The sequence below is a fragment of the Entelurus aequoreus genome, linkage group LG13 (genome assembly GCF_033978785.1).
Source record: "Entelurus aequoreus isolate RoL-2023_Sb linkage group LG13, RoL_Eaeq_v1.1, whole genome shotgun sequence".
NCBI lineage: Eukaryota > Metazoa > Chordata > Actinopteri > Syngnathiformes > Syngnathidae > Entelurus > Entelurus aequoreus.
The window spans coordinates 40,329,422-40,390,369 of NC_084743.1; the positions used below are offsets into that span (position 1 = coordinate 40,329,422).

General features: G+C 41.2%; 1 protein-coding gene across 3 annotated transcripts; it reads right to left on the bottom strand.

The window, feature by feature from the left end:
• Positions 1-23,889: 23,889 nt before the first annotated feature.
• LOC133663851 (uncharacterized) lies at positions 23,890-45,172 on the bottom strand. 3 transcript variants are annotated; one of them, XM_062068562.1, is made up of 4 exons: positions 45,116-45,172; positions 29,219-29,374; positions 24,502-24,594; positions 23,890-24,299 (listed from the first exon to the last, which is right to left on the bottom strand). In XM_062068562.1, the coding sequence occupies exons 2-4, from the start codon at positions 29,321-29,323 to the stop codon at positions 24,093-24,095; spliced, it is 405 nt and encodes a 134-aa protein (XP_061924546.1). In that variant the 5' UTR covers positions 29,324-29,374; positions 45,116-45,172; the 3' UTR covers positions 23,890-24,092. The 3 variants fall into 3 exon arrangements, with proteins under 3 accessions (XP_061924546.1, XP_061924545.1, XP_061924543.1); XM_062068561.1 differs by lacking the exon at positions 45,116-45,172 and adding an exon at positions 30,859-30,951; XM_062068559.1 differs by lacking the exon at positions 45,116-45,172 and adding an exon at positions 29,721-30,848.
• Between the last annotated feature and the right edge of the window lie 15,776 nt (positions 45,173-60,948).

The window sequence follows — 60,948 nt, forward strand, 5'->3', positions numbered from 1 at the left end:
CTATTACCTGACACCTGACATGTTAGCTACTTCTCTTTGTTTATAATGTCTATTTTCTATTTCCTGCTGGACCTACTCTCTATTTTATGCTGCTGCTGTCATATAGACTGTAATATTGTACATGGTCATTGGTTTATATTGTATATATGTTATAGACATAATATAATATATCTGTATATAAATTACTCTGTACACATATTATGTATATATTCGTATATATGTTAGTTTTTTTTTTTATAGCTATATTAGTCTATTTATACCTGCATTGTCCTTTCCATCATTGTAACTGAGCTACTGTGTTGAACAATTTCCCTTGTGGATCATTAAAGTTTGTCTAAGTCTAAGTCTAAGTCTAAATCTCGTTCGTTGGTTGACCTTTTTGATTACCTTGGTTGCCATTTTACCACAGGAAATATTAGCCTCTAGAATGGAACCTAGGTAGGTGACCTCAGCTTTCCTGGTGATAACAATGTCACCCACTTTTATAGTGAAATCATTGACTTTCTTAAGGTTGATGTGGGACCCAAACAGGATGGATTCCGTTTTACCCAAGTGTATGGATAGCTTGTTGTCAGCGAGCCAGGTGAAAGTTCTACAGAATTCAGCACTGAGGATTTTCTCCACCTGTGACTTGTTCTTGTCCGATACCAGCAGGGCCGAGTCATCCGCAAACAAGAACAATTCACAGTCGCATGCCGATGACAAGTCGTTTATGTTTATTAGAAACAGTAAAGGCCCTAATATACTGCCTTGGGGGACTCCACAGCTCACTGGAGGGGGGGGGGGGGACACGGTGCCGTTCACCTCTACAACCTGTTCCCTCCCCTCCAAGTAAGATTGCATCCAGCTCGATGAGGTTTTGCCAAATCCGATTTCTCTGAGCTTATCCAACAGTATAGCGTGGTTAACGGTGTCAAAGGCCTTCTGAAGGTCCAGCATGACCATGCCGCAGTATTTGCCCGCGTCCACCTCATATTTGATGTGGTCGGTCAGATAGAGAAGACATGTGTCAGTGGAGTGGTTAGTTCTGAAGCCGGATTGGAATTTGTACATGAGTTTATTGGTGGCAAGGTACCCATCAACCTGTTCATAGACTATTTTTTCCATTACTTTGGAAATGGAACTGAGAATAGAAACAGGTCGGTAGTTGCCAGGTTCCAATTTGCTTCCTTTTTTAAAAGGGGATTTACTCTTGCTATCTTAAAATCTTTTGGTACTTGGCCTTGTGAAATTGAGAGGTTTATTATGTGCGAGATGATTGGGGCAATGATGGCGTCAGAGTCCCTGAGAAATCTGGAGGGGATATTGTCAAGGTGGCCTTGTTTGGGTGGAGCGCGCTCAATTTTTTTAAGCACCTCATCAGCTGAGACCATTTCTAATTTGAAATTGTTGTTGAATAACCCTAGCTTTCTGTAGAAAGCTTTAATGTCCATCCATCCATCCATCCATCTTATTCCGCTTATCCGAGGTCGGGTCGCGGGGGCAGCAGCCTAAGCAGGGAAGCCCAGACTTCCCTCTCCCCAGCCACTTTGTGTAGCTCTTCCCGGGGGATCCCGAGGCGTTCCCAGGCCAGCCGGGAGACATAGTCCTGGGTCTTCCCCGTGGCCTCCTACCGGTCGGACGTGCCCTAAACACCTCCCTAGGGAGGCGTTCGGGTGGCATCCTGACCAGATGCCCGAACCACCTCATCTGGCTCCTCTCAATGTGGAGGAGCAGTGGCTTTACTTTGAGCTCCCCCCGGATGGCAGAGCTTCTCACCCTATCTCTAAGGGAGAGCCCCGCCACCCGGCGGAGGAAACTCATTTCGGCCGCTTGTACCCGTGATCTTGTCCTTTCGGTCATAACCCAAAGCTCATGACCATAGGTGAGGATGGGAACGTAGCCTTGCGGCTCAGCTCCTTCTTCACCACAACGGACCGATACAGCGCCCGCATTACTGAAGACGCCGCACCGATCCGCCTGTCGATCTCACGATCCACTCTTCCCTCACTCGTGAAAAAGACTCCGAGGTACTTGAACTCCTCCACTTGGGGCAAGATCTCCTCCCCAACCCGGAGATGGCACTCCACCCTTTTCCGGGCGAGAACCATGGACTCGGACTTGGAGGTGCTGATTCTCATCCCAGTCGCTTCACACTCAGCTGCGAACCGATCCAGTGAGAGCTGAAGATCCTGGCCAGAAGAAGCCATCAGGACCACATCATCTGCAAAAAGCAGAGACCTAATCCCGCAGCCACCAAACCGGATCCCCTCAACGCCTTGACTGCGCCTAGAAATTCTGTCCATAAAAGTTATGAACAGAATCGGTGACAAAGGGCAGCCTTGGCGGAGTCCAACCCTCACTGGAAACGTGTCCGACTTACTGCCGGCAATGCGGACCAAGCTCTGACACTGATCATACAGGGAGCGGACCGCCACAATCAGACAGTCCGATACCCCATACTCTCTGAGCACTCCCCACAGGACTTCCCAAGGGACACGGTCGAATGCCTTTTCCAAGTCCACAAAGCACATGTAGACTGGTTGGGCAAACTCCCATGCACCCTCAAGGACCCTGCCGAGAGTATAGAGCTGGTCCACAGTTCCACGACCAGGACGAAAACCACACTGTTCCTCCTGAATCCGAGGTTCGACTATCCGGCGTAGCCTCCTCTCCAGTCCACCTGAATAGACCTTACCGGGAAGGCTGAGGAGTGTGATCCCCCGATAGTTAGAACACACCCTCCGGTTCCCCTTTTTAAAGAGAGGAACCACCACCCCGGTCTGCCAATCCAGAGGTACCGCCCCTGATGTCCACGCAATGCTGCAGAGTCTTGTCAACCAAGACAGCCCCACAGCATCCAGAGCCTTAAGGAACTCCGGGCGGATCTCATCCAACCCCGGGGCCCTGCCACCGAGGAGCTTTTTAACTACCTCAGCAACCTCAGCCCCAGAAATAGGAGAGCCCACCACAGATTCCCCAGGCACTGCTTCCTCATAGGAAGACGTGTTGGTGGGATTGAGGAGGTCTTTGAAGTATTCCCTCCACCGATCCACAACATCCGCAGTCGAGGTCAGCAGAACACCATCCTCACCATACACGGTGTTGATAGTGCACTGCTTCCCCTTCCTGAGGCGGCGGATGGTGGTCCAGAATCGCTTCGAAGCCGTCCGGAAGTCGTTTTCCATGGCTTCCCCGAACTCCTCCCATGTCCGAGTTTTTGCCTCCGCGACCGCTGAAGCCGCACACCGCTTGGCCTGTCGGTACCTGTCCGCTGCCTCAGGAGTCCTATGAGCCAAAAGAACCCGATAGGACTCCTTCTTCAGCTTGACGGCATCCCTCACCGCCGGTGTCCACCAACGGATTCTAGGATTACTGCCACGACAGGCACCAACTACTTTGCGGCCACAGCTCCAAGCAGCCGCCTCGACAATAGAGGTGCGGAACATGGTCCACTCGGACTCAATGTCCAGCACCTCCCTCGTGACATGTTCAAAGTTCTTCCGGAGGTGGGAATTGAAACTCTCTCTGACAGGAGACTCTGCCAGACGTTCCCAGCAAACCCTCACAATGCGTTTGGGCCTGCCAGGTCTGTCCGGCATCCTCCCCTACCATCGCAGCCAACTCACCACCAGGTGAGTTGTTTTGGACACCCGAGTGTCCAAAACATGAGGCCGCAAATCCGATGACACAACTACAAAGTCGATCATGGAACTGCGGCCCAGGGTGTCCTGGTGCCAAGTGCACATATGGACACCCTTATGCTTGAACATGGTGTTCGTTATGGACAATCCGTGACGGGCACAAAAGTCCAATAACAACACACCACTCGGGTTCAGATCCGGGCGGCCATTCTTACCAATCACGCCTCTCCAGGTTTCACTGTCGTTGCCAATATGAGCGTTGAAGTCCCCCAGTAGAACGAGGGAATCACCCGGGGGAGCACCCTCAAGTACTCCCTCGAGTGAATCCAAAAAGGGTGGGTACTCTGAGCTGCTGTTTGGCGCGTAAGCGCAAACAACAGTCAGGAGCCGTCACTCAACCCGAAGGCGGAGGGAAGCTACCCTCTCGTCCACCGGGTTGAACTCCAAGAATTGCCTCCCCAGCCCGTCGCCTCTCACTGCCGGCAACGCCAGAGTGGAAGAGAGCTTTAATGTGTTCTACACCAAAGCGACCAGAGTGGTGGGACAGCTTGTTGACAAGAGTTGCGGCTATGCTGGTGAAAAAGGTGTTTAGTCTGCTTGCTACCTGCATTTTGTCTGTAATGAGGGAGTCACCCTCCTTGATGCTGATGTTGGTAAGTCTAATTTTAAGTTTCTGGCTGCAACCGGGAAGCTGGTTGTTGAGGATATTCCAGAGCTCACGTGGCTTATTTATGTATTCCTCTATTTTGTCGCTAATGTAATTTTTTTTTAAGAATTTAGTCAGGTTGGTTGTCTTATTTCTTAATTTATTGCATTGTTTTTTGAGAGTTGAAAGGAGTGATTTGATGTTATTATTGGGTTGTTTATGTACTTCAGTTTTACACTTTTGGTATTCTGAGTATTTTCTGTCTCTGTCTTTTATGGCAGCTTATAGGTCCGGATTCATCCATGGTTCAGAGCGGGCTTTGATCCTGACTGTTCTCACGGGAGCCATGTCATTTAGTATCTTTATGTTTAAATAACTGTCATATTGAGTACACGGAGAAGACCCAGGACACATTGGAAAGACTATGTCTCCCGGCTGGCCTGGGACGCCTCGGGATCCCCCGAGAAGACCTAGACGAAGTGGCTGGGGAGAGGGAAGTCTGGGCTTCTCTGCTTAGTCTGCTGCCCCCGTAACCCGACTTTGGACAAGCGGAAAAAAATGGATGGATTTAGTATGGCAGTTATACTGTCATATTAAGTACAACAACTAACTTGTGTCTTTGCAAACCTTGCACAATATATTGTTTCTAGTAAAACTCACAAAGATCCATATCTCCAGGCATTATTAGCCATTTTGCATGTGTGGTTTGAGTTTGAGTTTGAGTTTGAGTTTATTTCGAACATGCAAGCATACAACATGATACATCACAATTTCCAGTTTCTCTTTTCAACATGTTCGAAAAGGAATAGGAAGAAGCAGAGCTTATTTAATCCTACCCCTTTACTTTACATAACAGTTGCTAAAACTTTTTGTTCACTTCCTGTTCACAATTTATTGACAATAAACTCCATAAGTAATCACAATAAAAATAAATAAATAAATAAATAATAGTAATAATTGAATCATAATAATTGGTGAAGTAAGTCATATTTCATATGATGAGATAAGTAAGATTACTTTAAGAATGAATGAATGGATGGATGAAATAAATTGAGAATGTTTGTCATGGTTCTTCTTCTTTGTACTTTGTAAACACTTTAAGTTTGAAGAGTTTCTTGAAGTGGATCATATTAGTACATTGTTTGATTGCTTTGCTTAATCCATTCCATAATTTAATTCCCAATAGACTTTTGCTTGTTAGGGTTCAATAAGTCAATATTAAAGTCACCACATAAGAAAATTATTCTTTGACCATTGTCCATGTAAGTAGCCTTGATCCATTCTTCAAATGTTTCTATACTTGACTTAGGTGATCTATATATACAACTGATGAAAATGTTTTTGCTTTTTTCCTGACATATTTCAATGGTTATACATTCTAAGATATTATCTATAGCAAATAACATGTTTTTTACCACTTTGTAGTTCAGGTTCTTCATCACGTACACAGCTACTGCTCCTCCATTTTTGTTGGTTCTGTTGATGTAGTTTAGTTCATATCCTTCCAGATCAAAATCTATTCCTTTTTTATCATCAATCCATGTTTCTGTGACAGCAATCACTTTGAAGGGTTCGTTGCTGTGTTCCAAAAAGTTCTTAATGTTGTTGTAGTTTGCATACAAGCTTCTGCTATTAAAATTAATAATTGACCATTTGTTATCACATGTATTGTTGCTATTATATTGATCATCTGTATAATAAAAACAGTTATTACTGATGTGGGAGAAAAAATTTGGATCTATATCATTTTCCAAATCCTGGTTTTTGTGATCTTTGATGCAGACATTTTTTAGTTCCATATTTTCTTGTTCAACAATCTTTGATGTTGTTTCAATAATCTCTATAAGTGTAGGTGGATACAATCCTGAATCTAGGTCCTCTTGTTTAGTCGTCTCTTGGAAGATAGTAGTGTCGATGCTGAATTTAGGTGCTTGTTTTCTGTCAGAGTCCATTATCATCGTTGTTGTGGAAGCTGTGTAAACTTTAAAACTTGTCCAGGTCCTTGCTGTCATGGACAACAAGTACTCTTGCTTCTGGACCTCCATTCAGCTTGATGTAGATTTTACAGTTGGCGCTCCAAGTTCCCTAGATTTTATCCTGCTTTCTCAAGTCGTGTGCTTTCTTGGCGATTCCAGCATTACGTTTTGTGAGATGCTCATTCTTGTACACATTTGTTCCCTTCAGCTTCTTTCCCTGTCTCAGCAATGCCATTTTAGATTTTCTGTTTACGAGTTTCACGAGTACGACTGTACTGAGTGGTGGTGTTGTTTCTTCCGTTCAGTGGGATGCATGTTTCGATGGTATTAATGTCAATTTCAATTTCTTTTGATTGCAGAAAGTTGACCACTTGCTGTTCTGCTGAGACCATATCCATTTCATCTGGTTCACCTTCATTATTCACAGCTTTTGCATAGGATCTTGGTTTAATTCGGTGCCCTGTCACGATGATATTGTTCATTCGTTTGTCCTGATCCATTTCATCTATGATATTCCTCAGCATGTTGTTGTCTTCTTGAAGGCACTTCATTTGTTTGCTCATTTCCGTGGCTTCATTATTTCTGGTGTTGTTCTGAGTTTGCAGAATTTCTATATTTTGCTGCAGACTTTTTAAATCTTGTTTGTGTTCTGTTGTTGCTTTTCTCAGCTCTTTTTTCATTTCTTTCATTTCTTCTTTCATTTCATTAATTTCTTCTTTCATTTCTTCTCTCCATTCTTTCAATTCTTCTTTCATTTCGTTAAATTCATGTAATAGGTTTTGTAGTATCCCTCCTTGATTCCCCTCATGTCCTGTATCCAGGCTTAAATCTTGTTCCCATTTGTGTTCTGTGTCAGCTGGCACCGAACGTTTCGGGATTTCAATCTTTCCTTTACCTTTTCGCATCGCGGCAGTCGCTGACGTCAGTGCCTCTTGTGTCTTAACTGCAGGTACTTCTTTAGCAACTTGCGGCACTTTTAACTTGTTTTTTCAACAATTTCATACCTTGCGCCGTTCAGAGATCAATTTGAGGTGGCAGCCGGTCAACTTATATCACTCCGCGACGTCGGAATCACTTTAAAACAGCTGTAAACTCGCCGTAGCTTTGAACTGCGGCAAGGCGCCGTTGGCTTGAGGCTAACGGCTCTTCCAACTCGCCTTATTTCAGCGTATCAGTGCCTCTCAACTGATCAAAATCAGATCGAAGATGCCAGGTGACTCTCCTGAGGCTGTGATCGCAAATCAGTGGTCAAAATCTTCAGATTTAACAAAAACCTTTTTCTTTTCTTTTTTTTCTTTTTTTTTTGGTTTAGGAGTTATGTTTAAATAACTGTCAGATTGAGTGTAACAGTATACTGTCATAGTGAGTAAAACCCATATTTTGTATTTGCAAACCTTATAAAACAACTAAATCTAGTGAAACTCCCATATATACAATATTACAGGCATTTTTAGACATAATGCATGTTTGGTTTTGGAGTTATGTTTATATAACTTTCATATTTACCAGCAGAGGATGTACTTCCTGCGGCAGCTGAGGAAACTTAAGGTGCCGACCGAGATGCTGGTGCAGTTTTACTCAGCCATCATCAAGTCCATCCTGACCTCCTCCATCACCGTGTGGTTCCCCGGCGCCACAGTCCAGGATAAGCATAGACTGCAGCGCATCGTACATGCTGCTGAGAAGGTGATTGGCTGCAAGCTCCCATCCCTCCAGGACTTGTTGTCCTACAGGACCAGGAGGCGTGTGGGTCGGATCACAGCTGACTCTTCTCACCCCTGGACACACACTATTCTCCCCTCTCCCCTCAGGCAGGAGACTACGCTCCATCCAGACCCGCACCTCCCGCCACCTGAACAGTTTTTCCCCTCGGCCATCAGGCACATGAACTAACAGTAGCTCCTTGAAGTCGTTGAATTCCTTCTAAGTCTATAACAAGATCTGATAGCTCAGTTACAGCTGTTTTTATTACCAAATATGTGTTATATGTGTTTTATGTTGCACGATTGCACCAAGAAAAATTCCTAGTTTGTGAACCCGTTCTCAAACAATAGCAATAAAACTATTCTGATTCTGATTCTGATTCTGATATTTAGTATGACAGTTATACTGTCATATTGAATGAAAAAAACTAACTTGTGTCTTTGCAAACCTAACAAAAGACAATTTTTCTAGTAAAATAACAAAGATACATGTCTCCAGGCATTATTAGCCATTTTGCATGTGTTGTTTAGGAGTTATGTTTAAATAACTGTCATATTGAGTGTGACAGCGTACTGTCATAAAACCCAATTTTTGTATTTGCAAACCTGATTCTAGTACAACTCACATAGATACAATTACAGGCAATTTTGGACATAATGCATGTTTGGTTTTGGAGTTCTGTTTATATAACTTTCATATTTAGTATGACAGCTATACTGTTATATTGAGTAAAAAAACTAACTTGTGTCTGTCATAAAACCCAATTTTTGTATTTGCAAACCTTACAAAAACAACTGATTCTAGTAAAAATCACATGGATTCCATATTACAGGCATTTTTAGACATTTTGCATGTTTGGTTTAGGAATTATTTTGGAATACATTTTTATTGGTTTGCGTGTCCCACTGATCCTAGGAGCTATGTTGTCCGAGGGCTTCTATGCCCCCCGGTAGGGTCCCCCAAGACAAACAGGTCCTAGGTGAGGGATCAGACAAAGAGCAGCTCAAAGACCTTTATGAAAAGTACAAATCGAAGACCTATAATATTTCTCGCCCGGACGCGGGTCACCATAGCTCCCCTGTGGAGCCAGGCCCAGAAGTTGGGCACTATGGCGAGTAACTGGTGGCCGGGCCTGTCCACATGGGGCCCAGTCGGGCTCACCTTGAAGAGGCAACGTGGGTCCCCCCTTCAATGGGCTCACCCCTCTTGGGCTGGGTCATAGAGGTCGGGTGCAGGGTGAGCTGGGCGGCAGCCGAAAGCAGGGAACTTGGCGGTTTGATTATCGGCTACATAAGCTCGCTCTTGGGACGTGGAACGTCACCTCGCTGGGCGGGAAGGAACCTGTGCTGGTGCGCGAGGTGGAGAAGTTCCGGCTACATATAGTTGGACTCACTTCGACGCACAGCAAGGGCTCTGGAACCTGTTCTCTCAAGAGTTGCTGGACTCTCTTCCAGTCTGGCGTTACAAGCAATGAGAGGCTGGGGTGGCAATTGGTTGGCCCCCCGGCTCAAAGCCTGCACGTTGGACTTTAACCCAGTAGACGAGATGGTAGCTTCCCTCCGCCTTCGGGTTGAGTGACGGGTCCTGACTGTTGTTTGTGTTTACGCACCAAACAGCAACTCAGAGTACCTACTCTTTTTGGATTCCCTTGAGGGAGTACTGGAGAGTGCTCCCTCGGGTGATTCCCTTGTTCTGCTGGGGGACTTTATTGCACATGTTGGCAACGACAGGGAAATCTGTAGAGTCGTGATTGGGAAAAATGGCCACCCGGATCTGAACCCAAGTGGTGCTTTGTTATTGGACTTTTGTGCTCGTCACAGATTGTCCATAACAAACAATGTTCAAACATAAGGGTGTCCATATGTGCACTTGGCACCAGGACACCCTCGGCCGCAGTTACATGATTGACTTTGTAGTTGTGTCATGGGATTTGCGGCCTCATGTTTTGGACACTTGGGTGAAGAGAGGGGCAGCGCTTTCTACAGATCACCACCTGGTGGTGAGCTGGCTCCGATGGTGGGGGAGGATGCCAGACAGACCTGGCAGGCCCAAACGCATTGTGAGAGTCTGCTGGGAACGCCTAGCAGAGTCTCCTGTCAGAGAGAGTTTCTTTTTCCACCTCCGGAAGAACTTTGAACATGTCACGAGGGAAGTGCTGGACATTGAGTCTGAGTGGACCATGTTCCGTGCCTCTCTTGTCGAGCCGGCTGATTGGAGCTGTGGCCGCAAGGTGTTTGGTGCCTGTCGTGGCGGTAATCCAAGAACCCGCTGGTGGCCACCAGCAGTGAGGGATGCCGTCAAGCTGAAGAAAGAGCCTATCGGGTCCTTTTGACTCCTGGGACTCCAGAGGCAGCGGGCATACCGACAGGCCAAGCGAGACCTCCTCAATCCCACCAACACGTCTTCCTAGTCTTCCTATGAGGAAGCAGTGCCTGGGGAATTTGTGGTGGGCTCTCCTATTTCTGGGGCTGAGGTTGCCAAGGTAGTTAAAAAGCTCCTCGGTGGCAAGGCCCCGGGGGTGGATGAGCTCCGTCCGGAGTTCCTTAAGGCTCTGGATGCTGTGGGGCTGTCTTGGTTGACAAGACTCTGCAACATCGCATGGACATTGGGGGCGGTACCTCTGGGGTGGTGGTTCCTCTCTTTAAGAAGGGGAACCAGAGGGTAAGTTCCAACTATCGTGGATAACACTCCTCAGCCTTCCCGGTAAGGTCTATTCATGTGTACTGGAGAGGAGGAACCTCGGATCCAGGACGAACAGTGTGGTTTTCGTCCTGGTCGTGGAACGGTAGACCAGCTCTATACTCTCAGCAGGGTCCTTGAGTGTGCATGGGAGTTTGCCCAACCAGTTTACATGTCATATTGATTAAAAAAAACTAACTTGTGTCTTTGTAAACCTTACAAAAAAAATGATTCTAGTAATATTCACAAAGATACATTTCTTCACACATTATTAGACATGTTTCATGTGTGGTTAGTAGTTATAATAAATAACTGTAATATTGAGTGTGGCAGTTATACTGTCATTATGTGTAAAACCAAATTTTTAAATTTGCAAACCTTACAAAAACAACTGATTCTAGTAAAACTCACATAGTTTCAATATTACATTTAGAAATGTTAGATGTTTGGTTTTGGTTTAGAAATGTTAGATGTTTGGTTTAGGAATAATGTTGGAATACATTTTTATTGCTTTTTTCGCATTATCTCAGGATTTTAAGAACATTATTTTTATATTGAGTAAAAAACTACTTTTTGTTTTTTCAAACCTAACAAACTCACATAGATACAATATAACAGGCATTTTTAGACATGAAACATGTTTGCTTTTGGAGTTATGTTTATATAACTTTCATATTTAGTATGACTGTTATACTGTCATATTGAATTAAAAAAAAACTAGCTCGTGTCTTTGCAAACTTCACAAAAGATAATTTTTCTAGTAAAACTAACAAAGATACATGTCTCCAGGCATTATTAGCCAATGAACATTTTTGGTTTAGGATTTATGATGGAATACATTTTTATTGCTTTTTTTCGCATTATCTCAGGATTTTAAGAACATAACTGTCATATTGAGTAAAAAACAACTTTTTGTGTTTGCAAGCCTTAAAAAAGCATATGTTTCGAGTAAACCTCACAAGAATGCTTTATTTCAGGCATAGTTAGTTATTTTTCTGTGTAGTTTCAGAGTTATGTTTAAATAACTGTCATATTGAGCGTGGCAGTTATATGTCTCATTAAGTAAAAAAAACTAACTTGTGTCTTTGCAAACCTTACAAAAGAAAATGTTTCTATTAACATTCACAAAGATACATTTCTTCACACATTATTAAACATGTTTCATGTGTGGTTAGGAGTTATAATTACATAACTGTCATATTGAGTGTGGCACTTATACTGTCATTATGTGTAAAACCTAATTTTTATATTTGCAAACCTTACAAAAACATCTGATTCTAGTAGAATTCACATAGATTCAATATTACAGGCATTTTTAGACATGTTACATGTTTGGTTTAGGAGTTGTGATTGAATACATTTTAAATTGGTTTTTTCGCATTATCTCAAGATTCTAAGAACATTACTTTTATATTGAGTAAAAAACGACTTTTTGTTTTTGAAAACCTATCAAACTCATTTAAACAATATAACGGGCATTTTTATACATGACACATGTTTGGTTTTGGAGTTATGTTTATATAACTTTCATATTTAGTATGACTGTTATACTGTCATATTGAATTAAAAAAAAATAGCTTGTGTCTTTGCAAACTTTACAAAAGATCATTTTTCTAGTAAAACTAACAAAGATACATGTCTCCAGGCATTATTAGCCAATTGACATGTTTGGTTTAGGAATTATGATGGAATACATTTGTATTGCTTTTTTCGCATTATCTCAGGATTTTAAGAACATAACTGTCATATTGTAAAAAACTACTGTTTGTGTTTGCAAGCCTTAATAAAGCATATGTTTCGAGTAAACCTCACAAGAATGCTTTATTTCAGGCATTGTTAGTTACTTTTATGTGTAGTTTAAGAGTTATGTTTAAATAACTGTCATATTGAGTGTGGCAGTTATACTGTCTCATTAAGTAAAAAAAACTAACTTGTGTCTTTGCAAACCTTACAAAAGAAAATATTTCTATTAACATTCACAAAGATACATTTCTTCACACCTTATTAGACGTGTTTCATGTGTGGTTAGGAGTTATAATTACATAACTGTCATATTGAGTGTGGCAGTATACTGTCATTATGTGTAAAACCTAATTTTTATATTTGCAAACCTTACAAAAGCATCTGATTCTAGTAAAATTCACATAGATTCAATATTACAGGTATTTTGACATTTTACATGTTTGGTTTAGGAGTTCTGATTGAATACATTTTTATTGCTTTTTTAGCATTATCTCAGGATTCTAAGAACATTACTTTTATATTGAGTAAAAAACTACTTTTGGTTTTTGCAAACCTATCAAACTCATATATAAACAATATAACAGGCATTTTTAGACATGACACATGTTTGGTTTTGGAGTTATGTTTATATAACTTTCATATGTAGTATGACTGTTGAACTGTCATATTGAATTAAAAAAAAATAGCTTATGTCTTTGCAAACTTTACAAAAGATCATTTTTCTAGTAAAACTAACAAAGATACATGTCTCCAGGCATTATTAGCCAATTAACATGTTTGGTTTAGGAATTATGATGGAATACATTTTTATTGCTTGCTTCGCATCATCTCAGGATTTTAAGAACATAACAGTCATATTGAGTAAAAAACTACTTTTTGTGTTTGCAAGCCTAAAAACGCATATGTTTCGAGTAAACCTCACAAGAATGCTTTATTTCAGGCATTGTTAGTTATTTTTATGTGTAGTTTAAGAGTTATGTTTAAATAACTGTCATATTGAGTGTGGCAGTTATACTGTCTCATTAAGTAAAAAAAACTAACTTGTGTCTTTGCAAACCTTACAAAAGAAAATGTTTCTAGTAACATTCACAAAGATACATTTCTTCACACATTATTAGACATGTTTCATGTGTGGTTAGGAGTTATAATTACATAACTGTCATATTGAGTGTGGCAGTCATACTGTCATTATGTGTAAAACCTAATTTTTATATTTGCAAACCTTACAAAAACATCTGATTGTAGTAAAATTCACATAGATTCAATATTACAGGCATTTTTAGACATTTTACATATTTGGTTTAGGAGTTGTGATTGAATACATTTGTATTGCTTTTTTTTGGCATTATCTCAGGATTCTAAGAACATTACTTTTATATTGAGTAAAAAACTACTTTTTGTTTTTGCAAACCTAAGAAACTCATATGTATACAATATACCGTAACCAGCATTTTTAGACATGACACATGTTTGGTTTTGGAGTTATGTTTATATAACTTTCATATGTAGTATGACTGTCATATTGAATTAAATAAAAAATAGCTTGTGTCTTTGCAATCTTTACAAAATATCATTTTTTTAGTAAAACTAACAAAGATACATGTCTCCAGGCATTATTAGCCAAATAACATGTTTGGTTTAGGATTTATGATGGAATACATTTTTATTGCTTTTTTCGCATTATCTCAGGATTCTAAGAACATTACAGTCATATTGAGTAAAAAACTACTTTTTGTGTTTGATAAATGTAAAAAAGCATATGTTTCAAATAAAACTCCCAAGGATGCAATATTTCAGGCATTATTAGCCGATTTTCATGTTTAGTTTAGGAGTTATGTTTAAATAACTGTCATATTGAGTGTGACAGTAAACTGTCATAGTGAGTAAAACCTAATTTTTGTATTTGCAAACCTTACAAAAAAAACAGATTCTAGTAAAACCACATGGATTCTATATTAAAGGCATTTTTAGACATTTTGCATGTTTGGTTTAGGAATTATGATGGAATACATTTTTATTGCTTTTTTCGCATTTTCTCAGGATTCTAATTACATTATTTTTATATTGAGAAAAAAACTAATTTTTGTTTTTGCAAACCTTACAAACTCATATTGGTACAATATTACAGGCGTTTTTAGACATGATGCATGTTTATATTGGAGTTATGTTTATATTACTTTCATTTTTAGTATGACTGTTATACTGTCATATTGAATAGGAAAAAACTAAATTGTGTCTTTGCAAACTTTACAAAATATATTTTTTCTTGTAAAACTAACAAAGATACTTGTCTCCAGGCATTATTATCCATTTTGCATGTGTTTTTTAGTAGTTGTGTTTAAATACATTTGTATTGCTTTTTGTGCATTATCTCAGGATTCTAAGAACTTTACAGTCATATTGAGTAAAAATCAACTTTTTGATTTTGCAAGATTTAAAAAAGCATATGTTTCGAGTAAAACTCCCAAGGATGCATTATTTCAGGCATTGTTAGCCATTTTTCATGTGTGGTTTAGGAGTTATGTTTAAATAACTGTCATATTGGGTGCGCCAGTACTGTCCTGGTGAGTAAAACCTAATTTATGTATTTGCAAACCTTACAAAAACAACTAAATCTAGTAAAACTCACATGGATTCAATATTAAAGGCATTTTTAGACATTTTGCATGTTTGGTTTAGGAATTATGATGGAATACAATTGTATTGCTTTTTTCGCATTATCTCAGGATTTTAAGAACATTACTGTCATATTGAGTAAAAAAACTAACAGTGTCTTTGCAAACCTTACAAAAGAAAATGTTTCTAGTAACACTCACAAAGATACATTTTTTCCTGTGTGGTTAGGAGTTATAATTAAATAACTGTCATATTGAGTGTTACAGTTATAATGTCATTATGTGTAAAACCTAATTTTTGTATTTGCAAACCTTACAAAAACAATTAAATCTAGTAAAACTCACATTGATTATTGAATCCATCATTAAACATCATTAAAGGCATTTTTAGACATTTTGCATGTTTGATTTAGTAATTATGATTAAATACAATTGTATTGCTTTTTTCGCATTATCTCAGGATTCTAAGAACATTAGTTTCATATTGAGTAAAAAAACCCTTTTTGTTTTTGCAAACCTTACAAACTCACATAGATACAATATTACAGGCATTTTTAGTTATGTTAGTTATGTTATGTTAAGTTACAAAAGAAAATGTTTCTAGTAACATTTACAAAGATACATTTTTTACGCATTATTAGACATGTTTCCTGTGTGGTTAGGAGTTATAATTAAATAACTGTCATATTGAGTGTTACAGTTATAATGTCATTATGTGTAAAACCAAATTTTTGTATTTGCAAACCTTACAAAAACAATTGATTCTAGTAAAACTTACATAGATTCATATTACAGGCACTTTTAGACATTTTACATGTTTGGTTTAAAAGTTGTGTTTGAATACATTTTTATTGCTTTTTTCGCATTATCTCAGGATTCTAAAAACTTTACTTTCATATTGAGTAAAAACAACTTTTTGTGTTGCAAGCCTTAAAAAAGCAATGTTTCGAGTTATTTCAGGCATTATTAGCCATTTTTGTGTGTAGTTTAGGAGTTATGTTTAAATAAGTCATATTGAGTGTGACACTGTCATTGTGAGTAAAACCTAACTTTTGTATTTGCAAACCTTACAAAAACAACCGATTCTAGTAAAACTCACATTGATACAAAATTACAGGCATGTTTAGACATCTGGCATGTTTGGTTTTGGAGTTATGTTTATATAACCTGCTTTCTGAGTTGCCACCTTTGTGGTTTGCGTGTCCTACTGATCCTAGGAGCTATGTTGTCCGGGGGCTTCTATTCCCCCTGGTAGGGTCCCCCAAGACATGTGAAGGATCAGACAAAGAGCAGCTCAAAGACCTTTTTGAAAAGTACAAATCGAGGACCTAGATTTTTTCTCGCCCGGACGCAGGTCACCGTGGCTCCCCTGAGGAGCCAGGCCCAGAGAAGGGGCATGATGGCGAGCGTCTGGTGCCCATGGGGCCCAGCTCGAAGAGGCAACGTGGGTCCCCCTCCAATGGGCTCACCACTCATGGGCTGGGTTATAGAGGGTGCAGTGTAAGCTGGGCGGCAGCCGAAGGCAGGGCACTTGGCGGTCCGAATATAAGGCTACATAAGCTCGCTCTTGGGACGTGGAACGTCTTCTCGCAAGGAGGGAAGGAGCCTGAGCTGGTGCGCGAGGTGGAGAAGTTCCCGGCCAGACGAAGTGGACTCACTTCGACGCACAGCAAGGGCTCTGGAACCTGTTCTCTCAAGAGGGGTTGGACTCTCTTCCACTCTGGCGTTGCAAGTAATGAGAGGCTGCCTTGGCAAGTCTTGTTGCCCTCCGGCTCAAAGCCTGCACGTTGGACTTTAACCCAGTAGACGAGATGGTAGCTTCCCTCCGCTTTCGGGTTGGGTGACGGGTCCTGACTGTTGTTGGTGTTTACGCACCAAACAGCAGCTCAGAGTACCCACTCTTTTTGGATTCCCTTGAGGGAGTACTGGAAAGTGCTCCCTCGGGTGATTCCCTTGTTCTGCTTTGGGACTTCAACGCTCATGTTGGCAACGACAGTGAAACCTGGAGAGTCGTGATTGGGAAAAATGGCCACCCGGATCTGAACCCAAGCGGTGCTTTGTTATTGGACTTTTGTGCTCGTCACGGATTTTCCATAACAAACACAATGTTCAAACATAAGGGTGTCCATATGTGCACTTGGCACCAGGACACCCTCGGCCGCAGTTCCATGATTGACTTTGTAGTTGTGTCATGGGATTTGCGGCCTCATGTTTTGGACACTCGGGTGAAGAGAGGGGCGAGCTTTCTACCAATCACCACCTGGTGAGCTGGCGCCGATGGTGGGGGAGGATGCCGGACAGACCTGGCAGGCCCAAACACATTGTGAGAGTCTTTTGGGAACGCCTAGCAGAGTCCACTGTCAGAGAGAGTTTCTTTTTCCATCTCCGGAAGAACTTTGAACATGTCACAAAGGAGGTGCTGGATATTGAGTCTGAATGGACCATTTTCCGTGCCTCTCTTGTCGAGCCGGCTGATTGGAGCTGTGGTTAGGGGCTAAAGCTGGACCGCCGATTATATATTGCGGCGGTGCCACGGTAACACTGCCTTCACCGTTAGTTCTAATACTTGCTTTTTGGTTCCTCCCTTTGCCTAATGAAATATTGCACTATTTTCATCACACATCACAAAATCAAAAAAATCTATTGTCATTGTCCTCTTGGAAGGATCTTGTTTGGAAACATTACATCCATTTGACAACAGACATTACCAGGAAACCAGCCGTTATTTTGTCTGTCATCAAGTGACACCATCAGTCATATATATATATTTTTTAATTTAATGTGACGCCATAGGTTGCTATGGCGTCACATTAGTACCAAAAATCCGAGCGCATAAAAACTGTTATCGCGCGCTGATTCTCCACTTTGTGCGCGAGCGCGACACCCTTTTGCGCGCGCGTGGTGCCTTTGTGCACGCGCGCGGCGCCTTTTTGCGTGCGCGCGGTGCCTTTCTGCGCGCGTGCGGTGCCTTTCTGCGCACGCGCAGTGCCTTTCTGCGCGCGCGCCGTCTCGGTCTGTGCGCTGTCATGTTTCATTTTGGTACTTTAGACGGCCCCTTCTTTCTGATTGGCTCTGAGCATTTTTCATATAAGCCAATCAGAAATATAGCAGGGCGGGTCATCGTCAATATGTATCAAGATTTACGGAGGAAGAAGTGGATAAAAAAATGTTGGCTGAAAAAGAGGTAAGTTGAGGAACACACTTATTTACATTATTGAACTGGTTTGGAGTGATTGTAAGGGTTTACTGACTTGTTAGAAGAATGGAGGCTCCACTTTTATCTTAGTTGAAAACATTAAATGCACTGCACATGAGTGTAATAAAAAAAGCACCTGGACTTGCTAGTTCACACAGCATCCCTGCTGTTAGACATTCATGTGTGTTGTTTCGCTTGTTGCTTGTTTTAATACTTTTCTTTTCATCATAGTCCTAATACTTGTCAAGTATCCCGTTTTGGCCAGAAACATCCTGTATTTTACACCTCTTTCCTAGCCTGACTAGCCAGCCCATCTCAAACATCCTGTATTTTACACCTCTTTCCTAGCCTGACTAGCCAGCCCATCTCTTTTGCATTCTGTTCGATTGCATTACGAAATTTGAATGTAAATGAAAAATCATGTAGGGCTGTTATGTTTTATTTATTTTATTTTATTAACACTGGTATGTTTTATTTGTTGACTTTCAAATTAAATGTACTGTGACATGACATGTCATCGGTCTTACACATTTTGGTTATATACTGTACTTCTGTATTCTATAGTAACCAATTTGCATCTTCCTTTTCTAAACAGAAATGCTGGCAGGGATGGAGAGGAGGTTTTTTGAGGGGGGCATTGATGGCAAAGTACCAAAGTACTCAATGACCGACTTTGAAAAATACAACTTCAAGTAGGTTGTAAAAAAAGGCAGATGAAGTGAAACTATAGCAATGCTTTTCTTTACACTCTCTCATGCACACAGATACTCATGTTATTTCAAAAATATTAACATTAATTGTTGTTATTTTAAACATCTTTCAGATTACATTGCTCGAATTCAAAAAACACTTTACTACACAATTATTAGGCCCAATGTGCAGGATTATTCTATTAGTATTAGTTATTTTTTACGTTTTATCATATCTTAGCTTATTTTTATGTTTTATCATATCTTAGCCTATTTTATATGGTCTTATTATATTTATATTTCAGTTTTTATTGTATTTTATTTTATTTTATAGTTTTTCATATTGTAGTTTATTTTTATGTTTGATTATATCTTATCTTATTTCATATTACTTTTGGACTTTTACCTGATGTTTATTTTAACTATTTTTAATCCATTTATTTTATCATCTAGTGTTTCCTCAAAGAGCCCTCCGGATATCCACGTCCAGAGGGTTCCTGTGATTGGCTATTGTCATTGTGTTGTTATTATTATTATTGTTGTTGTTGTTGTTGTTGTTTGTTTATTTTTATGTACATGTTTGACTGTCTCCATGGGGTGTGGGTGTTATTTCTCATTTTGTTTTTAACTATGTAAAGCTCTTTGAGCTGCATTTTAAATGTAGGAAAAGTGCTTTATAAATAAAAAATGAATTATTATTAGTAGTAGTAATAGTACCCTTACAATCACTCCAAACCAGTTCAATAATGTTAATAAGTGTGTCCCTCAACTTACCTCTTTTTCAGCCGACATTTTTTTATCCACTTCTTCCTCCGTAAATCTTGATACATATTGACGATGACCCGCCCTGCTATACTTCTGATTGGCTCATATGAAAAACGCTCAAAGCCAATCAGAAAGAAGGGGCCGTCTAAGCATGCCCGCCCCCAAAGTACCAAAACGAAACATGACAGCGCAAGGAGAGATCCCAGGAGTACACAGAGAGCGCACAGACCGAGACGGTACGCGCGCAGAAAGGCACCGCGCGCACGCAAAAAGTCGCCGCGCGGGCGCACAAAGGCACCACGCGCGCGCAAATGGGGGTCGCGCACGCGCACGAAGTGGAGAATCAGCGCGCGATAACAGTTTTTATGCGCTTGGATTTTTGGTACTAATGTGACCTCATACTAACCCTCCCGCGAGTGACTCCAGCACTCCTCCCGAAATTTTTTTTTTTTTGAGCTAGTCAAGCAAGTGCTGGCCCAGTTTCATGTCATGTGCGGCTTCTGCACCCACACACAGTTGAATGCAACGCATACTTCAACAACGGCGATACAGGTTACACTGACGGTAGGCAAATAAAAAACTTTAACACTGTTAGAAATATACGCCACACTGTGAATCTACACCAAACAAGAATGACAAACACATTTCAGGAGAACATCAAAATTATTTCTCAAATTAAAAAACAATTGAATATTTCCAATGTAACTATGTATTCACCAATGTGTCACAATCATGCATTTATTCCATCGATAACAGACAAACATTGTTTTAACTGGTACTTAAATGGAATTAAATGCATAAAAGACATGTATATCGAGGACAGTCTTGCGGCATTTGAGCAATTGCGAATCAAATTCAATATGTCCCAATTCAGTTGGTTTTGCTATTTGCAGGCAAAAAATTTTATTAAAGAAAACATTTCAAAGTCTCAGCTGGTAAATGAAAAACACCGTCTCTTAGAATTACTAATTTTACTGTGTTAAAAGAGCATGGGAACAGGAACTAAGAACAACAATACCCAAACAGCAATGGGAACGGACACTCTCTCAAATTCACAATTGCTAAATTAACAGCAGACAGCTCATACAGTTTAAAGTGATTCATCGTTTTTACTACTCTAAAGTCTTATTACACAAATTTTATCCTGATACATCTCCACTTTGTGATAAATGTAAATCTGCTGAAGGATCACTGTCTCATTCGTTTTGGGAATGTCCAATTATTCAATCATTTTGGTCCAGCATTTTTTTTTTTTACTCGGGGGTATATCAGAGAAAACTAGTCTCTGACAGGGATATAACCTTGTTTGGGTGGTCCTCAGAAACACAAAAACTTCCAAAATATATTACAGCTGTGTTGCTGCTCGGAAAGGTCTTGGCCAAAAGACTCATTCTCAAAGACTGGGAAAGCCCATCTGCACCCAACTTCAGGAATTGGCTAAATGAACTTGTGAATGTAATGACTCTTGAAAAAATAAGATTTATAAACTCTGCAAGTATGAATAAATGGGAACTACGGGGACTGCGTGGCGAAGTTGGTAGAGTGGCCGTGCCAGCAATCGGATGGTTGCTGCACTGAAAAAAATAACTCATAAGATTTACTTAAAATGATTATTGTAAGTATTTGCACGCAAATGATTTAAGTAAAATTTAATGCTGCAATATCAAGTAACACTCACTTGCCAGTATCAAGTAAATTCTACTTACCATATAACATAACAGTTGTGAAGATATTAAGTAACAGTTACTTAATTACATCCAAGTTTTAAGTTATATTTATTTAAACAAATGAAGTAAAGTCTACTTGTTTTTCATCGGCAGGAACATCATTTTACTCAAAATTTTAAGTAAATGTTATATATCTGTAGTATTTGCTGTTATGAAGTAATTCAGTAGATTTTAATTATTTTCTTGTGCTTGACATTTTAATTTACTTGGTTGCATTACGTTACATTACTCACTAAAATTAGGTAATCATTGCCAGTTTTCTTTTGATAAATGTTACCAAATAAATTTAACCAATACTCTATGCATTTAATATATATGTATCACATATCACACAACTAAATTACAATGCAATTAAACAGTTTCTTTTTAATTCAATCTTACAACCCTCTGAAACAGAGTTTCTACATTCATTGCAGAAATATAATACTCAACAACAACTTCTGGGAGAGGGTCAGGACAGAAACCGCCTCTTAAACTTTGAGCAGTGGTGTATGGATTATGTATACCCCTATTTAAATGGGGGGAAAAACAGAATGTACTGTACAAGTACTGCGTTAATAGTAAAAGTGCATTATATTGTACTGCATTAGAATTTGTACTAACAGTAAATTAAAGATGTATCTCCAGCAAAAGGTATTCAAAGTAAATAGTAGTAATAGTATCTTTTTTAAAGAAAATATCCAAAGGTTGGTATGACTGGTAAACAACAAATACACAGTATTACACATTATACACCAAATCTAACATAGATCTGGTAACATAGTCACTTCTCAAATATGCAATTAAAATCTTACAAACCTACACACTGAAAAAGTGCAATTTCAACATTTAAACCAGTCCTCTGACTAGTGCACTTTTAAGTATGCAATTAAAACATTAATGAAATAAAATCAACAGAATCAACTAAAAATAAACAGCTTAAAGGCCTACTGAAATGAATTTTTTTTATTTAAACGGGGATAGCAGATCTATTCTATGTGTCATACTTGATCATTTCGCGATATTGCCATATTTTTGCTGAAAGGATTTAGTATAGAACAACGACGATAAAGATTGCAACTTTTGGTATTTGATTAAAAAAAGGCTTGCACCTACCGGAAGTAGCGTGACGTAGTCAGTTGAACATATACGCAAAGTTCCCTATTGTTTACAATGATGGCCGCATGAAGTGAGAGAGATTCGGACCGAGAAAGCGACAATTTCCCCATTAATTTGAGCGAGGATGAAAGATTTGTGGATGAGTAAAGTGCAAGTGAAGGACTAGTGGGGAGTTGAAGCTATTCAGATAGGGAAGATGCTGTGAGAGCCGGGGGTGACCTGATATTCAGCTGGGAATGACTACAACAGTAAATAAACACAAGACATATATATACTCTATTAGCCACAACACAACCAGGCTTATATTTAATATGCCACAAATTAATCCTGCATAAAAACACCTGCGTGTTTGTTATGCTAGCTCCTAGCTCCTCTGCTAGCTCCTAGCTCCATAGAACACGCCAATACAATTCAAACACCTGATCAACACACACAATCACTCAGCCCAAAAGACCGTTTACCTAACCCAAGGTTCATAAAGCTTATATATTTTTAAAAAGTTACGTACGTGACGCGCACATACGGTCAAGTTATCGAATGTTTAGCAGCCAAGGCTGCATACTCACGGTACCTGATATTCAGCTGAGAATGACTACAACAGTAAATAAACACAAGACATATATATACTCTATTAGCCACAACACAACCAGGCTTATATTTAATATGCCACAAATTAATCCGGCATAATAACACCTGCGTGTTTGTTATGCTAGCTCCTAGCTCCTAGCTCCATAGAACACGCCAATACAATTCAAACACCTGATCAACACACACAATCACTCAGCCCAAAAGACCGTTCACCTAACCCAAGGTTCATAAAGCTTATATATTTTTAAAAAGTTACGTACGTGACGCGCACGTACGGTACGGTACGTGTTATGCTAGCTCCTAGCTCCTCTGCTAGCTCCTAGCTCCATAGAACACGCCAATACAATTCAAACACATGATCAACACACACAATCACTCAGCCCAAAAGACCGTTCACCTAACCCAAGGTTCATAAAGCTTATATATTTTAAAAAAGTTACGTACATACGCAAAAAAAAGCCAAAGCTGCATACTCACAGTAGCACGTCTGCGTCTTTGTCATCCAAATCAAAGTAATCCTGGTAAGAGTCTGTGTTGTCCCAGTTCTCTACAGGCGTCTGTGTATCCAAATCAAAAGTCCTCCTCGTTAGAGTCTCTGTTATCCGAGTTCTTCCATCTTGACTGCATCTTTCGGGAATGTAAACAAAGAAGCGCCGGCTGTGTACTGTTGTGGCTGACTACGTTCGAAAAATACGTCCATTTCGCACCGACAACTTTCTTCTTTGCTTGCTCGGCTTCCTTCTCCATAATGCAATGAACATGATTGAAACAGATTCACGAACACAGATGTCCAGAATACTGTGGAATTATGAAATGAAAACAGAGCTTTTTCGTATCGGCTTCAATGTGGAAGGCATACCCGTGTTCGCCGGGCTACGTCACACGCATACGTCATCCTCAGAGGCGTTTCGAACCGGAAGTTTAGCGGCAAATTTAAAATGTCACTTTATAAGTTAACCCGGCCGTATTGGCACGTGTTATAATGTTAAGATTTCATCATTGATATATAAACTATCAGACTGCGTGGTCGGTAGTAGTGGGTTTCAGTAGGCCTTTAAGGTGTCTAACCATTCTTGTTGAAGAATACAATCTTTACTGTCATTAACAGATACTTTATTTGACAAAAAATGAAAAACATTTATGACAGGCAACCCACTAGTAAGGGTGGAGACATCGACTGGATCCTCATCAGCACCGTGGACGACGAGTATTTTGAGGATGTGGTTCCTGACATCACTCCGGCTGTCCTCCTGCATACAATACACAACAAAAAAGAAGAATGTTATTGAGAAACAAATAATAGAACTGCATGAATCATTCAAAGTGACTTCATTATCAGGGAAGAATGAACACAAGACTATTTGTTCCTTTGTCTGCTTTCCTCTTAACTTTAACATTAAATTAACCTGTGTCATTAAAAAATATTTTTAAATGATTAAAATAATGCTGTACCAAGCAGTCTTCAAAAAGTTCCTCTTCCTTCTCGCCAAGGTACAGTATAAGGCTGCGGATAATGGTTTCACGCCTCATCTCAATGCTCTGTTTCTGTGAACAGATTAAGAACATGAACATAACCATTATCATTATGGATCCTCCAGCTGGCTGCGGGGGGTGGCAGGGAGACGTCCCTGTCGCTGCTCCACCACCCAGAGATGTTCCGGGATTAAAGGAGCGAAACATCCGTGAAGGGTGGCTCCCGGCTGACGACCCTGCAGCCAGCACCACATGGCACTGTCGGAGGTGCGTCAGGCAGTAATGCCCTGCAAGTGTTAACTTGTGCTTACATCTATCTTAACTGGCTTTCCAGTGACTACTGTGAACAGAGCAGTTGGCATCCAGGAAAAGACTGGTGGGCTGCCAGGGAAGACTGGCTGGCAGCAGGAAAGACTGCACCAGGGGTGGAGGGGCTAGTTACCCTTTTCCACATGTCCGTGAAGCAAGCTCCATGGACTCCCTAACCTAACTACAAGCAATTTAAGGAAGAAACAGCCCGGCGGTCCACCGAGAGGCGGGATGAAAGATGGACCAATCAGGACGGATTACACGGAAACGACTGGCACGACAATGACGAACGAGCAGAGGATCCTCAGAGAATGTGGCTGTGGGTGGGCCAAGGAAACAACCTACCGGGGCCTGCGAATACACCAGGGAAAGGCAAAATGCGGCGGTGGCTGCAACCAGATGCAAGCTTGCACTGCAGAAGCAGATCAGACAAGGAGGAATCTTAGCCAGGTTGAGCACCACAGTGCTATTGATCCCACCATTGCAACTGGTGAGAGAGAGGAGGACCAGCCTTCCCTGCAGGATGTGCAGCAACAACAGCACAGCCCACAGCACAGTGAAACACCAAGTAGAGAACCCACAAGAGGAACATCAGAGAAGCTTATCCGGAAAGCCAAAGTGAAGTGGCCAAAAGCCAACGACAAAGACTCCTGGAGCAGCTTCGATTTTAACTTATGCACCACCCTCCAAAGTGCGCTAAGAGGCAGTGTAACTTCCAAACTAAACATTATGGGAGACATCATCTACGAAGAAGGGAAAGAGCGTTTTGGATTGATGCCACAGAGGAAGATCGTTCCCAAACAGAGCGGGAGACGGGAGAGGGAAATCCTCCAGCTCGTAAAGGAACGGCGCCTCTTACGCAAGCAGTGGAGGAAAGTCAATGACCAGGAGAAAGTCGGCCTGAAGAACCTGTGGGACCAGATCAAAGTAAGACTCACACAACTGAGGAGAGCTGAAAGAATCAGGAAACGCAGAAGCCACAGGGAGAAAGCAAGGGCAAGCTTTTTCCGGGACCCCTTCAAGTATGCTCGAAGCCTGCTAGAGGAAAAGAAGAACGGGACACTCCAGACCAGTGAGCAGGAGTTGGAGGAACACATCAAAGTCCAGCTCAGTGATAGCCAAAAGGATCTCCCCCTCGGATCACCAGGGCACGTACCTCGCCCACCTGAGCCTTCCTCGCAGTTTGACACCACCCCCCCGAGATGGGCTGAGGTTAAGCAAGTGGTTGAGCGTGTAAGAACTGCTTCAGCACCCGGACCGAACGGGGTACCTTACAAGGTTTTCAAAAACTGTCCTGGACTCCTGAAGCTGTTGTGGAAGCTGATGGGCATTGCCTGGAAAACCCAGTCCATACCATCATCGTGGAGCAGAGCAATAACAACTTTTATCCCAAAAGAGAGTAACTCTTGTAACATCGACCAGTTCAGAGGTATTGCCCTACTGAATGTGGAAGGGAAGCTTTTCTTCACCGTGGTGGCGAAGCGGATGACCAACTACCTTCTGGCAAACAATTACATCGACACCAGTTGTCAGAAGGCAGGCATTCCAGGCTTCCCTGGCTGCATGGAGCACTCGGCCATGATCTGGGAGCAAATCCAGTCAGCCAAGCGCAACAAAGCGGACCTGCATGTGGTTTGGTTGGACCTGGCCAATGCCTATGGATCGGTTCCACATCAACTCATCAGTTTTGCACTCAACTTCTTCCACATTCCATCATGCATCCAAAGCCTGGTAGTAAACTACTTTAACAACTTCAAAGTCTGCTACACGACTCAGGAGATCTCAACTGGTTGGCACCAGTTAGAGAAGGGAATAGCAATGGGTTGCTCTATCTCTCCAATACTGTTCATAACAGCCTTCGAGATCATCCTTATCGGTGGAAGACAGATGGCCCGAGGAGTGAGATCTGAGTCAGGCCAGCGACTCCCGGCGCTGCGGGGCTAAATGGATGATGTTACCATCCTCCTCCAGACGGCTGCATGTACCTCCAGACTCCTGAAAAGACTCGGGGAGCTCCTAGCATGGGCACGGATGAAAATAAAACCTGCCAAGTCCCGCAGCTTCTCCATCCGGAAAGGAGCCAGGAATGACAACATCTCATTCTCAGTGGATGGTGAATTAATCCCACGCGTGGTCGACCAACCTGTGCGGAGCCTCGGAAGGCGTTACACTGCTGACATGTCTGATAAGCACATGGCTGCCTCTGTCACTTCTCAGCTGAAGGATGGCCTGAACACAAATGACCAAAGCTATATTCCAGGGAAACTCAAGGTCTGGTGTTACCAGTTCACCTTATACCATCGCCTGATGTGGCCCTTGAAGTTGTGCGACATCATCTCCACAACAGTCCTCAAGATGGACTCAAAAGCCAACAACTACATTCGCAAGTGGCTGGGCCTTCCCAGATGTCTTTCCAACACGGCACTGTTTGGAAGAACCATTCTGAAGCTGCCACTGAAATCCATCAGCTTGGGCTACAAACAGGAGAAGGTGAGGCTCGTGTTCGAGCTCAGAGACTCACCTAATCCGTCTGTCCGTAACACCAAGACCCAAGTCTGTACAGGGCGTAAGTGGAATGCGACGCAGACAATAGACCAGGCCATCGTCCGACTGAAACACCAGGAGATGGTAGGACAGATACAGTCTGGCAGAGCCGGCTTTGGATGGGGAGCAGCATCCAAGATGTGGTCCAAAGCCTCAAGGAAGGAAAGAAAAGATCTGGTGATCTCAGAAGTGGTCAAGATGGAAGAGGAGAGCTACATGATCAAGGCTGTGGGCCAACAGCAGCAAGGGAGATGGACCAATTGGGAGGCTGTTGTCAACAGAGTTGTTACGTGGGCAGACATGTGGAAGATGCCCCAGGCGAGGCTAAGTTTCCTCATCAGGGCCACGTACGATACCCTCCCCAGTCCCGGGAACTTGCATGTGTGGTACGGGGCAGAGGTGACCTGCCAGCTCTGTGACTCCCAGAACCCAAGCTTGCGTCACATTCTTTCTGGCTGCAAGGTAGCTTTGTCACAGGGCCGGTATGGATGGCGGCACGACCGCGTCCTGCGAAGGCTAGCTGAAATCCTGGAGGCACGCAGAGTGGAAGCAAATGGGGCCAGTCCGGGAACATGCATGTGTGGTACGGGGCAGAGGTGACCTGCCAGCTCTGTGACTCCCAGAACCCAAGCTTGCGTCACATTCTTTCTGGCTGCAACGTAGCTTTGTCGCAGGGCCGGTATGGATGGCGGCACGACCGCGTCTTGCGAAGGCTAGCTGAAATCCTGGAGGCACGCAGAGTGGAAGCAAATGGGGCCAGTCCGGGAACAGCTCAGCGGTTGATTAAGTTTGTCAAGCAAGGTGGCCAGCCTCAGAGCAGCAGCAAGAGCATCCAGTCTCTCCTGTCAGCTGGCGGAGAATGGAACATGAGGGCTGATCTAGATCGTCAGTTGAAGTTCCCTCAAGAGATCACAACAACCTCGTTACGCCCAGACATTGTCCTGTGGTCCAACTCTACTAAAACTGTCATCATGGTAGAATTAACGGTACTATGGGAAGAGGGAATGGAGGCTGCCTTTGAAAGAAAGAGGGACAAGTACTCAGAGCTGGCAAGTGAGTGTGCACAAGCAGGATGGAGGCCCTTCACCTATCCAGTAGAAGTTGGCTGTCGAGGCTACACTGGAGCGTCCACCCAGCGACTCCTAAAGTCCCTCGGGATCAAAGGCTCCAATCTAAAGAAGGCCCTCAAAGCCCTGGCAGAGGAGGCAGAACAGGGGAGCTTCTGGTTGTGGCTCAGAAGAAACGACAAGGCGTGGGGAAAGCAAGGCGCGTAGACAAGGGGCAGTAGGGAGGCTTCCCTGCTGCCATGTTATGGTATGCGGTCAGGCCCACGCTTGACTCAGGGAGATGGACGTCCCTGCCATGCATAGTCCCTTGGGACTCATTCCATATACACAACAGCAATAACACCGGGGTTAGAATGTGGGTACATTATGGATCCTCCAGCTGGCTGCAGGGGGTGGCAGGGAGACGTCCCTGTCGCTGCTCCACCACCCAGAGATGTTCCGGGATTAAAGGAGCGAAACATCCGTGAAGGGTGGCTCCCGGCTGACGACCCTGCAGCCAGCACCACATGGCACTGTCGGAGGTGCGTCAGGCAGTAATGCCCTGCAAGTGTTAACTTGTGCTTACATCTACATACACAATGAACTGTCAAGTGAAAACACAAGTGCATATATTTGCTCGTGTTTTAAGTGCATGGACCCAGAGCGTGCAAGGGCATGGAATCTACCAAGTGTGAGGCTTGTCCTGTATGTGTATACTGTGTGTGTCTGTGAGTGAGAAAATAAGTAGGTCCAGCTCCCTGTAAAACATACTGTATGAACAAGCAAAACAAGCACACCTGACTCAGTCTGTCCAGGAGCGTCCTCATCTTGATCCCCACGGCACCTTCCTTGGCTTTCATCAGGGTAATACGTTTTGGTGTGTGTTCGTCCAGTTTGTGCATGAAGGTTCGCTCCAGGGGAATGGTAGTTATTCTCCTGAATTCCTCCTTGATCTGAATGGACAAAATATTCACGAGTACATCAATATTATTTTTATATAGATGTACATGTTTGAAAAGAAAATTCATTAATTAATTATTGTTACAGCTCAATAAAGCAAATTGTTAGGTTATCGGCAATCACAGAAAAAACAGTGCCCTTTATTATTTTTCCTAAACAGGGCACAAAAAGACCATCTTCTTCAAGTCTTTTCAAATCACTTAACAATGGATCTAGCACTTGGGGATAACCACATTTCTTAATGTCATCTGCCTTGCACAAAACAGATAAGTAAATAGATGATAATGTAGACCTCAATACAGACGGAATATCAGCAAACACCCAGTAAACACCTGTTACCTTGTGCTTCTTACGAGGTGTTCCTAATGGATTGCATATTTCAAGGTCATCACAGTAAAGTAGGAGTGAAAGCCTTAACTCTTCTCCACAAAGAAATGTGTTTTCCTTGAAGTGGGTACCATCATGAAAACTAGTGTACTGACATGAAGAACTACAATGTCTTACACTTTTCAAAACCTTCTCCTGGATGTCACTATTTTTCAGAACTTGTGACAAGGATTGCAAAATATGTATATACTGAAAGGTATTTCCTTCTTTCGCATCTAGTATATACTCAACAGGTTCAACAATAGAGAAGTGTTCTTTTAAATAACTATTTCTCTTGTATGCCGTGCCAAGAGAGCCTTCTCCACTAAAGGCTACACTAAGAGGATTTAACTGGCAAAGGCTTTTTACTAAATCTGTGATCACCACTTCTTCAACAGTGCAGTTATGGTTTTGTAATGTACTATGGACAATATTTTTAATAACAGGTGCAGATGCTGAACAAGTAATAAATTGAAGCTCCTCTACAATCTCATCTATACATCTTCTAGGCACATTGAATATACAGTCTAGTTTAAGCAATAAGGAACCAAGCTCATCAACAATAGCCTGGACTAAATCTTCACCCTCTTGGACAAATGTTTCATCAGAAGTAACTTCACTTTCAATCAAACTACTACCCTCTGTTACCTCACTTGCCTGACTTGAATGTGTCTGGAATACAGTATTTTTAAAATCTTCAATGCAGTGAGGATTGTGCTTCCTACTTTTATGTGAAGCAAAAGTTGAATATATATTTGTACTGTAGTCACAATCTTTAAAAACACAATTAACAGTTTTGTGCTTTTTCAGATGAGTCCAGAGGTGTTCAAAATATTGTTTCTCTTTGTTAAAACTACATGAATTACATACAAGACACGAAAATGAAACTATCTGCCTTAACTGTTGAGTCTGTGTATGATTTCTAGACAAATGTGCATGAAGTGCCCCCCAACTTTTAAATAAACAAGGACAATCTGAGTACAAGCAGGGTAGTGATCGGCCTTGACTAGTGTGTGGAAGCCTCAATCTATAATGTTTTATAAGCTCTAAACGTTTTAATGACCTAAAATTGCATCGTTTGCACGACCATCTCATACTACAAGAGGCCTACTCTTTCTCCCTGATGAATTTCTCTTCGACCTCCTCTCCCTAGCCCTCAACTCCAACTGTCCACAAAGTCCACTGGCTCCTCCAAAGGGCACCCTGAAAATGAAGAGACACAATTTGTGGTATTAAAACAATGGTCTAAAATATTCAGCCACAATTTTAATATTGTATTATGATATTATAATATTAATATTATAATATAATTATAATATTATGATGGATGAATAAGGGAAAATAACAAAGCAATATAATGCATACATTATTTTCTACTTGCCTGAATTATGAGAATAATGTTCTGTTCTGATTTGCTTCCTGTTGATGGAAAAATATTTTAATAAGAAATAAACTACATCATAAACATTAATGAACATTTTGTTTTGTCTAACTAAATAAAACAATTAACACATGACCGATTTATTTGCCAGTAGAAGTTGTAATGAACAATCCATTCTTTCATTGAATTACAAAAACATGTTGCTGTGGGCTTCACACCGATAACTAGCTTCTTGTCAAAAAAAAGAAAAGAAAGAAAACTGCCAGCGAAGTCTCTTTGTAATCGCAAGCTGATGCTCTCAAAGACCTCTGGCGCTTCTGTCAGTAAATGTGTGTTTTAAAAACCTATTCTGGGGCATTTCTCCCAAACATTCAGCAGTATCGCCCCCTCATTCCCAATGCACATTAATTAACATTCATTCACTAACGTTAACGTTACTTCAGTGTCGCCGCCAAAAGTTTTACAGAGAACAATACCATGTTCTACTATGTTCCATAGAATCCATCCTGTTTGGGTCCCACATCAACCTTAAGAAAGTCAATGACTTCACCATAAAAGTGGGTGACATTGTTATCACCAGGAAAGATGAGGTCACCTACCTAGGTTCCATTCTAGAGGCTAACCTTTCCTGTGATAAAATGGCTACCAAGGTAATCAGAAAGGTTAACCAACGAACAAGATTTCTCTACAGAATCTCCTCTCTGGTCAACAAAAGCACCTTGAGGATTCTGGCGGGAACTCTCGTTCAACCCTTTTTCGATTACGCATGCACCTCCTGGTACCCTAGCACCTCCAAAACCCTCAAATCTAAACTCCAAACATCTCAGAACAAGCTAATCAGGTTACTTCTAGACCTCCACCCCAGATCCCACCTCACTCCTACCCACTTCTCCAAAGTGGGCTGGCTCAAGGTGGAGGACAGAGTTAAACAACTTGCACTGAGCCTAGTCTATAAAATCCACTACACCTCCCTGATACCGAAGTACATGTCAAACTACTTCCTAAACGTAAATGAACGCCATAACCACAACACTAGGGGGAGCTCCACTAACCACGTTAAACCCAGATTCCGAACTAACAAAGGTCTTAACTCATTCTCTTTCTATGCCACATCAATGTGGAATGCGCTCCCAACAGGTATAAAAGAAAGGGCATCTCTATCCTCCTTCAAAACCGCAATAAAAGTTCACCTCCAGGCAGCTACCACCCTAAACTAACACCCTCCCCGGATTGCTAATAATCAAATGTAAACAATCAAATGCAGATACTTTTTCTTATGCCTTCTGACCTCTCTCTCTCTCTCTCTCTCTCTCTCTCTCGATCTCTCTCTCTCTCTTCTCTCTCTCTCTCTCTCTCTCTCTCTCTCTCTCTCTCTCTATGTCCACTACTTGCTGTCCATATCCTACCCCCCCCCCCCCCCCGCTCCCCCCTCCACACCTCTGATTGTAAATAATGTAAATAATTCAATGTGATTATCTTGTGTGATGACTGTATTATGATGATAGTATATATGATAGTATATATCTGTATCATGAATCAATTTAAGTGGACCCCGACTTAAACAAGTTGAAAAACTTATTCGGGTGTTACCATTTAGGGGTCAATTGTACGGAATATGTACTTCACTGTGCAACCTACTAATAAAAGTCTCAATCAATCAATCAATCAATGTTGACGTAAGTTGATAAAAGTTATACCGTTAGGTTGGTGTTTTTTTAATATCCTAACTTTATATTAGTTAACTTTAGTTTTTATCAGGAAAAACTGCAGCCCTCCCATTAAAGGCCAGCACGGACCAATGTATACATTTGTATGTATTTGTATACAAATATGTATGTATTTGTTTGTATACAAAAGTTAGCATAACGCTATAGCGTTATGCTAACTTTTTTACTTAACTTACTTATTTACTTACTTACTGTAACTTAACTTATTTAACTTATGAGCAGTTACATATCTTGCGTCAAACTACATCCAGACGTTTGGTGGTAGCAGGGGTGTATTTTGTAGCGTCCTGAAAGAGTTAGTGCTGCAAAGGATTCTGGGTATTTGTTCTGTTGTGTTTATGTTGTGTTACGGTGCGGATGTTCTCCCGAAAAGTGTTTGTCATTCTTTTTTGGTGTGGGTCCACAGTGTGGCGTTTATTTCTAACAGTGTTAAAGTTTTTTATTCTGGCACCCTCAGTGTAACCTGTATCGCTGTTGATAAAGTATGCGTTGCATTCACTCGTGTATGCGTATTATAGTCGTACGTATCTTGTGACTGGATCTGAACGATGTTAGAGTTTGGTGGATGAGATATAATGACTGTTGAACACCTTCGTTCATTAATGAAAGTTGCCACAGCTCAAAGCCTGAGCCCTGACATTAATGAACTAGCATCCAAGAAAAGATGCCGGGTATCTGGCTTGGGCACATGAGATTAGATCAGTGTGTTGCAAAACTGAGCAGTTTAAAGTCCTGAATGGTTGTTTTATTCATTGTTATTTTATTTTCAAATGTTTTAGCCTGTGGAAAAAGTTAATGTTTATATTTACCTCCGAAGACTGCAAGTAGACTTGTTCAATATTCAATGCAAAACTTGTTTGGGTCACTATTAAAAGGTTAATTTGTTCAACCTTGGCCCGCGGCTTTGTTCAGTTTTAAATTTTGGCCCACTCTGTATTTGAGTTTGACACCCCTGCTTTATGCAATATTAGCCATTTTGCATGTGTGGTTTAGGAGTTATGTTTAAATAACTGTCATATTGAACGTGGCAGTTATTAAAGTTAAAGTTGAAGTTAAAGTACCAATGATTGTCACACACACACTAGGTGTGGCAAAATTATTCTGGGGTGGTGAGGGGAGCAGCGGGCAGCAGCAGTGGCCGCGCCCTGGAATCATTTTTGGTGATTTAACCCCCAATTCCAACCCTTGATGCTGAGTGCCAAGCAGGGAGGTAATGGGTCTCATTTTTATAGTCTTTGGTATGACTCGGCCAGGGTTTGAACTCACAACCTACCGATCTCAGGGCGGACACTCTAACCACTAGGCCAGTTATACTGTCATTATGAGTAAAACCTAATTTTTGTATTTGTAATCCTTACAAACACATCTGATTCTAGTAAAACTCACATAGATACAATATTACAGGCATTTTTAGACACAATGCATGTTTGGTTTTGGAGTTATGTTTATATAACTTTCATATTTAGTATGACATATTGAGTAAAAAAAACTAACTTGTGTCTTTGCAAACCTTACCAAATATTTTTTTTCCAGTAAAACTCACAAAGATACATTCTCCAGGCATAATTAGCCATTTTGCATGTGTGGTTTAGGAGTTCAATCAATCAATCAATCAATGTTTATTTATACAGCCCTAAATCACAAGTGTCTCAAAGGGCTAATAAATGTCATATTGAATAAGGCAGTTATAGTGTCATTATGAGTAAAACCTAATTTTTGTATTTGTAAACCTTACAAAATCATCTGATTCTAGTAAAAATCACATAGATAACAATATTTGAGACATTTTTAGACGTAATGAAATGTTTAAAATTGGAGTTATGTTTATATAACTTCCATATTTAGTACGACAGTTATACTGTCATATTGAGTAAAAAAAACTAACTTGTGTGTTTGCAAATTTTTACAAGATTTTTTTTCTTCCAGTAAAACTTTCAGGCAGGAGTTATGTTTAAATAACTGCATTTGGAACGGTGCAGTTATACTCTGTCATTATGAGTAAGACTGATTTTTGTTAAGTAATACCTCTTACAAAAACATCTGATTCTAGTAAAAACTCACATAGATACAATATTACAGGCATTATTAGCCAATTTGCATGTGTTGGTTTAGGAGTTATGTTTAAATAACTGTCATATTGAATGTGACAGTATACTGTATGAGTGAGTAAAAACCCAATTTTTTGTATTTGTAAACCTTACAAAAACATCTGATTCTAGTAAAACTCACATTGATTGATTGATTGAGACTTTTATTAGTAGGTTGCACAGTGAAGTACATATTCCGTACTACAATTGACCACTAAATGGTAACACCCGAATACGTTTTTGAACTTGTTTAAGTCGTGGTCCACTTAAATTGATTCATGATACAGATATTACTATCAGATATATACTATCATCATAATACAGTCATCACACAGATAATCACATTGAACTATTTACATTATTTACAATCAGGGGTGTGGAGGGGTCGGGGGTAGGATATGGACAGCAAGTAGTGGAGAGAGAGAGATGAGAAGACAGAGAGATGAGAGAGAGAGAGAGAGAGAGAGAGAGAGAGAGAGAGGAGAGAGAGAGAGAGACGAGAGAGAGAGAGAAGAGAGAGAGAGAGAGAGAGAGAGAGAGAGAGGAGCAGTAGAGAGAGAGATGAGAGAGAGAGAGATCAGAAGGCATAAGAAAAAGTATCTGCGGATGAGTTAAAACCTTTTGTTAGTTCGGAATCTGGGTTTAACAGTGGTTAGTGAGCTCCCCCTGGTGTTGTGGTTATGGCGATCATTGATACAATATTACAGGCATTTTTAGACACATAACGCATGTTTGGTTTTGGAGTTATGTTTATATAACTTTCATATTTAGTATGACAGTCATACTGTCATATTGAGTAAAAAAAACTAATTTGTGTCTTTGCAAACCTTACAAAATATATTTTTTCCCCAGTAAAACTCACAAAGATACATTACTTCAGGCATTATTAGCCATTTTGCATGTGTGGTTTAGGAGTTATGTTTAAATAACTGTCATTTTGAACGTGGCAATTATTAAAGTTAAAGTTAAAGTACCAATGATTGTCACACACACACTAGGTGTGGCGAAATTATTCTCTGCATTTGACTCATCACCCTTGATCACCCCCTGGGGGATGGGTGAGGGGAGCAGTGGGCAGCAGCGGTGGCCGCACGCTGTAATAATTTTTGGTGATTTAACCCCCAATTCCAACCCTTGATGCCGAGTGCCAAGCAGGGAAGTAATGGGTCCCATTTTTATAGTCTTTGGTATGACTCGGCCAGGGTTTGAACTCACAACCTACCGATCTCAGGGCGGACACTCTAACCACTAGGCCAGTTATACTGTCGTTATGAGTAAAACCCCAATTTTTGTATTTGCAAACCTTACAAAAACATCTGATTCTAGTAAAACTCACATAGATACAATATTACAGGCATTTTTAGACATAACGCATGTTTGGTTTTGGAGTTATGTTTATATAACTTTCATATTTAGTATGACAGTTATACTGTCATATTGAGTAAACAAACTAAATTGTGTCTTGCAAACCTTACAATTTTTTTTTTCCCAGTAAAACTCACAAAGATACATTACTTCAGGCATTATTAGCCTTTTTGCATGTGTGGTTTAGGAGTTATGTTTAAATAACTGTCATATTGAACGTGGCAGTTATTAAAGTTAAAGTTAAAGTTAAAGTGCCAATGATTTTCACACACACACTAGGTGTGGCGAAATTATTCTCTGCATTTGACCCATCACCCTTGATCACCCCCTGGGAGGGTGAGGTGAGCAGTGGGCAGCAGCGGTGGCCGCGCCCTGGAATCATTTTTGGTGATTTAACCCCCAATCCCAACCCTTGATGCTGAGTGGCAAGCAGGGAGGTAATGGGTCCCATTTTTATAGTCTGTGGTATTACTCGGCCAGGGTTTGAACTCACAACCTGCCGATCTCAGGGCGGACACGCTAACCCATGGGTTTTGGTGGTAGCAGGGGTGTATTTTGTAGCGTCCCGAAAAAGTTAGTGCTGCAAAGGATTCTGGGTATTTTTTCTCTTGTGTTTATGTTGTGTTACGGTGCGGATGTTCTCCCGAAAAGTGTTTGTCATTCTTGTTTGGTGTGGGTTCACAGTGTGGCGTATATTTCAAAGTGTTAAAGTTTTTTATACTGGCACCCTCAGTGTAACCTGTATCGCTGTTGATGAAGTATGCATTGCATTCACTTGTGTATGCATACCAAAGCCACACATATCCTGTGACTGCGTCTGAACGATGTTAGAATTTGGTGGATGAGATATAACGACTGTTGAACACCTTTGTTCGTTAATGAAAGTTGCCACAGCTCAAAGCCTGAGCCCTGACATTAATGAACTAGCATCCAAGAAAAGATGCCGGGTATCTGGCTTGGGCACATCAGATTAGATCAGTGTGTTGCAAACTGAGCAGTTTAAAGTCCTGAATGGTTGTTTTATTCATTGTTATTTTATTTTCAGATTTATTAGCCTGTGGAAAAAGTTAATGTTGATATTAACCTCAGAAGGCTGCAGATAGAAAAGAGGCAATCAATTTTTATTTAAATTGTATTTGATATGCCATTTATATTTTTTAATTATTATTATTATTATTTGAAACTCGATTTTGCATGTCACTATAAAGTTATACAAGCCTTGCTTGTTCAATATTCAATGCAGAACTTGTTTGGGTCCCTATTAAAAGGTTAATTTGTTCAACCTTGGCCCGCGGCTTTGTTCAGTTTTAAATTTTGGCCCACTCCGTATTTGAGTTTGACACCCCTGCTCTAACCACTAGGCCAGTTATACTGTCATTATGAGTATAACCTGATTTTTGTATTTGTAAACCTTACAAAAAAATCTGGTAAAACTCACATAGATACAATATTACAGGCATTTTTAGACATAATGCATGTTTGGTTTTGGAGTTATGTTTATATAACTTTCATATTTAGTATGACATATTGAGTAAAAAAACTAACTTGTGTCTTTGCAAACCTTACCAAATATTTTTTTTTGAGTAAAACTCACAAAGATACATTACTTCAGGCATAATTAGCCATTTTGCACGTGTGGTTTAGGAGTTATGTTTAAATAACTGTCATATTGAATGTGGCAGTTATACTGTCATTATGAGTAAAACCACATTTTTGTATTTGTAAACCTTACAAAAACATCTGATTCTAGTAAAACTCACATAGATATAGATTTTTTCTCGCCCGGACGCGGGTCACCGTGGCTCCCCTGTGGAGCCAGGGCCAGAGGTGGGCAACGTGGGTTCCCCCCTCCAATGGGCTCACCACTCATGGGCTGGGTCATAGAGGTCGGGTGCAGTGTGAGCTGGGCGGCAGCCGAAGGCAGGGCACTTGGTGTTCCGAATATCGGCTACATAAGCTCGCTCTTGGGACGTGGAACGTCACCTCGCAGGGAGGGAAGGAGCCTGAGCTGGTGCGCGAGGTGGAGAAGTTCCCGGCTAGATGAAGTTGGACTCACTTCGACGCACAGCAAGGCCTCTGGAACCTGTTCTCTCAAGAAGGGTTGGACTCTCTTCCACTCTGGCGTTGCAAGTAATGAGAGCCTGGGTTGGCAATTCTTGTTGCCCCCCCGGCTCAAAGCCTGCACGTTGGACTTTAACCCAGTAGACGAGATGGTAGCTTCCCTCCGCTTTCGGGTTGGGTGACGGGTCCTGACTGTTGTTGGTGTTTACGCACCAAACAGCAACTCAGAGTAACCACTCTTTTTGGATTCCCTTGAGGGAGTACTGGAGAGTGCTCCCTCGGGTGATTCCCTTGTTCTGCTTGGGGACTTCAACGCTCATGTTGGCAACGACAGTGAAACTTGGAGAGTCGTGATTCGGAAAAATGGCCACCCGGATCTGAACCCAAGTGGTGCTTTGTTATTGGACTTTTGTGCTCGTCACGGATCGTCCATAACAAACACAATGTTCAAACATAAGGGTGTCCATATGTGCACTTGGCACCAGGATACCCTCGGCCGCAGTTCCATGATTGACTTTGTACTTGTGTCATGGGATTTGCGGCCTCATGTTTTGGACACTCGGTGTGAGAGAGGGGCGAGCTTGGTAGCCTGGTGTGCTGAATACGATGGTGGGGGAGGATGCCGGACAGACCTGGCAGGCCCAAACGCATTGTGAGAGTCTTTTGGGAACGCAAGTCTCCTGTCAGAGAGAGTTTCTTTTTCACACTCCGGAAGAACTTTGAACATGTCACAAAGGAGGTGCTGGACATTGAGTCTGAATGGACCATGTTCCGTGCCTCTCTTGTCGAGCCGGCTGATTGGAGCTGTGGTTAGGTGCTTGTCATGGCGGTAATCCTAGAACCCGCTGGTGGCCACTAGCAGTGCGGGATGCCGTCAAGCTGAAGAAAGAGCTTATCGGGTCCTTTTGGCTCATGGGACTCCAGAGGCAGCGGGCATACCGACAGGCCAAGCGAGACCTCCTCAATCCCACCAACACGTCTTCCTATGAGGAAGCAGTGTCTGGGGAATCTGTGGTGGGCTCTTCTATTTCTGGGGCTGAGGTTGCCAAGGTAGTTAAAAAGCTTCTCTGTGGCAAGGCCGATGAGCTCCGTCCGGTGTTCCTTAAGGCTTTGGATGCTGTGGGGCTGTTTTGGTTGACAAGACTCTGCAACATCGCGTGGACATCAGGGGCGGTGCCTCTGGATTGGCAGACCGGGGTGGTTGTTCCTCTCTTTAAGAAGGGGGACCGGAGGGTGTGTTCCAACTATTGTAGATCACACTCCTCAGCCTTCCCGGTAAGGTCTATTCATGTGTACTGGAGAGGAGGAACCTCGGATCCAGGACGAACAGTGTGGTTTTTGTCCTGGTCGTGGAACAGTAGACCAGATCTATACTCTCGTCAGGGTCCTTGAGTGTGCATGGGAGTTTGCCCAACCAGTCTACATGTGCTTTGTGGACTTGGAGAAGACATTTGACCGTGCCCCCCCCCCCCCGGTAAATCCTGTGGGGAGTGCACAGAGAGTATGGGGTATCGGCATGTCTGATTGTGGCGGGTGTCTCCCTGTATGATCAGTGTCAGAGCTTGGTCACCGATTCTGTTCATAACTTTTATGGACAGAATTTGTAGGCGCAGTCATGGCGTTGAGGATCCCCTCAACGCCATGACTGCGCTTGGTTTGGTGGCTGCAGGATTAGGTCTCTGCTTTTTGCAGATGATGTGGTCCTGATGGCTTCAACTGGCCAGGATCTTCAGCTCTCATTGATCGGTTCGCAGCCGAGTGTGAAGCGACTGGGATGAGAATCAGCACCTCCAAGTCCGAGTCCATGGTTGGAAAGGGTGGAGAGCCATCTCCAGGTTGGAAAAGAGATCTTGCCCCAAGTGAAGGAGTTCAAGTACCTAGGAGTCTTGTTCACGAGTGAGGATAGAGTGGATCGTGAGATCCACAGGCGGATCGGTGCAGCGTCTTCAGTAATGAGAACGCTATATCGATCCGTTGTGGTGAAGAAGGAGCTGAGCCAGAAGGAAAAGCTCTCAATTTACCGGTCGATCTACGTTCCCATCCTCACCTATGGTCATGAGCTTTGGGTTATGACCGAAAGGACAAGGTCACGGGTAAAAGCGGCCGAAATGAGTTTCCTCCGCCGGGTGGTGGGTCTCTCCCTTAGAGATAGGGTGACTAGCTCTGTCATCCGGGAGGAACTCAGAGTAAAGCCAGATGAGGTGGTTCGGGCTTTTGCTCAGGATGCCACCCGAACGGTGTTTAGGGCAAGTCCGACCGGCAGGAGGCCATGGGGAAGACCTATGACACATTGGAAAGACTATGTCTCTCCCGGCTGGCCTGGGAACGCCTCGGGATCCCCCGAGAAGAGCTGGACGAAGTGGCTGGGGAGAGGGAAGTCTGGGCTTCTCTGCTTAGGCTGCTGCCCCCTCAACCCGACCTCGGATAAGCGGAAGAAAATCGATGGATTTAGTACGACAGGTATACTGTCATATTGAGTGTGAAAGTATACTGTCATAAAACCCAATTTTTGTATTTGCAAACCTGATTCTAGCAAAACTCACATATATACAATATTACAGGCAATTTTGGACATAATGCACGTTTGGTTTTGGAGTTATGTTTATATAACTTTAATATATAGTATGACAGCTATACTGTTATAATGAGTAAAAAAACTAACGTGTGTCTGTCATAAAACCCAATTTTTGTATTTGCAAACCTTACAAAAAAAACTGATCCACATGTTTTCAATATTATAGGTAATTTTAGACATTTTGCATGTTTGGTTTAGGAATTATGTTGGAATACATTTTTATTGCTTTTTTCGCACTATCCCAGGTTTTTAAGAACATTACTGTCATATTGAGTAAAAAAAAAGTTTTGTGTTTGCAAGCCTTAAAAAAGCAATGTTTCGAGTTATTTCAGGCATTATTAGCCATTTTTATGTGAAGTTTAGGAGTTATGTTTAAATAACTGTCTTATTGAGTGTGACTCTGTCATAGTGAGTAAAACCTAACTTTTGTATTTGCAAACCTTACAAAAACTACTGATTCTAGTAAAACTCACATTGATACACTATTACAGGCATGTATAGACATCTTGCATGTTTGGTTTTGGAGTTATGTTTATATAACCTGCTTTCTGAGCTGCCACCTTTGTGGTTTGCGTGTCCCACTGATCCTAGGAGCTATGTTGTCCGGGGACTTCTATGCCCCCTGGTAGGGTCCCCCAAGACAAACAGGTCCTAGGTGAGGGATCAGACAAAGAGCAGCTCGAAGACCTTTATGAAAAGTACAAATCGAGGACCTAGATTTTTTCATGCCCGGACGCGGGTCACCGTGGCTCCCCTGTGGAGCAAGGCCCAGAGGTGGGGCACGATGGCGAGCGACTGGTGCCCATGGGGCCCAGCTCAAAGAGGCAACGTGGGATGGGATTTGCGGCCTCATGTTTTGGACACTCGGGTGAAGAGAGGGGCGAGCTTTCTACCGATCACCACCTGGTGAGCTGGCTCTGATGGTGGGGGAGGATGCCGGACAGACCTGGCAGGCCCAAACGCATTGTGAGGGTCTGCTGGGAACATCTAGCAGAGTCTCCTATCAGAGAGAGTTTCAATTTCCACCTCCGGAAGAACTTTGAACATGTCACAAGGGAGGTGCTGGACATTGAGTCTGAGTGGACCATGTTCCGTGCCTCTCTTGTCGAGCCGGCTGATTGGAGCTTTGGCCGCAAGGTGTTTGGTGCCTGTCGTGGCGGTAATCCTAGAACCCGCTGGTGGCCACCAGCCGTGAGGGATGCCGTCAAGCTGAAGAAAGAGCCTATCTGGTCCTTTTGGCTCATGGGACTCCAGAGGCAGCGGGCATACCGACAGGCCAAGCGAGACCTCCTCAATCCCACCAACACGTCTTCCTATAAGGAAGCACTGCCTGGGGAATCTGTGGTGGGCTTTCCTATTTCTGGGGCTGAGGTTGCCAAGGTAGTTAAAAAGCTCCTCGGTGGCAAGGCCCGGGGGGTGGATGAGCTCCGTCCGGGGTTCCTTAAGGCTATTTTGATTTGAGTTTCCTCCGCCGGGTGGCGGGTCTCTCCCTTAGAGATAGGGTGAGAAGCTCTGTCATCCGGGAGGAACTCAGAGTAAAGCCGCTGCTCCTCCACTTTGAGAGGAGCCAGATGAGGTGGTTCGGGCATCTGCTCAGGATGCCACCCGTACACCTCCCCAGGGAGGTGTTTAGGGCAAGTCCGACCGGCAGGAGGCCACGGGGAAGACCCAGGACACATTGGAAAGAATATGTCTCCCGGCTGGCCTGGGAACGCCTCGGGATCCCCCGAGAAGAGATGGACAAAGTTGCTGGGGAAAGGGAAGTCTTGGCTTCTCTGCTTAGGCTGCTGCCCCCGCAACCCGACCTCGGATAAGCGGAAGAAAATGGATGGATTTAGTATGACAGTTATACTGTCATATTGAGTACAAAAACTAACTTTTGTCTTTCCAAACCTTACACAATATATTGTTTCTAGTAAAACTCACAAAGATACATATCTCCAGGCATTATTAGCCATTTTGCATGTGTGGTTTAGGAGTTATGTTTAAATAACTGTCAGATTGAGTATTACAGTATACTGTCATAGTGAGTAAAACCCATATTTTGTATTTGCAAACCTTACAAAAACAATTAAATCTAGTTAAACTCACATGGATACAGTATTACAGACATTTTTAGACATAATGCATGTTTGGTTTTGGAGTTATGTTTATATAACTTTCATAATTAGTATGACAGTTGTACTGTCATAGTGAATAAAAAAAAACTAACTTGTGTCTTTGCAAACCTTACAAATATATTTTTTCTTGTAAAACTAACAACGATACATTTATCCATGCATTATTAGCCATTTCGCATGTGTTGTTTAGGAGTTATGTTTAAATAACTGTCATATTGAGTGTGACAATATACTGTCATAAAACCCAATTTTAGTATTTGCAAACCTGATTCTAGTAAAACTTTCATATATACAATATTACAGGCAATTTTTGACATAATGCATGTTTGGTTTTGGAGTTATGTTTATATAACTTTCATATATAGTATGACAGCTATACTGTTATATTGAGTCTGTCATAAAACCCAATTTTTGTATTTGCAAACCTTACAAAAACAACTGATTCTAGTAAAACTCACATGGATTCAATATTACAGGCATTTTTAGACATTTTGTTATGTTGGAATACATTTTTATTGCTTTTTTCGCATTATCTCAGGATTTTAAGAACATTACTGTCATATTGAGTAAAAAAATACTTTTTGTGTTTGCAAGCCTTAAAAAAGCATATTTTTTGAGTAAAACTCACAAGAATGCAATATTTCAGGCATTGTTAGTCATTTTTCATGTGTAGTTTAAGAGTTATGTTTAAATAATTGTCATATTGAGTGTGGCAGTTAAACTGTCATTTTGAGTTTAAAAAACAACTAACTTGTGTCTTTGCAAACCTTACAAAAAGTTCTATTAACACTTACAAAAATACATTTCTATAAGCATTATTAGACATTTTTCATGTATTTTAGGAGTTATGTTTAAAAAACTGTCATATTGAGTGTGGCAGTTATACTGTCATTATGTGTAAAACCTAATTTTTGTATTTGCAAACCTTACAAAAACAACTGATTCTAGTAAAACTCACATAGATTCAATATTACAGGCATTTTTACACATTTTAAATGTTTGGTTTAGGAGTTGTGTTTCAATACATTGTTATTGCTTTTTTCGCATTATCTCAGAATTCTAATAACAGTACTTTCATATTGAGTAAAAAACTACTTTTTGTTTTTGCAAAACTTACAAAATATTTTTTTTCCAGTAAAACTCACAAAGATACATTTCTCCAGGCAATATTAGCCATTTTGCATGTGTGTTTAGGAGTTATGTTTAGATAACTGTCATATTGAGTGTGAAAGTATACTGTCATAGTGAGTCAAACCCAATTTTTGTATTTGCAAACCTTTCAAAAACAACTGATTCTAGTAATACTCACATAGATACAATATTACAGGCATTTTTAGACATGACGCATGTTTGGTTTTTGAGTTATGTTTATATAACTTTTATATTTAGTATGATTGTTATACTGTCATTTTGAATTAAAAAAAAAAACAGCTTGTGTCTTTGCAAACTTTACAAAAGATAATTTTTCTAGTAAAACTAACAAAGATACATGTCTCCAGGCATTATTAGCCATTTTGCATGTGTTGTTTAGGAGTTATGTTTAAATAAATTTGTATTGCTTTTTTCGCATTATTTCATGTTTCTTAGAACATTATAGTCATATTGAGTAAAAAACTACTTTTTGTGTTTGCAAGATTTAAAAAAGCACATGTTTCGAGTAAAAATCCCAAGGATACATTATTTCAGGCATTAGTAGCCATTTTTCGTGTGTGGTTTGGAGTTATGTTTAAATAACTGTCATATTGAGTGTGACAGTATACTGTCATAGTGAGTAAAACCTAATTAATGTATTTGCAAAACTTACAAGAACAACTGATTCTCGTAAAATTCACATGGTTTCAATATTACAGGCATGTTTAGACATGTTGCATGTTTGGTTTAGGAATTATGTTGGAATACATTTGTATTGCTTTTTTCGCAATATATCTGGGGCCGTACTTATCAAGCTTCTTAGAATTACTCCTAAGAAGTCTGCTAAGAGTTGACTTAAGAGTAAATAAATTATTCGCTGAAAGCTGCACTTAAAAGTTAGTTATCAAGCGTCTTACTCACACTTTCAGCGAAGTGTAGGACTGAATCTTAAGTGTCACACTCAGAGCTGAATTACGACATTACTATGTGCCGTAAACGGAATTTTAGGTGACGTAATTTCTGTGTCCATAGAAATGACCAATCACGGAAGGGAATCCGTTGTCTAAGAATAAAGAAATATCTTGGAAATATTTAAGTGGACAATGGGAGTGTATATTTTGACAATAAACTACAAAATAATACAAAACAAACTAGTCCCCGCCGGCACTCACGCTACCGCTCCCTCTCTTCTATCGCCCACACACTCACTGACGTCACTCACCTCACGGCCACACACATACGCTACTGTCATAACATTTTCTTTCCAATTCATTAATTAGGCAACTAATTTGAAACTGGTGTGGGTGGCTCTATATATACTAGCCCACTGCAGACACATGCAGAAATCAACAAAAAAGTATTAAATCTGTGACAAAAATAATATCTGCTCCGTCTAAACGATACCGTTTGATCAGCTGCTCGTCATCAAAAAAAAAAAAAAACATTGTTCCGTTCCCTGAACGTTCGCGCACGTCTCTCTCGCCTCAGTGCCATCCCCTGCTGGCAACTCCTAACCACTTAAGACACCTCTGAAGGTCTCTTAAATATCGTGGAGAGTAGGAGTGATTCTTAGACTTAAGAAAGTTGATAAAAAGCTTTTCTTCTTAAGTTTGAAAGTAGGACTAAATTTCGCAAATTCTCAGGACTTAAGTGTAAAATGGCACTCTAAGAAGCTTGATAAGTACGGCCCCAGGATTTTAAGAACATTACTCTCATATTGATTAAAAAAATATTTTTTGTGTTTGCAAGCCTTAAAAAAGCATATGTTTCGAGTAAAACTCACAAGAATGCATTATTTCAGGCATTGTTAGTCATTTTTCATGTGTAGTTTAAGAGTTATGTTTAAATAATTGTCATATTAAGTGTGGCAGTTATATTGTCATATTGAGTAAAAAAAACTAACTTGTATCTTTGCAAACTTTACAAAAGAAAATGTTTCCAGTAACACTCACAAAGATACATTTCTTCACGCATGATTAGACATGTTTCATGTATCGTTAGGAGTTATAATTAAAAAACTGTCATATTGACTGTGGCAGTCATACTGTCATTATGTGTAAAACCTAATTTTTGTATTTGCAAACCTTACAAAAACAACTGATTCTAGTAATATTCACATGGATTCAATGTTACAGGCATTTTTATACATTTTACATGTTTGGTTTAAACGTTGTGTTGGAATACATTTGTATTGCTTTTTTCGCATTCCAATTACATTCCTTTCATTTTGAGTAAAAACCTAATTTTTGTTTTTGCAAACCTTACAAACTCACATAGATACAATATTGCAGGCATTTTTCGACATGACACATGTTTGGTTTTGGAGTTATGTTTATATAACTTTCTATTTAGTACGACTGTTATACTGTCATATTGAATTAAAAAAAAACTAGCTTGTGTCTTTGCAAACTTTTCAAAAGATCATTTTTCTATTAAAATTAACAAAGAGACATGTCTGCAGGCATTATTAGTCATTTTTCATGTGTTGTTTAGGAGTTATGTTTAAATACATTTTTATTGCTTTTTTCGCATTATCTCAGGATTCTAAGAACATTAGTCATATTGCGTAAAAAACTACTTTTTGTGTTTGCAAGCCTAAAAAAGCATATATTACGAGTAAAACTCTTAAGGATGCATTATTTAAGGCATTATTAGCCATTTTTTATGTGTGGTTTAGGAGTTATGTTTAAATAACTGTCAAATTGAGTGTGACAGTATACTGTCATTGTGAGTAAAACGTAATTGATGTATTTGCAAACCTAAAAAACAACTCATTCTAGTAAAACTCACATGGATTCATTATTACAGGCATTTTTAGACATTTTGCATGTTTGGTTTAAGAATTATGATGGAATACATTTGTATTGCTTTTTTCGTATTATCTCAGGTTTTTAAGAACATTACTGTCATATTAAGTAAAATAATACTTTTAGTGTTTGCAAGCCTAAAAAAGCATACTTTTTGAGTAAAACTCCTAAGGATGCATTATTTCAGGCATTATTAGCCATTTTTTATGTTTGGTTTAGGAGTTGTTTAAATAACTGTCATATTGACTAAAAAAAAACTAGCTTGTGTCTTTGCAAACTTTACAAAAGACAATTTTTCTAGTAAAACTACATGTACATATACATGTCTCTAGGCATAATTAGCCATTTTGCATTTGTTTAGGAGTTATGTTTAAAAACATTTGTATTGCTTTTTTCGCATTATCTCAGGATTCTAATTACATTACTTTCATGTTGAGTAAAAAACGACTTTGTTTTTCAAACCTTACAAACTTACATAGATATATTACAGGCATTTTTAGACATGACGCATGTTTGGTTTTGGAGTTATGTTTATATAACTTTCATAATAAGCGACTTTGGGTATTTAGAAAAGCGCTATATAAATCCCAGGTATTATTATTATTATAATTAGTATGACTGTTATAATGTGATATTGTATAAAAAAAAACTAGCTTGTGTCTTTGCAAACTTTACAAAAGATCATTTTTCTAGTAAAACTAACAAAGATACATGTCTCCAGGCATTATTAGCCATTTTGCATGGGTTTTTTAGGAGTTATGTTTAAATACATTTTTATTGCTTTTTTTGCATTATCTCAGGATTTTAAGAACATTAGTCATATGGAGTAAAAAACTACTTTGTGTTTGCAAGATTTAAAAAAGAATATGTTTCGAGTAAAAAAGTGCATTATTTCAGGCAGTATTAGCTATTTTTCATGTGTGGTTTTGGAGTCATGTTTAAATAACTGTCATATTGAGTGTGGCAAGAGAGTTAAGTCCTAAGCTTATGTCAAAATTAATTGATTTATGACCCGTGACTAATTGATTTATGACCCGTGAAGGTCAAAGGTCAAAGGTCAAGTTCACGGTCAAAGGTCAAGTTTAAGGTCAAGTTCAAGGTCAAATGTCACGGTGTTAAATTATTTATGACCCTAGGGGTCAAGTTCAAGGTCAAATTTCACCCGGAAGCGGTTAAGACCGGAACCGGAAGCTAAAACCGGAACCGGAAGCGGCTAAAACCGGAACCGGAAGTAGCTAATATCGGAAGCAGCTAAACCGGAAGTAGCTAAAACAGGAAGTAGCTAAAACAGGAAGTGGCTAAAACAGGAAGTAGCTAAAACCGGAAGTGGCTAAAAACGGATGTTGTTAAGACAGGAATTTTGAACATGAATGGGTGTATTGTTGACGTGTGAGAAGCATGTGGTTGGGGGTAACAAAGGAGGAGGGGTGTACGCGGATGCATTTGACGAGTAAAGACTTTGTGAGTACGCTACGGAAACTCGATTTAGCCATGATTAACGAAACTCCGGTGACCATCTATAAAAAATAGCGAGTCGAAAACTTACCTCGACGCCCCGCAGAAAAGCAGGATTTTTTTTAATCGTACGTCTTTTCCCTGGAGACTTTCAACTCTGAATGCGGGGTGTTTACACCGGTTGTGGTCGTCCCCATCGTGGCATGGCGCGAGTGTATGCGGGAAATGAAGGACGAGATAGACAACTTGTTTTGAAGCGGTCGGAATTGGAAAAGCATGCTGACGTTGAAAATAAAATTGTCCTTTGAGGACACACCCCCGCTTCAGTTTCGAACAATCCCCTTTGATTCTAACACAGAGACCAATCCATAACAGATCTCCCGCTTTTTTGGATTGGTAAAGAAAATGCCAAACAAGTAGACGCGTAAAGACCTGCCTTATAGCACAGACAGACAAACTCGAACCATCCGTGAACATGACTAATCACCACTTCCACTTCCATCACGAACCAATAAATTTAGATTGGGGTATGTTGTTTCTCTATGGGCAAAAATGTTAATGTCTCTTGTTTTTACGTTAGCATTTCAGCTTGCATGCTGGAACCAGTCATTCCGGGCAGTTATCAATAATTTTCATTTAAAAAGGTAATACTAACCGTTTTAATATGGTTATCAATTATACCCTTTATTGTTACATCCCTAGTGCCAACTAACAATAAAGATGGCAACTTTGTTTAGAAATATTTATTCATACCGTAAATGTGATGTTCATTACGTTGTCACATGAATACTAATTACTCTTAAAGTTTTGTCCATTTTATAGCAATTAAAAGTGCTGATAAAAAAAACTAGTAATCAATGTTTTGAGGACGGTCAAAATAGCGGCAATAAATACAAACAACACCAAAGCTTTCTTGATGTGTTAAGAAATGTAGACAAAATTAGCCGGCAGACTTTGACTAAAAGTTTTTTTTTTTTTTTTTTTTGACTCAACAGTACATGTCATAGCTTCAGGAATCCATCAGGAATACAAAACACATTAACGTCTTACAAACAACACGTGTTTTGCCTCTAACAATAAACGTTCTAAAACCTTTACAAATTAAAACATGCAAAGAAAAACATATTTTAAAACTCATTGTTGTTGTTTTTTATGGGCAAAAAATGTTAATGTCTCTTGTTTTCACGTTAGCATTTCAGCTCGCGTGCTGGAACCAGTTATTCCGTACAGTTATCAATAATTTTCATTTAAAATGGTAATACCAAAATATATATTTTAAATTAAAAACATTGCATAATGCATTTAACAAAAATAGAATAAGTATTATTCTATTATGCAAAATAATACAACTTTAGATTTTACATCCAACTTTAGTTTCAGGGTGCTACACCCTCCCCCACTAAAAAAAATATATGTTCCTATACACCTGTCTGTTCAACTCAAACTTTTTCACAACCCATGAATGACTTACCAACACACAACACAATTACACTCACATCCCATTGACTACACTTTGACTACACAGCATGGCCACAGTATAAATAAACACATATTTGTCACTGCGTTTGGTGTAATGTCCTTATTCACGGTTCGTTGGTAGGCCTCCCACTTAAGTCACATATAGCAATCTACTAGTTCACCATACTTAATGTGTATTCACATTATACATGCTTTCAGTGTAGTTCAGCAAAGTCCATCACTTGTCACTCAAACCTGGTGACAGTCTTTTTTTTTCACTCATCACCTTCAGTGTAGTCTCTGACATAGTCTTTTGTAAGGCTTTACACATAAAGACTGGTAATAATTTAAGTATTGTGTGAAGTACTCAATCATTACAGAACAGATTTACCAAACATGAACTATGTCACTCTAGAGTCAAACTTTTTGGGGGTTACTATACAACAAACACATCACCTTTGGACTAATGCATTACTAGGTTGTCCTAATCTAGCATATGAAACGATATGTCTTGGTCGGCGTGTTCTTGTAGAACGTCTCATTCTCTCGGCATGTTCCCTGTCCTCTGAGGATGTGGAATCTGCTGAAGACAGGACACTATCTTCATCCTGAAGCTCTGGTGCTGAGATGTCAAGGTCCATGTCTTGGTCTTTGCTCCCTTGCATGTCCTTGGTCCCGTCATCTCGTGTTCGCTGTCCTTGCTGAATGGCATCGTCTCCATCTTGTCGCCGACTCCTGTTGTCGAGTTCCTCTGTTTCAGGTTCCACTGTGGAGTGGTTCTCTTCCACAGGCTTGAAGACTAGTGCGTGTGGATTTAGGGGAGTGTCCTGAGACTGCCTTGGGATCCACAAGTTATACTCATCCTCACTTGAGCTCTCTGCATCTCTAGGGATTTCACGCACCTTTGTGTTGGGTCTGCTTTTCTTCTCTGGCTTTCCAAAATGTTTGTTGGTTGGGCCATCGATGAGGTAAGGACAGGGTAGCAGAAGATTATGGTGAATAACTCTTTCTCTTCCTTCTCCATCTAGCAGTCGAACCACATACACTGGACTTTCAGTGCCTTTGCGTTCTTTGACGATGTGAACCTTGTCCTCCCAATACGCACAACTCTTCCCTGGTCCTCCTCTTCGTGATAAGTTCTGGATGAGTACGTGGTCACCAGGTTGAAGAACAGAACTCCACGCTCTCTGGTTATAGTACTTCCGTCCTCTTTTACCGGATTTTCTCAGGTTTTCCTGGGCGATGTTATAGGCTTCTTGCATTGACACTTTCCATTTGTCAGCATAGGCTGCATGAGATTGAGATTGTGGTGGTTCCCTCGGGAACATGAGGTCAATTGGCAAAGTTGGTTGTTTCCCAAAGAGCAAGAAGAACGGGGTAAACCCTGTGGCTTCATTGACGGTGGAATTGTAAGCATGAACCACTTTATTCAAGTAGTCCTTCCAGTTGGGTTTCTGGGTCTCCTCCAGTGTCCATAGCATGCCAAGTAATGTTCTGTTAAAGCGTTCTGCTGGGTTGGACTGCGGGTGATACGGCGTTGTTCTTGAGTGCTGTATCCCACTGTACTTTTGCAACTTTTTGAATAGCTCATTCTCAAATTATTTTCCTTGGTCATGATGGATCTTTCCAGGAAATCCGAATCTCAAGACAAAGTCATCAAAGATCTTGCGTGCCGCTGTTTTGCCTGACTTGTTTGGTGTGGCGTAGGCCTGGGCAAATTTAGTGAAATGATCGATTACCACTAAAATATACTGCACTCCACCTTTGCTTCTCTCCAAATGCAAATAATCGATTGAAATCATTTCGAATGGAGCGGTCGTTGTTATACTTTGCAAGGGTGTCTTTGTTTTTCTGTTTGGTTTCTTCTGCTTTAAGCAGCGACAGACTCTTGTCACATAGTGCTCCATTTCTTGTCTCATTTTCGGCCAAAAGAATCTTGTTCTGGCCAAGTGGACCATCCTATCAGCACCTAAATGTCCCATTTCCTCATGTAGCTGCTGATAAATCAATGGCTTCAAACTTTCAGGAATGACAAGTTGCGTGTAGGAGGCACTCTTTCGTCGCAGCAGACCATCCTGGTCAAGGTAAAGACGAGTCCACTCTCTCAGTAGAGCTTTCACCGGACTTGTTTCCTTCATCTTGTCCTTGTATCGCAAATGTTCCCTTTGCTGCTTCAAAGTGATCACTCTGCTTATGACGTCATCTTTGTTCTGATCTGTTCGGATACGCTCAGTTGGTATTGAGGAAATGACTGTGTCGGTGGACGACAACTCCTGCAGCACGTCTACTATACAGGTTATGGCTGAGATCCATTCTCTCTCACTTTTGCCACAGACTTGGAGTGCTTCTCCCACGGCTGCAATGTCTTCTGGTCCATATTCCTCAGTGCATCCTTCTATGATCTCCTCCATTGCAGTCGATTGGCGAGATAGAAAGTCGGCATCACGGTTGGCGCTCCCTGGTCTGTATTTAAGAGTGAACCTAAAATCAGCCAATTCTGACACCCAGCGATGTCCTACTGCATTCAACTTTGCGGTCCTCATGACGTATGTCAGGGGGTTGTTATCGCTATAGACTGTAAAGTGTGGAGCGTGGAAGAGGTAGTCTCGGAACCGCTCAGTCACCGCCCATTTGAGACAGAGGAATTCCAGTTTTCCTGAGTGGAGTCTGTAATTCTTCTCTGTTGGGGTGAGTGTGCGCGATCCATAGCCAATCACTCTAAGTGCTGTTCCTTGACGTTGGTACAATACTGCCCCAAGACCATGTTCAGATGCATCAACATGTAGGACAAATGGCTTCTCTAGATCTGGATAGGCCATTATTGGGGGATCAGATAACATGTCTATCAGCTTTTCCATAGCTAGTTGATGTTGCGCTGTCCTGTCCACTGGCTGAGATGGAGGGAGCTGGGTTGAACGACTACATTTCCCTTTCTGCATTGATCTCTTTTCAGTTTTTGGATGGGCAAGCAACTCGTACAAGGGTTGTCTATCCTTGAGAAATTGGCAATGAAAGACCTGTAGTAGCCCAGGAAGCTGACTAGTGATCTCACTTCTCGCACTGTCTTGGGTTGTTTTCTTTTCAGGTTTTGGATGACCTCCACCTCTTTTGGATTCATACAGTACCCCTCCTTATAAATGACACGTCCCACATAGCACACTTCTTTCTTAAACAAATCACATTTCTTTGGTCTGAGATAGATGACACAACTTTTCTGTCTTTGAAGTACTTTCCTTACGTTTTCCACATGTTGATCAAAGTCCTTGCTGAACACCAGAATGTCGTCAAGGTAAGGCACACACATTTCATCCCTCAGGTCTCCTAGGCAACCCTCCATGTACCGCTGAAAGGCGGCGGGTGCATTTGTCAGCCCAAATGGGATCTGAAGCCATTCTTATAACCCCCAGGGTGTAATAAAGGCAGTGCACGATCGGCTATCTTCACTGACAAACCCCTGGTGGTATGCCTTCCCTTGGTCGAGCACCGTGAACCATGAATTTCCCCCAAGATTTTCTAAGATCTCTTCAATTCGTGGAATTGGGTGTCTATCAGGGTGTGTTTTGGCATTCAGTTGTCTGTAATCAATGCAGAGTCTGATAGAAGCATCCTTTTTCGTCACGATGACAACTGGCGATGAGTAGGAAGAAGTTGACTTCTGTATCCAGCATCCAAGCAAGTCTTGGATATGTTTCTTTACTTCCTGATACAGAGGCCGGGGGATGGCATTGTAAGTCTTTGTGACTGGGATGTCATCCTTCAATCGAATAGTCATCTGCAGCTCCAGAATGCATCCTGTGTCCCAATCATCTTGAGCGAACACCTCACTCTCTTCCCTCAGCATCTGTCTCACTTTCCGCTGTTGTTCTGATGTTAGGTGTGAGAGGTAAACTGGTGGGTCCCAGGTTTGTTCTTTGGGTTGATGTGTGTCACACTCCTTCACAGTTGTCTCTTTCTTCTGCTCAACTTGCTCAATGTTCTTAAGGTCATCTACAGCATATAACCAACCAAGCACGGTTCTGTTTTGTAGTCTGATGTTGTCATCTGTATTGTTTTCAACGACTACAGTTACTACAGATTTGTCATCTGGTAGCTTAATTATTTGTTGCTTCACCTGGAGTGCAGCTGGCCATGGTGCAATTTCATTCGGTTCCAAAAGTGCATATTCTGTCCTGAGTATGTTCTTATTCAGTTTTCCACAGGCTATCGTCAGCATCTCGTGTTTTGGTATGACGACATCTTGCCTCCCGACCCGAGCCACTTGACTGTCTGAACTGCCTGTTTTCTTTTTCAGGATTGAATACACAGCTTTGGCCTTTCTGTGACCAACGTCCAATGCTGATTGAAGACTGTGTATGAATTTGCTAGCTATTTTGTGGGTGGAGCTGTTCATTGGTGCTAACTCTTCAATAACAGTAAAACCTATTATTGGTTTGGCGAGTGGCTGGCTGCTTACTAGTAAAGGGATTGTTAATTCGCTTCCTGGATCGTCAGGCAGGCTAAATTTGACCCCTATCCAACCTTCATATGGGATCTTTGTGCCATTTGCGGCGCAGAGGTCAAGGCTACCTTCATCTAATAGTTCATGCACTGGTCGAATTTCGGCATCACGAAAATGCATTCTTTTCCATTCCATATCAACTATTGATACTTGCGACCATGTGTCCCATAGCACTGTTGTGGATACACCGCCAAGTTCACACTGAATGAGGCTTCTTGTCCCACTAGTTTTGCCGTTCTCTCCTGCTTGCGCGACCATGATCCCTCGCTCGCTGTAATTGGTGCATGCTTTAGCTTAACATCACAGACTTCCATTTTACTTGAATTAGCATGATATATTTTTCCTTTTCGACAGCCAACAGCCCAATGTTCACTGCTTCCACACTTGTAACAATGCGTACATTTACCCTCTGGATTTGATTTTTGGCATTCACGACATTTGAATTGTTTCCGTTTTGCACTATTTGAGTCATCTTGCTTTGGTTTAGCCCCAATATTCTCTTCTTTTGGCTTCATTAGACCAAGAGAGGCAACATGTGTAGTAAGGTTTTGCAAGGCTTTGCAGATTACCTTCTTACTAGCTTCAAGTTTGTCTATTATTGGATTTGGCTTTGACGTGTGACTTTTGTCTTTCTTTGGAGCACACACCTGCACGTCATCACCATCTTCATCTTCCTGAACCATTGCCACTTTAATGCCTTTAAGCCTAGTCACAGCTGAGAGTTTGTTTCACGTTTCTAACTCCACACTGTAGGCCGCACTCATCTTGTCAAGCAGTACTTCATCTGACACAGATGGGTCCTGTAGGTAGGTTTTATGTCTGTGCGTACAGCATCATCACTTAAGCCAGTCAGCAATGTTTGAAGGAATTGTGTCTGTACAAGTTCTGGGTTATACTTTAGGCCAATCTTTGCTCTCTCAGATGTAAGAAGGACTTTCTGTCTAAGATCCATGGCATGGATGAGGAAGTTAATCGGGGTTTCTTTAGGCTCTTGGAACATTCGTGTCAGCATATGAAATAGCTCTGTGGCGTCTTTCTCAACAAAATGCATCCTTAAAACTTGTCTTAATAAGTTCAGTGTTAGTTCTGGTCTGCTTTCCAGGTAACTTCTTATTTTGACATCAGGCCCAATTGATTGAATCACTGCCTCCACAATTTCACCTTCATCATAACCTTTTTTCAATCCACGTTGAATTTGTCTTTCGAGACTAGTGTAATTTAATTTGTCCTTTTGCCCTGCATCACCTATTTGTCCAATGATCCTAAAGTCTTTTCTATACATTGGGTGCAAATTCAATTGAGATCGGTTATTGACATGCTTTTTTCTGTGTATGGTACACTACTATGTGACGTTGTTGGCACTGTTGGACTTGTAGTACCATCGGCTGCCGATAGAGGGCGCTCCAAGACCACATTTGACTGCTCAGGAGTTTCAGGCTCCGCTGGTGCGCCCGCTGGTGCGTCGCTGCCGTCAGTCTTTCTCTGGATGTTATCGATGAAATCATTTGTAGCCAAAAGTATTGACAAACCTCCATCTTCTAAACTTGTCATCTCCTCACTTTCCAAGTAATTCAGAATCTCTCTCCTTAGTAAGCGACATGACAATTGCACTTCTTCCGCAAGTCCTAATTTCAACTCTTCACTTATTAATTTGAGATGACGTACTGATAATGTGACAAGTTTCTTTTCGATTTCGGTCAGTAGTGATTCCCACTCAACATCCATGTTCAGACTGTGTTGGTATTTACTCACAAATTGCTGGTCTTGTTTGGTAGACTTTCTCCTTTCCTTTCGGCGGGTGAACGTTGTTCGCTGATCATTAACGAGCTTGATTTCGGTAGTTCACTGCACTTGCACTGTTTCCATCAAAACTTATTTCCACGGGGATAACTTCGCCTGACCGGGTGGAAACACCAAAATTATGTTGCACCCTTAAAATGACCAAACGTTGTCTCTTCGGTGCAATATTTATTCAAGAAGCCCACGGTTCATATTACAGGCATTTTCTGATATCCCCCCTTTTTCCCGCTCACTGTTTCACTTCCTGTTTTCTTCTCGAGCATGCGCATTACACATATAACCTCGGAAATGACGCAGCTCCCCTTCCAATACTCATAACGAATCATACATGGAGATGAATATGACAAATGAAAAACATTGCATATTGCATTTAACAAAAATAGAATAAATATTATTCTATTATGCAAAATAATACAACTTTAGATTTGACATCCAACTCTAGTTTCAGGGTGCTACAGTAACATGTAAACTGAGATATTTGCATTTTCTCCCCCCTTCAATCCGCCAAATGCCTTCATCACATTGTCATAATTTAAGCTGACACCATATTTCTCCGCAGTTTCATAAGCTCCTCATCTTCATCTTGAACTTGCTGAATGTCATCGTCTCGTCACTCTGCATCACATAAACAGTGAACGGCTTAAACTTGTCAGGTAAGCCTTTCATAAACATTGATATCAGTAATCCATCGTTCAAAGTCTCATCTGCATTTCTTAATGAAGTAATTGCAGCTTCGCGAAGATAATATGGTCAGTAACACTCTTGTCAGCTCCTTGTCATCCAAAACTTGGATCAACTAAGCGTAGGCTTCCTCATTTTTCTCTATGTTTTCTTAATCATCTTTGTCTTGCGGCTTTGAGGCCCAGCAAATGTATGTTCCTCAGAAACTGTGTTTCCCACAACCGGTATTCTTTTCATCTCTATCGAAGCATAATTTGTTCCATCGACTTCAGATTCTCCTCCTGAGTTCATAACCTGTTGGTTGTGTCATCTTAAAAGGGTAAAATAACCATGTAGCTATTTTCTTCAGGACAATAACCGTTGCTTAACCAGAACTCAACTGTTTTTATTTCCACATGTGCGCAAAAAAACAATATACATGTACTTAAGTTGTACGGAATACCGGTACTAGTATAGTATCACGGTACTAATGAATCAAAAACAGTACTATACTCTGTTTGAAAAGTACCGGTTCTGTCTGTCTGTGTTGGCCCTGCGATGAGTTGGTGACTTGTCCAGGGTGTACCCCGCCTACTGCCCGAATGCAGCTGAGATAGGCTCCAGCACCCTCCACGACCCCGAAAGGGACACGCAGTAAAAATGGACGGATGGATGGATGGCTGGGTTCCCAATTTTTTTTTTTTTTTTTTTTTAACGGGCATGACGGCGCGCCGTCACGTCGTGACATTGCTGGTTTTACGAGCAGAGGAGCATGTTCCGCAGCGCACAATCACAGAGTACTTACAAGCAGACAAGGTGTGTAGACAGAACAGGGAGAATGGACGCATTTTGGCCTAAAAACTGACGATAAAGGTGAAGCTATAATACTGAAACGCCCTCAGGAAGAGGTGCTTTAAGACATGTGTAGCTAGCTAGCAGCAAACATCCATCCGGAGACTGCAGTGTTTTAGCTACTTCTAAACCACTAATCCCGCATCCATGGCGACGAATAAAGTAAGTTTCTTACAAGTGTCATTGCTGCAGGACGAGGAATAGCTAAACATGCTTCACTACACACCGTAGGAGGATACTATAGCTCACCGGCGTCCCCGCTAACAGCAAGCTAGCCATGTCCCCCTCCCGCCCTCCCATGACTCTTGTTCATTTTTTTGTGTTGGGACATCTGGGATCTGTCCGTAAGGGGGGGGGCTCTGTCATGTCTGTGTTGATCATGTGTTTGTTTGGCCATGTTTTGCTTGGTTTTTGGACACCTTTTTAGTTCTTGTTTTCACTCCCTTGCTTTGTCACCATAGTAACCATTAGTTTCACCTGGTTCACATCCTCATGTCATGCACCTGTCTCACGTTTTCACATTTTGAGTCACGCACCTGCTGTCACTACTTAAGCTCCAAGTTGCCAGGCTGTCTTCCTGGCAACATCACCTTCTCTTCACTTGATAACTTTTACCCATGCTTCTGTAGTAGAATTTCTGACCTTTTGACCTATGTTTCTTGTCTTTTAAGAATGTCCGCTCATTTTCAATACTCTTGTATTTTGTGCCATTGAATGGACCAGTTGTGGGACAAAAGTGAATATTGAGTCGTGCCAACCTGTCTACAGAATTCGAGTTGTTATGGAACAGATAGGAAAAGCAAAACAAGACATTGACGCATTTGATAAGGAACGATGACGCACAACAGACATATAAATGAATGGCAGAAGACCGGAACTCGGGGGTGATTTTGGCTTGTGTGTGTCTTGTTGGCTCCGGAGTAACTTGTGGTTTGTCTGCACGACCAACTCAATTCAACCTGCACTTCTGATAATGGGTAAATAAATTTGTTGTACTAAACTACTTTTGTTGCCTGCTTAAGCTTCGGACAATCCACTACACAAATTGGCGTCACGAATTGGATTGGGTCAAGTTTGAGCGTGTTGAGGTTTTATTTAATCGATATGATCAATCCGGTACAAGGATAAAGGAACGTAATGATTTAGATTGACAATTGCAGTGGTTGGCAGAAGCAACCCCAACCTCAAAGGAGGGTGCCAATTCAGTAATTAAATGTTTTGTGAATGATCTAATATCCCGACATGGTTTCCCCAAAAAGATTAGGTCAAACAACGGCACCTATTTTAAGAAAACAGGTTAATCTTCTTCAGTCACAAGATCAGCACTTCTCAGGACCAGCAGCTTCCTAGGAAGGTGGAAAGACCATGAGACCAAAATGGTAAGTTTGCAAAATGTAGAATTTGTGTGCCAGTTCCTCTGTGCAGATTTGAGGATGAAAGCAGCCACTCCAGATTCCCTTGCACTCGCTAAGAGGGGCACGGTCAAAGCCGATCCAGGACCAACACCCGATACCTGACTGGAAGGAACCGAGAGGAGAGACAACACCTTGCCAGCGATGACGAGAACAACTAAGGTTGCCAGCCAATATGTCCACCGGGACTCCAGCAGCTGTGGAAAGAAGTGTCGGGAGTGCCGAAGCAGCGAGGAGGCCTGAAGCAAGCCGAGGGCCTGGACCAAAGCCCCACGCCCCATACTCTGCCCCAGCCTTCCCCAAAGCCCCCACAGCTCCAACTCTACCTGAGTTTTCCCCAATTTCGGCCAGCACGCACCGGCCACTGAACAGTCTGCCCAATGGACTGAACCACACCCCAAAGAGAGACAGACTGTTGGAGTGGATCTCTTTCTTCACAAAGGCAGCCGAAAGCCCAACGAGGTGTCGGCAGGCCACCAGCCTGAGGCACCACCGAGCCATCTATACGAGCACTAATCAAACATGGACTCATACGAAATTCAGTTGTGTGTTCAAAATCAATTGATAATTAACAATATTGGTAACTACATTCATTGCAAATGCCGGGAAAAATATTTTTGAAAATGTCTTACAGTCATAAGTCTATATACATTCATCTATTTATGTTCAATGATGTTCATGATCAAAGTATTTGTTTTTCCTTTACTAAATCAAAGGGTAGGCCACTAATTGTGTTCTGTGAGATGGTTTTACTGCAGGCTGGTAACAGCGATCGCTCTGAAGGAGGGTCATAGACGGAATTTTTGCCTCGTATAAAAACATTGAGGTTTTTGCCTCTATCTGCGGTAGAGATTTAAGTTAGTGGTCTATATCAGAAATTGTTTTGGTCCAGGGTCTTAAGACCCTGGAAGGCGGGTATGTAGTAGAATTTCTGACCTTTTGACCTATGTTTCTTGTCTTTTAAGAATGTCCGCTCATTTTCAATACTCTTGTATTTTGTGCCATTGAATGGACCAGTTGTGGGACAAAAGTGAATATTGAGTCGTGCCAACCTGTCTACAGAATTCGAGTTGTTATGGAACAGATAGGAAAAGCAAAACAAGACATTGACGCATTTGATAAGGAACGATGACGCACAACAGACATATAAATGAATGGCAGAAGACCGGAACTCGGGGGTGATTTTGGCTTGTGTGTGTCTTGTTGGCTCCGGAGTAACTTGTGGTTTGTCTGCACGACCAACTCAATTCAACCTGCACTTCTGATAATGGGTAAATAAATTTGTTGTACTAAACTACTTTTGTTGCCTGCTTAAGCTTCGGACAATCCACTACACTTCCATAGTCCATGCTGATCTTTCCATGCCAAGTAAGTGTAGTAGAATTTCTGACCTTTGACCTATATTGTATGTCTAATGGGAATGTACGCTCATTTGATTTCTTTCCTATTATGTGCCAGTGGGACAAAAGTGAATGTTAAGTCGTGCCAACCTGTCTACAGAATGTGTTGACTGTCTAAAGGATTTGAGTTGTTATGGAACAGATAGGGAAAAGATAAAAGACATTGACGCACTCGATAAGGAACGATGACGCACAAAAGACATATAAAAAATGGCAGAAGACCGGAACTAGAGCGTGATTTTGGCTTGTGTGTGTCTTGTGTGCTCTGGAGTACATTGTGTCTGCTTGCACGGACAACTTAATTCAACCTGCACTTCTGATAATGGGTAAATAAATTTGTTGTACTAAACTACTTTTGTTGCCTGCTTAAGCTTCGGACAATCCACTACACAAGTTTTTGTTTATTAATGCC

Excerpts from the sequence above, each read along its gene's own strand:
- LOC133663851 (XM_062068559.1), bottom strand. The coding sequence starts at position 30,842 with ATGAGATGGTCGTGCAAACGATGCAATTTTAGGTCATTAAAACGTTTA. Across the intron at positions 24,595-29,218 it reads TCCTGGACAGACTGAGTCAG|AAACAGAGCATTGAGATGAG; the intron begins GTGTGCTTGTTT and ends ATCTGTTCACAG. Across the intron at positions 24,300-24,501 it reads AACTTTTTGAAGACTGCTTG|GAGGACAGCCGGAGTGATGT; the intron begins GTACAGCATTAT and ends TATTGTATGCAG.